This window comes from Anabrus simplex, chromosome 1 (assembly GCF_040414725.1).
Source record: "Anabrus simplex isolate iqAnaSimp1 chromosome 1, ASM4041472v1, whole genome shotgun sequence".
NCBI lineage: Eukaryota > Metazoa > Arthropoda > Insecta > Orthoptera > Tettigoniidae > Anabrus > Anabrus simplex.
The window spans coordinates 1,603,021,868-1,603,093,956 of NC_090265.1; positions in this window are offsets into that span (position 1 = coordinate 1,603,021,868).

Sequence of the window (72,089 nt, forward strand, 5' to 3'; positions counted from 1 at the left end):
TTTTGATGAGTAGAGATGTTGCACCGGATTGAAGTTTAGGATTATTTTTGACTCAGCAAATCTAATGCTATGAACTCGCAATTGCGGTCAACGGTATTCTGTAAGAAATAATTGGTCTCTCGGACGAAACTAGCAATACATGGGTCTGTTTTCAGACTGACTTTGCTTTACGAAAGTGAAATCTGGGCACACTCAGGATATCTTATTCATGTCAGAATTAACAGAAATAAAGCTAGCGAAAATGATCATTGATAGGAACAAATGGCAACAGTCTACTCGGAATGAGGAGATAACGGCTATGTCAGGAATTAACTGAATAAGTCGGTTTCGGTGGTTGGGTCATGCGAGGCGAATCGGAGAATATAGGTTACCTAGGAGATTTAAAAAAACTGTCATATAGGGTAAGAGAAGTAGAGGTAGATCGACACGGTGATGGTTAGACTCGGTTTTAAATGATTTGATGATAAGGGGCGTGGAACTCGAAGAAGCCACAGAGCGTGTTTCGAATAGAGGATAGTCGAATTGCATATTTAATTCACAGAAGCTTAAAGACTGAATACTGGAAGGCATAGCTGTCTATACTGATAATTTCTTTCTTTCTACAATTGGTTTACGTTACACCGACACGGATAGGTCTGATGGCGACGATAGGATAGGAAAGGGCTAGGAGTGGGAAGAAAGCGACCATACCCTTAATTTAGGTACAACCCCAGGATTTTCTCGGTTTGAAAATGAGAAACGGAGGAAAACCGTTTTCAAGACCGTAAAATGTGTGATTTAAACCCACCCTCTCCCGAATGCAAGTAGACAGCTACGTAACCCAAATTAGACAGCCATGCGCTCGGTAATATGTATGTATTTTATTGTATGTATAGCACCCATTAACTAGGGCCGAAACGACTAATAATGCCCCGCTCCACACAAACGTTTTCTATTCCGCTTCAGTTAGACTACTTATTCTCGCCCGTAAACTTACTAGGCGGTAGGGAGCAGTGAAGCTACTCAGTGTACATTGCGCACACTGATTATTTCTGCAGTATAAGCAAACATTTTATGTGGAGATTCATAAGGAAGGCTGGCTCATATTTAGCTAACAAGAAGTGAAAATTAACAATCTTATAAATAAAGTTGTAGGGGGTCCGCTGTCTGTAATTCCTTTTGTTTTGCCAAATTTTCAAATATCCGTTTTAGGTCAACTCAAGACCGAATCGGTGGTTTTTACTTTTCTCTTATACTATTGATTTTATGTAAACTTTGCGGACCGTACGTGAAAGGTCTCTTCATTATAAACAACTTTCGTTATGTTCATAATTTACCTTACTCTTCAAATGACGGAGAAATTTACTATTTTCTGCCGATACCATGCTTTGCATTGAGTGACCGACAGACCAACAACGAAAATATGGGTTACCATGGCAACGTCTCTGACTGCTTGCCAGCAGGGAAGTACCGTATTGCCATGTTCCTCATCATTCCTTTAAATTCTTGGTTGTTCCTTGGGTAGAAAGCAAGAGAGTCGTCAATCAGCCATTCTGCGAGATATTGGCGGAATATCATTGGAGGTTATAACCGTCCTCGAATAGCTTAAGTAATAACACAAATATTCATCTTCTTATCTGATTACCTAAGAATCCCTACGCCTAAATTTCTCTCCGATTACCGCTTTCTTATATCCATAACTCACACTGGCAAAATTTATTGAGGAGCATTTGATTTTCCAATACATTCACTTGGTATTTACATACTTGTCGTCATCCGGATGTCCTCAGTTATAATCCTTTTTTTTTAATTTCAACTCACTAAACTTTATTATTTTCTTCCTTAATTACCACGTACCCTGTATGTATGCGAGTGCTAATCCCGAATGCTGGACACTCTTTCCTTTGAGGAAATATTCTAAGCTATGCAAATGTATAACTTTTGGCCCAGGAAAATTCCGAAATATGGTTGCAATTTTAACGACGGTGCAGACCTTCGTTTTGGGGTAATTGGTGGCTAATCAGTAAGTCGTATCACAAGTCAGAAAGCAAATGGCGTTTCATTTTGGAGAGATCTACAACTTTTGCCGTATGACTTTTCGTCGTATTTCTATCCCTAATACGTTAAATACAGCTGTATTTCTCAATTTCAAGTTGATTTTTTACTTTTACACGTATATGTTATCATTTGGCACACTTATAGGAAAGGTAGAATCTTGACATTCGGCACGCACATTCACATGATCATTGGCCATGTTATAGCCAAATTTTATGATTCTAGCTGTCACATTAGTATCAAGGATATAAAGTAGTATGTGAAAACTGTACAAAATTTCACCCCATTCAATGACTCTAACTCAATCTAACCCATAAATAGACCTATAGGAGATACGAGAAGATGTCAAAGGACCAACCATGTAGAGCACTGAAAGGGGCGACTGATGGTGAAGTCCGTTTGTAGATACGTCGTACAGTTTCAAAGCAGTAACTATCGAAATAAAGGTCTGCACTTCTAGAGTGTGTCTGTACATTGACAATTTTGGCGAAATTTCCGTATAGTTATCCCTTTCAGATGTAATAATGACCATCTGCATATATTCAGTTTTTGTGTCTGTCTGTTTGTTTGTCTGTCTATAACTTGGAAACTACCGGATATATTTCCACCAAACTTGATATTTAGAATCCACCTGTCCTTTGGTAGGTTTTAGGGCAAATATTGTTTCTAAATCCCTGAATTGACTGGGGGATTATGCGAAACCTAAACAGTAATTTTGCATTCCCACAAAATATACACAACCAAACTTAATGTAAATTTACCTGCCTTAATGGAAATTAATTTCTAAGCCATTTTCCTCATGTGCATCATTTCAATACGAGGATTAATAAGGGAGATATCATTAACCGACCGTTTTCCGGTACAAGTCCTACCGCACTTAACTCAAGAGCGGGTGCGTGTAAAGCGTATTTTTTACAACTTGAAAACTACTGAAGATATTTGAGTCAAACTTTACATTAACATCCACCTGTCCAACGGCAGGTGTTAATCGTCAATAACATTTCATGTTCCCGGAATGAACTGGCGGTTTATAGGGAACCGAAATGATGATTTTACTCTTACACATTATATACAGTACAAGACCAACCTGACTGGAAATCGACCAAACGTGATGGAATTCCATCTCTAAAATATTTTTTCATGTGCATTTTTTCGACAGGAGGATTAATAAGGGAGATATCATGAACGGTCCGTTTTTAAGGTTAAGTCCAGCGGATATAGCCCAAAAGGTGTTGTACGTGGAGCAGGTTCCTTATCTATCTATGTAAATAAAATCGTAACGACCGTGTGCCTGTACATTGACTATTTTGGCGAAATTTTCGTACAGCTACACGTTGAAGAGGTAATAATGACCATCTGCATATTTTTTGGTTTAGTTTCTTGAATGTCCTAATTTTTACACTCCTCACCGAAAACCCAGATTGCGGCATAACCTGCCAGTCGTAGAAGGATATTGAAATTTGGCAAAATTATACGTTTTAGCCTGTAACGGACGGAAAACTTCCAAGATCTTTAAATTTTTCCCTTTTTATCCCGAAGAATATCGAAATATGGAGGCAATTTTAATGATGGTGCAGACCTTCGGGAAGTATTATCACATAACGGATGGCACAATCCCCGTTCAATTTGGAATGATCTACAATCTTGGTCTTACGACTTTTTGTCGTATTTCTATCCCTTTTACATTTCATTTTTCTCTATTTCTCGATGTTAAGTAAATTTGGACTTTTCACATACATAATTCATACCTTCCATCATTTATAGGAAAGATAGAATCATCAAACTCTTCACGAAAATTGGCCCACCCAGTAGCCATATATCAGCCAAATGCTATGTATGTAGCTGTCACATAATTATCCGAAAAGCAATGTAATGTGAGATAATCTTACACAAATTTTACCCTATTCCACGTTTCTAACTCAATCTGACCCATGAATAGATGAGATATCATAAGACCAGCAATTTAGGCCGCTAAATCCGGCGTCTTATAGTACAATCCTTTCTCGGTATGATGTACCGTTTAGCAGCAGTTAATCTGTAAATGAAGGTCTGCAATATTGTAAACAAGCACATACTTTCGTATGTCGATCTATATATATTCACTGATGTCGATTTTGTAGCGATCGAGAAAGGGTGTGTCTGCAATTGTAATCAGTACTCCCCACACCGACTTTGACTGGCAGTAGGAATGGGGTCCTTCTCCAATTCCTGTGTAACTGACATTAATAAGGCAGGCCTACCATTGTAATGAATAATTCACTTCTCGATTTGACTTGCAGAAGTCAAGGGATCATGCAGTTTTGTTCAAAACTCCCCTTACCCGATTGTGTTTGGCTGTAGGCAAGCGTTCCCGCAGTTATAAACAGATGTACCCATCTAAAATGTGACTGGCATTAGGCATACTGGCCTGCTATTTTGATGGAAACTCACCAACTTGGTGTGACTGGCAGTAAGCTGGCTGGCAGTCGGAAAGGGGCCTGTTATTATAATGATAACTGCACAACTCAATTTTGACTGGTTCTAGGGAAGTTTCCTGCCATTATATTACAAACTCGTCAATTTGTAATATGTCTGGAAGTAGGAAAGGGGGGCTGCCATTGTGACGGAAACTCCCCAAATCGATTGTGTCCGCGCAGCAGGCAATGGGGCCTGCAGTTATAATGTAAACTTCCCAACTCGATTGTGAATGGCAGTAGGCAAGTGAGCCTGTCGTTATCATCACAAATCCGTAACAAGCACTTTACATTGGAAACAACGTATGGGACCTCTCCATGCTGTTTCTCGGATAACGCTAAGAGACATGCTATTTTAAAACAATCTTATTTACTGCATGTACAGTATTTACTTCAATATTCGTATACAATGCAGAATACCGTAGCGAAGCACGGGTACATTTGCTAGTCAGTTATATAGTTGTATGTGTTCGTTAGCCAGGTTATAATACCGTATACCCAGCCCTTTACAAACAACACCGTTGCTGACGGGAACCTGCAGTCGCTATTTGAATACTGTTCTGAATCTCTTATTGAAACACGAGCACTGTAAAAGGTTTCATCTGACGTTCGACTGTCAAGGTCTTCAGAGTGAAGAAAGGCCCAAGGACCATTTGGATAGAATTGGAGATGCCTGATTTGAAATCGTAAACATTAACGCCACACGACACTGCGTTTGGGTAATGTTGTCTCTCAACGCAGTGTGCCAACGACGACAAAAGTATAAATAACCCTCTTGTCTTGGAAAACTGGTGGATTTGCAAGCTGAGAATCAAGGTAGATGTACGTGCGTGCCTCTCACCTATTCTCTCTCCTCGTCAGGAGCAAATCTGTCTATAATTGTAAATACAATGAGGAGATATCATAGTATTTCTTACAATAGTACTATTTCTTACAGGGTTTTATTTCACGAGAGAAGGCGCCAAGAAAACGGCTGTTTCGACCGGGAATGCTGCACGACACTTCTAAGTTCCAACCTGTATACCAATTCCCCAGCATGCCGGCCTTTCTGGTGTACTACCGTCCAGACTGTCCGTCTGTGTAGAAGATGGAGCACATCATCAGAGTCCTGGAATTCTATTCTAGAAACAATGCAGGTGTAGATTACGACCTATCAAGGGACATTTTTGCTTCGGAGTTTGATCATTCGGCTCCCGAACGCCTCTCTCATAGTGGTGTACGAAGAGAGACTGAAGGTGACCTTCAAGGCCGTCTGTCTGCCAGGCATGGAGTCTTGCCCACAGAGGACTGCCGACTAACCTGAAATGACCGTAGCCTAGTAGACGCTAGAGGAGGAAAATAGGACGTTGACGACCGACATCGTCGCCAAGCAGACAGCGGGGAAGGACAAGACGCTGGTTGTTACCGACTGGTTACCCTTATCTAGTGTAGACTTCGCGTACGTGAGCACTGAAGTTGACAGAGGCGCACCCTGATGTCGCGACGGCGCGATTCAGATTCTGAGGCCCTCTTTCGCCATGCGAAAACAGACTCCCAAAGCTACCGACCAGGAACTTCCACCACCAGCATGGACCACGCAGGAAGACGTTCCCTGGTCCTCTCAACACTATCTATCGTATCTATTGCCCAAATATGTTTAAGGCTGTCATCGATTCGCGCCGACAAGTACAAATCATGGCATGATAACGTTCACAGCTCTTACCACAACGTTCACATATACAGTCCGTGTCTTGTTGATGGAATTTCTTCGTTACAATGAAATCCGTGTATTGCAAAGCGTGTAATGAAGTGTCTGAGCTCATATCCTCCTCCTTGCCAGTCTTTGTAAATCATTGCGTCCGTCGAGTAAAATTCGCTCGAAACGTCTCTCTTCTTTGCTCTTAATTTCTCTATGAACTGTAGATATGTTGGTGTAGTTGGTAGCGGTAGGTGACAACGGAGAAAGGTTCACGAGTTAAGTCATATACTAGCCTTGAAATCGTATGCTTCGAGACACATAGTGCCTTTTTCAGAAACATAGCTTTCACTTTTTCTATTTGCTAGAACTGTTTCATTTTATGATGCAGCCATACAATTTCTAATCCATAGGTGATCACTGGTGATACTTTGAGGTCAAATCATTTCAGGGCTGTTTTGATAGACAACTTATTCCAATTCTGTATGTCGTTGATGGCTCTGATTGCTGCATTTGTCCTGTCATTGATGTGGGTAGAGAAAACATTACATCTAGTTTGTAGTGTGACTCCCAAATACTTTAAGTTCGATACATTCTTTAGAGGTCTCCCATGTATATGAGACTCTGATGACCGAGCTCGATAGCTGCAGTCGCTTAAGTGCGGCAAGAGTCCAGTATTCCGGAGATAGTATGTTCGAACCCCACTGTCGGCAGCCCTGAAAATGGTTTTCACACCAGGCAAATGCGTTGTCATAAGAGTTTTGTTAGGATCTTTAGCATCGTACACATTCGAGAGCGACGCCTCTATAAGCGTTAGGATTTTCAGTGCTTCCCTTTCCTTTATATATCATTTTGACTGTGGACTTTCTCTAGCTGCTTGGAATCGTTCCTTGCTTATGGTGCTTCATTTAGTGTCGGGAAACAATTTTGATGTGTTCATTGTAGATATTATCCGGACTGCAAGCCTTATTATTCTTGGAGCTTTTTATAGCATCTTCTACTTCCTTGAATGTAAACCGTTGAGTGTCTAGGTCTTCTTCTCCCGTGGCTGTTTGAGCTAGAATACTGCAAGGACGTGTGTCTCTTGTACTTAATACGTGGCCCACATGATTCTCCCAAACCTCAATAGAAATATTTCGCGGATATTTTGGGCGTCTTGGGTTAAGAGCTTTATACGGGCATTGCTCCTGCTTTTTTTGTTCTTCCTGTTCCTGAAATAGCTTTTCCTCCTGCTTTATGAGTGCCTTATAGGTCCGTCTCTTGTTGGTGTAATCTTCCAGTAGATTGATGCTTGGGGCTTTAAATGCTGCGTGCAGCGCTTTTAGTGCAGTCTTGCTTGCCATGTAGCAATTTCTCTTAAACCAAGGCTTTGCTTTCCTTTTAAATGAAGGCTCTGAAGTAGTAAATCTTCAAGCGTGTTGGCCGCTTCCTCCAGGTTGCCTTCCACCACCATCTTCACAATTGCCTGGTTGTCTGTTTCATATACATCGTGCTGTAGGAATTTCCTCGATATCCTACGGGTTTCAATCTCCTTTCGATCATAATCACCTTTAATATGAAGCATGGTTTCTACCATCTGATGTTTCCTTACTGGGTTTAGGATAGTTTTCTGTCTTATTGGTATTAGTTAACCCAGGTTTATAAAGATCAGGCCTATGGTACTGGTGCCATTATGACTTACATATGTTCTGTCTTCACGGTTTGTTCTTACTAAGTTTGCCGCCCATGCAATTCTTAGGCACGTCGAAATCCAGCTCTCCATCAGGATATCTCAGCGTCGTCCGCAAAGCACCTCCACATCTCGATTCACAAGTGATCATTGCAACACTTCCAAGACGGCGTGTTTCCTCACACCGATGGGACCTTCCAGGATAATTCACCACCTCATTAGATGGAGGTGACCAGGATAGGCCACAACATTTCAAATCAAATCAAATCAAATCAAATCAAATCAAATCAAATCAAATCAAATCAAATCAAATCAAATCAAATCAAATCAAATCAAATCAAATCAAATCAAATCAAATCAAATCAAATCAAATCAAATCAAATCAAATCAAATCAAATCAAATCAAATCAAATCAAATCAAATCAAATCAAATCAAATCAAATCAAATCAAATCAAATCAAATCAAATCAAATCAAATCAAATCAAATCAAATCAAATCAAATCAAATCAAATCAAATCAAATCAAATCAAATCAAATCAAATCAAATCAAATCAAATCAAATCAAATCAAATCAAATCAAATCAAATCAAATCAAATCAAATCAAATCAAATCAAATCAAATCAAATCAAATCAAATCAAATCAAATCAAATCAAATCAAATCAAATCAAATCAAATCAAATCAAATCAAATCAAATCAAATCAAATCAAAATCACTTTATTTGCAAATGAGGTGTCCACCTTGGTAGCAAACTGTACACAAAATTACATTATCATCAAGCACTAAATTTTTAATTAACAAAGGAAGAAGACATTTTCCTAAAATACACCATTATACAAATTACACTAATTTTTTCTATTAAACACACAGCTTAATAGATTTAAATTATTTACAAATTCTACTCATAATAATCTTCTGTACTTAGAAACATAATCAATTCATATACAGTAGTGTGAAATTACTTCAAATAATTCTATACAAATGCTATAAGATTAAAATTTACGTTGCTTTTTTTTTTTTTTTTTTACCATTTTGGTACCTAACAAGCATTTGTCTAACGTGAACCAAATTGAGCATTTCTGAGACATGGTGGAGAAATCCTTTGTGCTCAATATCCTGCGTTTAATCTGTCAAATGTGTGAAGCTATGTGGGCAAGATATTTTTTTTTCATTTATCCAAAGACCTACTGTCTATTTATAAGAACGATGTCACGTCCAGTTGGTGAACTTCTGAGGGCTAGATGGGACTCTCCTCATGATTCATAAATGTCAACGAGCAACTGAGTACGGCTTGTTCAACTTCCTCCAAACTCTCTATTTGTGTATCTTAGTCCCAGCTGGCAGTGGAGTCCCTCCCAAAAACAATCATCTTCTCTAAAAGAATCAAAATTGTCGAACAGGAATTGCAGTTTTGCTGCTTCATGTTACGGTCGATTGCAACATCCATGTGTTCCACCAATAAAGTTTAGCCTCTAGAGAAGTGCAGGGGGCAATATTTAACAATAGATGCATCATATTATGGAAGGCTGTCCATCCTCCATAAATAGTGAACCCGAAGGAATTTTTATAGAACTTATTAGTACATTCCTCAACCAGGTTCTAAGTATATTATGCAAAGATTTATTGACGTTGATAAAAATACATATTTTACAGAATAAAACCATAATGAAATGTAAGATCTTATTAATTTTATTGCCGGGGCCAATACTTCTCCAGTTACATTTTATAATAATAATAATAATAATAATAATAATAATAATAATAATAATAATAATAATAATAATCTTCAAAAGTGGAACAAACAAGAAAATTGGTAAAGGAGCAGCATTGTTAGGAATGGCCTTCTGTGTAGACAAAAAAGTTTTGGATTCAGTAATAGAGGTGAAACCCATCAACGATAGGCTTATGACCTTAAGAATCAGGCATACAAACAAAAATTACACCTTTATTAATGTGCATGCACCAACAAATGGAGACAATAAAATGGAGCCTGAAAAAACAGAAAGATTCTGGGAAGAACTTGAAACAGAAATGGCCAAAATCCCTAAAAATGATGTGAAAATTCTACTCGGTGATTTCAATGCACAGCTTGGTAGGGAATACAAATACAGGTTGACAGTGGGAGACTATCCAGCCCACAGATTCACCAATAAAAATGGCACACGCCTCATTGAGTTATGCCAACAAAATAACCTCAAAATTATGTCAACATCACTCCGGAAGAATCACAAAAAGCAAAAAACTTGGCGATCACCCATCCATCATTTAGGAGAATTTCAGATTGATCATGTGGCAATATCATATGATTACCAAAAGGAAATTCATGATTTGCAAGTGCGCAGAGGTGCTAACATCGATTCTGATCATTATTTAAGCAGAATCAAAATTAAATTCACACCCAAAGGGAAATTCAACAGAAAAACATCGGTGATTCCAAAATTTGATCTACACAAAATCAAGGACTCCAAAATTTCAGAAGAATGCGAGAAACGACCTGCAGAGAGCTGGGAGAATTTCCAGACTAAAATCATCGAAACGGCGAAGGACCTAATCCCTCTTCGCAAGAAACCAAAACATCCTTGGTGGAATCAAGAATGTGAGACCGCACTAGAAGAAAGGAAAAAGGCATTTCAGAACTGCAATTGTAAGAAATCAGAAGAAACACAGAAGAAATTCTTCGAAGTTCGCAAGCATGTATCCAAGATTTTAAGACAAAGTAAACGGAAATACGTCAATGTCCAACTGAAGTCAATTGAAGACAACTTCAAAAATTACAACACACACGATTTCTACAAGACCTTTGCGAACCAAATTAAAGGGTACGCCCCACAGAACCTTTGATTTCGGAAGCAAGATGGTAAACTAGCCTTGACAAATAAGGAAAACTGCCAAGAATTAGCTACATATTTTTCACAGCTTATAAACTGTCCAGAACCCAAAAAGGGACTCCCGAAAGTACAGCCAGAAATCATACCGGAAAATTCGTCACCACCAACTCAAGAAGAAATTTATTCACATACCAAGAAACTTAAAGACAACAAAGCATCAGGGGAAGACGGAATTGTAGCTGAACTTCTCAAAAATTTAGGCCCAAATTCACTCAGAGAAATTACACAAATAATCCAAAACATTTGGCAAACCGAAAAGCTCCCGGATGACTGGAAGATTGCTCTAATCCATCCACTACATAAAAAAGGCAGCAAGTTAGACGTAAACAATTACAGAGGAATCTCACTTGTATCAGTCACATACAAAATACTATCAGCCTGTCTCTTGCATAGAACACAACAACAATTAGAACCCAAATTATCAGAATTTCAAGCAGGATTCAGACCAAACAGGTCATGCCCAGAATAAATTTTCTACCTCAAAACCATACTTAAACTACGAGCCCTCAGACAAAAGCCTACAGTATGCACATTTGTAGATTTCAAAAAGGCATATGATTCGATAGACAGACCCTCACTATTCCAAATTCTAGAAGAGAGAAGACTAGATCCCAAAACCCTCGAACTCATAAAACAAACACTAACGGGCATAAAATCTAAAGTGAAATTTATGGGAGAAATTTCAGAACCCTTCGACATTCAAACAGGTGTGAGACAAGGTGATGGACTCTCTCCTATTCTGTTCAACGTCGTCCTAGACAAGGTTATGGAAGAATGGGAGAAGGAACTCAAGAAACGTGAATCTTGGAAACCGATCCGATTGGGCTTTCCCAAAAACAACCTCTACGTACCATACCTTGCATTTGCGGACGATCTGGCGATTTTAACAGAGGATGAGGAGACTGCCATAAAGCAGCTTGAGATACTTAAGGAATCTGCAGAAAAAGTGGGACTACAGATTTCATTTGAGAAAACTAAATTCTTCTGTTCAAAGACAGATATCACGAGCCTGAGAACAAAATACGGTAAAATCGACCGGGTCTCGTACTTTAAATACCTCGGAGAATTCATCGAACCGACAGGCCTTGAGAAGATCTCACAGCAAAACCGTCTCCAAAAAGTCAGGAAGGCATTAGGGTTAGTTCAAGACATCTACAACAAAAAATGCATGTCAAGACAGACAAAAATTCGGCATTACAACACAGTCATAAAACCAACAGTCCTTTACGCAAGTGAAACATTGTCACTTAACAGTAAACAAGAATTAGAAGAAATAAAAAAGCAAGAGAGGAAGATCATCAGGAAAATCCTAGGAGCAAGATATACCCAAGATGGTTACAGGCTACAATCAATCAAAACAACAGAAAAAGTTTCAAACATTGAAACTGACATTAAGAAAAGACGAATGAAATTCTTTGGACACCTCACAAGATTACCAGAAAATCGACTGTCAAAAAGAATATTAAATTATGTTAGCTCACTTAAGAATTCAACACCTTGGCTGGACGAACTTCGAAAGGACCTCAAAAACGCAAACATATGTGCAACAGACATTTTAGAAAGAGACACCTTCAGACACAAAGTCAACAAGTGGGAAGTTACATCAGAACAACCAAAGCAAAAACAGTGCAGACCGAAATGGTCGGAAGAACGTAAACAAGCCTTCTCAGAGAGAATGAAAGCCTATTGGAAGAACAAGAAGAACCCAAAGAAAACTTGATTGAGTTGTTTGCTTAACGTCTTCCATTATAGGGAGAATACGCTAATAATAATAATAATAATAATACCGGGCGAGTTGGCCGTGCGTGTAGAGGCGCGCGGCTGTGAGCTTGCATCCGGGAGATAGTAGGTTCGAATCCCACTATCGGCAGCCCTGAAAATGGTTTTCCGTGGTTTCCCATTTTCACAACAGGCAAATGCTGGGACTGTACCTTAATTAAGGCCACGGCCGCTTCCTTCCAACTCCTAGGCCTTTCCTATCCCGTCGGTGCGACGTAAAGCCCCTAGCAAAAAAAAAATAATAATAATAATATCAGTTAAATTAGAGTACCTCCTAATAAAATTAAAAGAACACAAATCCGACTTCAAGACGTTAGTGGTAGTCTTCCATATCATGTTTTTCTTCTCTTTACAGGGCAGAAGATGTTGGTGTGTCGAAGTGAAACATCTCCATGCTTGGATGGAAGCTGTGTTGAAAGTAAGACCTTGAGGGGGGTCAGAGTGTAGAGAATAACCTTTGAGGCGTTTAAATATAATGGCTGCAAGGAAGAGCTTACCTGCGGCTAACCATCTCGACCACACTCGACTGGCTTCACCACAGCTTCTCCACATCGCAGGATTTATTATTTCGACGTTGAAACGTTCAAAGGATTGGACTAGTGAGAGTAATAAATATTATGTCGTCGCGGGAGATCTGCAATATATTGGAAAGTGGATGGTCACATGACACCAAAATATAGAATGGAAGCAGTGTTACATGACGAAAAGAAAGCTATCCAGCAAGTGCACTGAATGGTAAACTACTTGTTTAACTCCTGGAGTTAGTAAATTATCAGAGTAAATGGACTTTTCATTAGGGATTCATGCCATTTCTATATTTAGTTGGAAATAGAGGATTGTGAATAGGCTTAGTTCATTCACTGATACTTGCTGATTAAATGTTGAAAGACATGAAAATCTACAATGTATATGCATTTACATGTGAATGTACGACGCATGGAGTTTGCTCCATTAAATGACCATTTAAGGAGCACAATAATGCATATTTACATTTAATCATTGAAATGTCTAAGAATACATCGTTTCCCTCATTTCATGTCAGAGGATTGAGGATTTGAATTTCTTGGTTCAGTACCCCGAAATACATCAGCAGATACATTAAACTCCCTATTTACTTGAATGCCAATGAGTAGTCATTTCGGTCAGTTCTTTAACTACTCTTGCACTAGTAAACCATCAGAATAAAACTATAAGGATATTATCATTTAGACTTTCACGGCCCGTGTAACTATTCATGACGTATTTTTTGGGTTTATGCCTTGTAATGAACTTATAAACACTCTCAACGCGTTTCTAAAGGAGCCTGGCCTTTCTTCAACAGGAGAAAACAGAGAAATGAAACATGGCACATCAAAGGTTGCTAGGAGAAAGCAACAAGGAACTTAACATTTTGCCCTAAGATGTAAAAAGGACGCCATTTTAGCCCCTGCCAGAGGTAACGAATGGCAACAGTAAAGCATCATTCTCTAACGGTTCTGATAATAGGTAATCATGATTCACTGAGGTTGTAGCCTGTATCATGAATAAACTATAAGGACTTTATTTTTTAACTCTGTATTTTAAAATAATTTTACAACAGTTCGGGAGAATACTGCATAAATACAGGTATGTGTAAGTATCAATAAACTATATTCACATTGTATCAATTATTTCTGTTGTCTGTTAGGTCATCAGCCCAGGGGCTCGTTGGATCCTCAAAAAGCATCACCAGAAGTTAAGCGGTTATAGGAAAACAAACATCGAAGGCAGTGCCAAAGTGAGGTATTATATTCCAGAGGAGTGAGGTAGTTTGTCATTGCTTTCCTTCCTGGGCCAGAAATTGCTATTACAGCTTTTTTTTTAAATTTCGTGTGGCTATTTCTAGCCGAATGCAGCCCTTGTAAGGCAGACACTCCGATGAGGGTGGGCGGCATCTGCCATGTGTAGGTAACTGCGTGTTATTGTGGTGGAGGATAGTGTTATGTGTGGTGTGTGAATTGCAGGGATGTTGGGGGACAGCACAAACACCCAGCCCCGGGCCATTGGAATTAACCAATGAAGGTTAAAATCCCCGATCCGGCCGGGAATCGAACACGGGACCCTCTGAACTGAAGGCCAGTATGCTGACCATTCAGCCAACGAGTCGGACGCTATTACAGTACAACTGACCCTATGAGTAATACCTTTCACAATACTCAGACGCATTAGTCGTACTTTGAATGGCATTAGGCAGCACCACTCATACCACAGCAGCGTCCATACCGTCAGGACCATGTATGAGACAAGGACTTCGGTAGAGGCTACATTTTACTCTGACCTGTGCCAAGAGACGGATGAAAAAATACTGCGTTCATCAAGAAATGTAAAGAGGCGAAATACAATATTTGAGATTATCTCATTTTTGAACTAGTGGAAAATGAAACATGAACTATCTGCACACATCCTCTTTGACTGGGTACGTGCTTGGTGAAGTTTATCCAAACGGTTTAAATTTATATCTGGTCAATTACTGGCTCCAGTAATTAACTAGTAGGCCTACACTCATCCTAGCTGCACTAAAATAGGCCGTCACAGAAGATGATGCTCTTGTTTTGTGTTTTTTTTTCTTTTTCATTTTACAAGTTACTTTACGTCGCACCGACACAGACAAGTCTTATGGCGATGGTGAGATACGAAAGGGCTAGGAGTGGGAAGGAAGCAGCCGTAGCCTTAATAAAGGCACAGCGCCAGCAATTTCCTGGTGTGAAAATGGAAAAACACTGAAAACCACCCGCAGGACTGTCGACAGTGGGGTTCGAACCTGCTATGTCCCGTATACGGGATACTGGCCGCACTTAAACGACTGCAGCTATCGAACTCGGTATGACTATTGTTCAAAATCCTCTTCTTAGGATGAACATACCGTGCAGGAGGTAGGATTTCAAGCATCATCACTTCGGCCGCCAGTCATACAAGGTTTACGAGTATCCTCGCGTTTCGAGAACGTATAAAATTAAATACACTGACTGACAGAGCAAATGCAACACCAAGAAGGAGTGGTTCGAAAGGGATGAAAGTTGGGGAAAAAACAGAGACGGCACGGAAGAATAATTGATGTTTATTTCAAACCGATATGCAGGTTACACAATGCGCACGGCATCGACTCAGTAGGATGTAGGACCACCGCGAGCGGCGATGCACGCAGAAACACGTCGAGGTACAGAGTCAATAAGAGTGCGGATGGTGTCCTGAGGGATGGTTCTCAATTCTCTGTCAACCATTTGCCACAGTTGGTCGTCCGTACGAGGCTGGGGCAGAGTTTGCAAACGGCGTCCAATGAGATCCCACACGTGTTCGATTGGTGAGAGATCCGGAGAGTACGATGGCCACGGAAGCATCTGTACACCTCGTAGAGCCTGTTGGGAGATGCGAGCAGTGTGTGGGCGGGCATTATCCTGCTGAAACATAGCGTTGGGCAGCCCCTGAAGGTACGGGAGTGCCACCGGCCGCAGCACATGCTGCACGTAGCGGTGGGCATTTAACGTGCCTTGAATACGCACTAGAGGTGACGTGGAATCATACGCTATAGCGCCCCAAACCATGATGCCGCGTTGTCTAGCGGTAGGGCGCTCCACAGTTACTGCCGGATTTGACCTTTCTCCACGCCGACGCCACACTCGTCTGCGGTGACTATCACTGACAGAACAGAAGCGTGACTCATCGGAGAACACGACGTTCCGCCATTCCCTCATCCAAGTCGCTCTAGCCCGGCACCATGCCAGGCGTGCACGTCTATGCTGTGGAGTCAATGGTAGTCTTCTGAGCGGACGCCGGGAGTGCAGGCCTCCTTCAACCAATCGACGGCAAATTGTTCTGGTCGATATTGAAACAGCCAGGGTGTCTTGCACATGCTGAAGAATGGCGGTTGACGTGGCGTGCGGGGCTGCCACCGCTTGGCGGCGGATGCGCCGATCCTCGCGTGCTGACTTCACTGGGGCTGCGCCTGGACCCCTCGCACGTGCCACATGTCCCTGCGCCAACCATCTTCGCCACAGGCGCTGCACCGTGGACACATCCCTATGGGTATCGGCTGCGATTTGACGAAGCGACCAACCTGCCCTTCTCAGCCCGATCACCATACCCCCCGTAAAGTCGTCTGTCTGCTGGAAATGCCTCCGTTGACGGCGGCCTGGCATTCTTAGCTATACACGTGTCCTGTGGCACACGACAACACGTGCTACAATGACTATCGGCTGAGAAATCACGGTACGAAGTGGGCCATTCGCCAACGCCGTGTCCCATTTATCGTTCGCTACGTGCGCAGCACAGCGGCGCATTTCACATCATGAGCATACCTCAGTGACGTCAGTCTACCCTGCAATTGGCATAAAGTTCTGACCACTCCTTCTTGGTGTTGCATTTGCTCTGTCAGTCAGTGTATTATAATTTGCCTGCCAATTTTTGTGCGATATAGCATGAATGCTGACTGCTTTTTGACACTGGGTAGTGATGGTACCATAAAACAAGGTATCGTATGGTTGCCGGCCGTCTCTGTGGTGTAGTGGTTAGTGTGATTAGCTGCCACTCCCGGAGGCCCGGGTTCGATTCCTGGCTCTGCCACGAAATTTGAAAAGTGGTACGAGGGCTGGAACGGGGTCCACTCAGCCTCGGGAAGTCAACTGAGTAGAGGTGGGCTCGATTCCCACCTCAGCCATCCTGGAAGTGGTTTTCCGTGGTTTCCCACTTCTCCTCCAGGAAAATGCCGGGATGGTACCTAAGTTATAGCCACGGCCGCTTCCTTCCCTCTTCCGTGCCCGGAGGCCCGGGTTCGATTCCCGGCTCTGCCACGAAATTTGAAACGTGATACGAGGGCTGGAACGGCGTCCACTCAGCCTCGGGAGGTCAACTAAGTACCTCAGCCATCCTGGAAGTGGTTTTCCGTGGTGTCCCACTTCTCCTCCAGGCAAATGCCGGGATGGTACCTAGCGTAAGACCACGGCCGATTCCTTCCCACTTCCTTGTCTATCCCTTCCAATCTTCCCCCCCCCCCCCACACCAAGGCCTCTGTTCAGCATAGCAGGTGAGGTCGACTGGGCGAGGTACTGGTCATTCTGCGCAGTTGTACCCCGACCCAATATCTCACGCACCAGGACACTGCCCTTGCGGCGGTAGAGGTGGGATTCCTCGCTGAGTACGAGGGAAAAGCCAACCCTGGAGGGTAAACCGATTAAGAATAAGAAGACCGTATGGTTGCCGGAAAACGGAACTAAAAGGGGAAACTTTCAGCTTAGGAGCATGGGTTGGTGACCGCGGAACACCTAGTTGAGCCCGGCCGAGGCCGAGGATTGTTCCCTTATATTTTTACAAGTCTAGCAACCTAGCTTTAACGCTTGCCTTGGCCCTTCCACTATGGTGGACGTCAATTATGGAATGGTTCCAGTATATGAGACCCACACCAGGACTACTTGATACGAAAACTGGAAAAGATCCAAAGGAAAGCAACATATTTTTTCTGGGTGATTTCCGAAAACGGAATAGTGTACGAAAAGATTGCAAACTTTGGACTGTGGAGATGTGGGAGTAAGGAGACGAGATGATCGACTGAGTGGTATGTTCCGAGTTGTCAGTTGAGAGATGGCATGGAATGACATTAGTAGTCCAATAAGTTCGAAAGGAGCTTTTAAAAGTATGAACAATCGTAATATGAACATTAATTTGGAACTCAAGGATAGAGCGGAGCAAATATTCGTTTATAAGACGAGGAGTAAGGGACTGGAATAATTTATTAATTTCCAAGCTCTTTGAAAATATTAAAGAAAAGACTAGGTGAACAATTGATGGGGAATCTGCCTCCTCTACGACAATCCTAAATTCAGATTGATTGATTGATTGATTGATTGATTTTTGTTCTTTTCTGATCTCAAATGTAGGGAGTTTGCGAGGCCTAGAAAGTCTGTAAATTAGGGATCAGAAGAGAACAAAAATCAATCAATCAATCAATCAATCAATCAATCAATCAATGTACTTCTTAGATCATTCACCATTACCACCACTATGCTACCTGTCTACCCTTGCACTAACAGACTTTCTGTGACATTGGGGTAGGAAGGCAATGATTGTAGCCTTTAATTAAAGTGCAATCCTAGTCATTTTCTAATGTAAAAAATGGGATCAGACTGAAAAACCCACCAGTTATCATAACCGCATCAGTTATCGGAATGATCTGACACAAATTTTGCAAACGAGATTGTTGACAAGATTTTGATATCTTTACGCGAGGAACTTTGGGTGTACATACGACAAAATTGTCTCGGCCTTCACGTTTGGCCACATTCAGTTTTATATTTTCCTACCATACTACGTGCAAGCGTTAATAGCATATGGAGGCTGTGTAACCAATTTAAGAATTAACACTTAACGAGGTAGGATTATTATCTGCGTGATTTTAAAGGTGTTCTCATGTGCTGGACTCCCACCTGTACACACCTACCTACCTAGTTGGGTAACACTACATCGAGCTTAAATGACATTGGCATCAGGTACCAATGGTATGCCATTAACGCTGCAGGTGATTTTATAAGAATCCCATTAGTAGGTTAAGATTGTATGGGCAAAGAAGAGGGGAGGACTACGCGAGGGAAAATGTTGGAAATCTGGAAATTGAAGGGTCAAGGAAGAGAGGAAGACAAGGTAGAAGGGGATGTAAGGGAAAAGTGTTGGAACAGGGAAGAAGCATTGTATAGACATTTATAAAAGAATCTAGAAAAGCAACACTGACTCTACGTAACTTAGAGAAAAGGTTGAGATAAAGAACAAATAGAAGGATTACACATCGTATGAAAGCTTCCTATTTCCTTGGCGGATACTCGAAGTTCATCGGGACATGAAATGTACGCCATTAATTCACAGATGTATTGATATTTCCAAATATAATACGTTAATAATGACATTACTACAATATTATATATTAGGCTTCCCAGACCTCTGTTCTATAAATCCAGCGTTTCGTCTAAGGCCTGACACTAGACACATCAGAGTGGGTTGTGTCAGGCCCCGCCCACTGACGCTGTAGGTTAATTTATCAGAAGCCCATTAGGCATTTTTGAATGAATATAGTGCATATTGAATCCTCTATTTGCAGTAGCCCTGAGCTCCTGATCAAATCACCTGCATACGACCCAACGTCAGCGGGTAGAGTGGGTGATGAGTGGTGGGTGGTATGAAAAATCTGATTCCCTCATCGGGTACTTAGAATTTCCGTTATTAGTACAATTGTTTCTGTCTTTTCCAAATATTTTAATTCGTATATTTTATTGAAGGAGAGTATCTCTCACGTACCAACACCCAAGACAATTTTCTCGACGTTCTCATTTGTCAACAATGAGTTCCAGGTTTTGTTACAAGGAGTATTGCCTTCAAAGCATCTACGGTGCGTCATCCTGGAAAGCGAACCAGAACTGTGAACACGCATGTGCTGTCAGCTCAAAAGACTTACAATCGCCAGTCAAGGTCAAACGGTATTATTATATTATTATGCGTTAACTGAAGGAGACTGGATAAGATTCGCTGACATGGAGGTCATCGGAGCAGCAGAGCTTCTTGCAGTAAACGAAGGTCATGTTCCCCGATTGTTTGATATAAAGACATAATGGGAAGCCCTTACGACCCACATACACACACAGACGCCTCTCCTCGGTATAATATAACAGTCTGTAGAAGGACAACTTGCTAGTGGCATTCATTCTGTCCTGTCATTGCGACGTCACTCACCTTTCGTGAAAATGTCACAGATACTTCACAAGAAGACAGCTGCTGTGAGACAGGACCAGATTGTGTTTTGCATGCAGTATGTGCGGCATTGGTGGGTGCAATGATGTAGTGGGCCGCTACCCAACATCACAGTTCCGTCTTCAAGATCGGTTTCCTTTCTCGATCACAATGTGATTATTTACGTATCTTGTACTTGAGAGTCGCTGTCAAACGACTGGCCCGAGTTTGACATTGGAGAAATTCCTGTTTGGAAATGAGACAGAGTCTGAATCCATTATTTCAGGAAAACTATTATAGACTGCAATACCTTCCAGCATTCCATCAGCAAATCTTTATGAATGAATCTAATGCCTAATCCAATCTCTATTTGGAACTAGCATGAGGCTTGTTTTAGCTCCACACTCCCTATCTTTCAAACATTGAAAACCAAGTTGAAATAATCGTCGCCTTGGCCTTCGTCTGCTCCTCGTACTCTCCATATTCTCCTAGGCAACCTACCTTCACCCATTAGCCTCAATGACTGCACCATAAACGCTAGGTCATACGCACAGCGCAATCAATCAATCAATCAATCAATCAATCAATCAAGCAATCAATCAATCAATCAATCAATCAATCAATCAATCAATCAATCAATCAATCAATCAATCAATCAATCAATCAATCAATCAATCAATCAAATCATCTACATTTAGGGCTGTCACCCAGATGGCTGATTCCCTACCAGTTGTTTCCCTAGCCTTATTTTAAATTTTTCAAAGATCTTGGAAATTTATCGAACACTTTCCTTGATAAATTATTCCAATTCCTTTCCCTCATCCTATAAATGAATATTTGCTCTAATTTTGTCCTGTTGAATTACAACTTTGTCATCATATTACGATCTTTCCTACCTTTAAAGCGCCATTCAAGCTTATTCGTCTACTAATGTCATTGTGCACCATATCTCCATTGACAACTCTATACATACCACTTAGTAGAACAGTTCGTCTCCCTATTCCAAAGTCTTCCTAGCAAAAAGTTTGCAACAATTTCGTAACACTCCTTTTTCTTTTTGTCAGAGATTATCAAGAACAAATTTTGCTGCTTTCCTCTGTATCTTTTCCATTTCTTGCATCAAGTAGTCCTGGTGTAGGTCCCATACACCTCTAATTGAGGTCTGATGATGTGCGAGGACGTTTACCGAACCCACCAAAGAAATCATTGCGCCGACTGAACCAGGAGACAGGGTACTCATCTGGCACATGGCAGATAGCTGTGAAGGAATCGGGCTTACGAGCAGAGTGCATGTAGTGTAGGCATTGAACTGAAAGAACTAGACGCGAGAAACAATAGCTCTGAGTTAATTTGTAATTCAGATTAGATTGCATGCGTTTGCTAATATTGGTTTAACTGTAATAAGACATTGAAACTGTAAAGGTTTATATGGATCAACCTGTACTATCAATCATTCTCACAACATTAATGTTTAGGCCTATTACTTCTATTTTATGAATAAGGCATCCTGAGCTTTCATTCGCGTATAAAAATCCATTGTAAGTATGATTTCATTCGAGAGCTCACTTCATTCTAACGGATTACTGTTGATCTCAACTGGAAGCTCGCTGCATTAGTTTTAGTACACCTGGATTAGAATTCACCAACTATATTACCACCCTGGCACATACTAAATATATGAAATAATCCACTGGTTCCAGTTCCGTATTTCGTATCTAACATTACAACTTCTTTGGTCTCTTTCCAACTGACGTGACCTTAGTGTTTGAAATGCTAATTTCCGTTTCATACTCCCTTACACCTCTTCCTATGCGCCAAGAGTGTAGGCTTTCAATCCTGACTTAACTTTCACGTCCATTACAGTCTGGCATTAAGACGAAGACCAAACTGCTCGCTACACTTGCACCTAACTGAATTCTTCCTACCGTTTTGGATCCTGCAGTAAATGATCCGCGCATACCACGGACTACCGGGCTTGATTCACTAATTTGAAACGAGATGTGACCGTCAAGTCGCGCGCAGGTATTTCGGTACATATTCTAATGTCGACAACATACCTGGCCTCAACGTCGCAACGTACTAATCAATTAGTATCATGGCACGAACCCGTGAAAAGGATCAGGACGCTAATGAAGTGTATATGTGTGATGCTGACATTAGAACAGACGACGACATATCTGAGCACTACACGACGATCGCTTCACGTCATCGTCCTAATTTCACGGTCTTTTAATATCCAACCTGGTCATCCCTGACCTATACTATACAACAAAGGTGAACGATTACAGCCTTGTCTGATCTCTGTAACTACATGGAACCTAGAACTCATTTTACCATCATTTCTCACTGCTAACTGATTGCCTACAATAATCTCACAATTCCTCAGTATGGTCAACATATGTTCTTCTTCATACCTTGTTATACACTTTCTTGAGTTGTACGAAGCGTATGCGTAACTGTCTATTCCTCCTGTAGCAATAATCTATTATTATTATCATTATTATTATTCGAATGGCTTTCTAATATGTGTGTATGTTCAGTCCTCAGCCCTAAGACTGGTTGGATCCTCAACAGGTCTGCCAACAGCTGTCATAGATGGCCTAGGCATCACTGAAGAGGCGCACTAGGGAAATGAGGAGTGAGGTAGGTTCCTGTTGCTTTCCTCACCGAGCCAGAATTGCTATTGCATGTCAGTCTGCCAAGCCCACTGAAATGCATGCTCCAACCGACACTATGAGCAACATTTTCACACCATTCATAGCAGGGACTGGCTGCATAAGGAGTGGTATTACTAGCATCGTTCATACCTTAGTCACTTTCATATTGTCAAAACCAAGGATAAGACAGAGACAGATCTATGAAAGTAACAAAATTGCTCTAGCCTATACAAGAAGACATAGTGCACTGTAAACACGTTCCAATATAATGAACCGAAAATATATTATTTAAACTAACTACAATTTAAAATTTAAATTCTGGGCATATTGAGCTACTTGAGTTGTTAACAGGTGAAGTCTTTCAGATCTCTTGGGCAAGCAAGACACACTCCTGGATGATGTGCTCAACAGTTTGTCTACGGGTATAGAGTAGCAAATGAGTTTTGGGATTGTGATGGACTGCAGTGGGACCTAGACAATATCGCGAGGTGGACAGCGGACAGTGGTATGATGGTAAACGGGATAAAATGTCAGGTTGTAAGTTTGATCAGGAGGAAAAGTCCTCTCAGTTTTAATCAGTGCTAAATGGGTGATAGTACCTCACGGAGAACACTGTAAGTAACTAGGTATTAATACAAGGAATGCCCTTCATTAGAGGTAATCATAGTAACGAGGTTATTAAGAATGGTTACAGATCTCTTCCCATGGTTATGAGAGTACCTAGGGATTGTACTAAGGATATAAAGGAGAGTGCGTATAAGTCTCTTCTAAGACCCAGTGTATGGGTTCCAGTGGATCCGGTGTATGGGACCTACACGAGGACTACTTGATCCCAGAAATTTTAAAAAAACATTCAAGGTAAACCAAGACGATTAGTTCTGGGTGATTTTCGATGAAGAAGTTAAGAAAATGTTACAGACTCTGGGCTGGGAAGACTTGGGGGTAAGAAGACGATATGCCAGGCTATGATGTAAGCTTCGAGTTGTCAGTGGAGAGATAGCGTAGAATGACATTAGTAGACGAATAAGCTTGAGCGGAGCTTTTAAAAGTAGAAAAAATGAAAATAAAGTTGGAATTCAAGATAAAAAATGAAGGGAAATATTTATTTATAGCACAAGATGTAAGGTATTGGAATAGATTACTAGAATGTAACATAAAAACTTTCCAGCCTGTCAAACACACAACATTTCAAATAAATTATAACACTATAAACATACCCGTAAAACACACTATTAAACAAAGAATGACATGTTTCGTTCTGCAAGAACATCCTCAGATTCTATCAAATTACTTAAATCATGTACAGTAGGCCTATTGTTCACGTTGCGTAAACTTGTCAATGATGGAGAGTTAGGTGATAATATGAACAAGTATTAACTAATAAATATTGAACATTGTACTTATCTGATACCCTACATTCACACCGTGAAGAAGATAGTTTTCTTCCATTTGAACACCAAGTCCCCACATTCTCCATGGTTAGTCCGTATACGGTTTACGTTTTGACCAGACTTCTCTTGGTAGGTCATAACGAGGAACAAGTTCTGTGTTACAAGGTAAACCACGAAGTTTTGAAGATGAGAATATTTCTCATTTCGGGGACCATTGTTTGTACAGGTCGATGTTGCTGGCTATGAGGTCTCCAGCCAGTTGAAGCGGAACGTGTCATGAACGTAGTCTGCCAACAAACACACCACTGAGACCTTTTAAAATGGACAGTTGCCGGTTGAGAAGTATCTTACGATATTCACAAATAACAGCACTGCATCTGCGAAGACATGGTGGAGGGATACGGCTTATGACAGAAAGCCACTATCACGGGGTGCTCCTTTGTAGTGCCTGTGACCAAGCGCATGGAGTTATTAAGTTGCATATCAACCATTTTTTAACATAAAACGGTTGTCATGGTGCCCAGTCTTCCGCTTCAAAATACATAGGTTCAAGGGGCAAACAGCGAAGAGTTGTAACACATGAATCGGATGTTGTTCCACATAATTTACGGCGGATATTGTTTCGACTCTTGAGTTTGGCAAACGGTATTGTCAAGATGAAGTTTAAAAGACAGCGTTCTGTCGAGCGTAACACACAGATATTTGAGGTACCTACTGTTCGATAGATGCTTTTTATTGGAGTACACTTCAAGGTCTCTGTTCACCACTCTATTACTGAGATGGAAACTTGTTACAACACTTCTTTTTATGCATGGTTGAAGCCTCCACTGTCGAAGTATGGTTACTTCTTTCGTGATTACATTCCCTGACATATCTACACTTTTGTTCTGAGCAGCTATTGTCCAGTCATTAGCATATGTGCACTACTTTCCGAGATGTATAAACTAAACAGAACAGGATACATTACAGAACCTTGGGGTACTCCACGTTACTACCCATGAAACTTCGAACAATCAGCGATCACTTGACGCATACTGGAATACATATCTTCACAGTCCCTTGCGGGTATGAAAATCACTGTATTTCTTCTAATGTGCTTTCACTACTGAACGCACCCTACATTTTTTATGAGATGTATTTGAACACCTTGTCTGGTATATTGATTAACGAAATACACATAAAGCTATTTTAATCGTTCCTGCATACTTTTTTTGTTTAATTCGGATGTATCTCATCCAGAACTTAATTGTATTCTTATTACTCTATGAATGCATGAATAGTTCAGAACATTAGTTAATAAATGCAGTGTATTCTTCTACCATCAAGTCCAGATTCATTCCTGGTGCATTGCTTACAGTGTTCTATGTTTTCTTCTATAGACAACAACAAATTTGTTACTTTCAATGACCTGTATCAGTCTCATGCTTGGCTATTACAATATGTGAGGGACATTCGGTATGAAACTGGACAGCAAAAAATTAAAATATTTTTTTAAATTTTTGAAGTGATGTTTTAGAAAATTAAGTTGCTCGGAGATATACACTTTTTCGGAAGGTCAGCTTCCTCTTTCCAGGAGTCTTCATTATGTTAACTGTTGAATATAGTCTATTTATCAATTAACTTCATGCAGAAATATTATGATTAAACTCTTAACACTTTTATATCTTTATAGTTATAAATATAGTAGTATGTACGATACAATAATACAATAATAACTCTCATGGGAATTGAGTTATTAACATTACATGAATATATATTTAATTCGACCGACCTCCCCACATTAAAAAGTACTTTGAAAGTCACTACGGTTTCCTCTAAAAAGCAGAAGGGGAGCTGTATTCACAAAACTTTGGTGACCTTCCTGTAATTTTATTGTATGGAAGTTATGTCCCGAAACTCAATTTACGCAATCCGACACGAACTGCAATCTGTGCACATTTTTACTTGAACACGCGCTGCATTTATACCCGCTTTTTTGAGTAGCTACTTGCTACTTGTGGGAGCTGAACCACACTAAAATCTCACGGCACGATCGAGAATCGAGCTTGGTCGATAGCCAAACAGTTCACCTGAGTTCCCTAGAGCTAGAGAAGTTGCTTTACGTCACACGGGCACAGATAGGAAAAGGCCAGGAGTGAGAAGGAAACGACAGTGATGTTAATTAAGGTACAGCCGAAGCATTTGCTTGGTGTGAAAATGGGAAACCACGGAAAACCATCTTCTTGCTGAGATTCGAACCCACAGTCTCCCTAAAGAAAGCTCACAGCTGAGCGCATCTTACCGTCCGGCCAACTCGTTCGGTAGAGTTGGACGAATAGAAAAGAAGTATCACATGGCCATACATAGAACTGCAGTTCAAAATACGTCCATTCTTCGACTTCTCCTTGTCTATTTTCGGAATTCTATTCTCTCAGTATATCAACTATTGAAATCTGTATTTTACGCTGGATTTTTATGATCCCGGAAAAGATTATTAAATGAAGTATTCCTTACTGCTAGTAGGTTAACGTCACACTATCACATATAAGGCTTTCAGCGACAGGAAAATGGGAATGCGCTAGAAATGGGAGGATAGCGGCCGTCTCCTTAAGTAAGGTACAACTCCAGCATTCACCTATTCTGAAAATGGGAGACCACGGTAAACCACCTTCAGGGATGTCGACGGTGGGACTCGAACTCAGTATCTCCCGAAAGTAAGCCCACTGCTACGCAACCAACACCGCGTGGCCTTACTTCGTACATATTCCTTTTTTAATTCATTGAGGCACAGACGCCACCAGGTTCCTTTTATATTTCAAACTCGAGCTAGCCACCCATTAGTCAAACCAAAGCTGAACGATATGGTTGGTGTTAATTGGGTAGTGGTCTTGAGGACGCATTCTGACATAAAAATATAATATTGTGCATGATATTCAAACACTGAGCTAATTAGACGCTCATTTGAAGAGATAGCGTAACACCAATTACGGTCTTCGTTAAACTTAGCAAGTGTTCATGGTCTTCGGACGGAAATTCAGTCTTAATGGTTCTGTCGGGTCCATTAATCAATGACTACCTTAAGCTGGAGTGCATCTAGAAGGAGATTCTCCTCTCAGATGCCAAACAACAGTTTTCCTCAGGAGTAAGGACGTTTCTTAAACCTGTCTCTCGAAAGCGACAGCTCCGCAGCAGCGCTGTGACAGAGTGGCCTATAACACTCTCTATGACCGCTACGTTACGGACAATTAAGCCGTTATGCTCAACAAGAATTACATGCGGATCACTGGCCTTTGGTTCAGAGCACTCCGGGTTCAATTCCCGGCCAGGCTATGGATTTTAACTGTGTATGTTTAACTTCTCTGCCTCGGGGACTGGGTGTTTGTGTCCTTCTAATCTGTGTATCCGATCTGCTGCCACTGAACGCCTACAGTCATACACTACAGTCCTAGTATCGGATTACACCTCCTTGATTCGTCGACGGCAATTGACGGAGTGGAACGAGTGGCATGATACCTCCCAACAACGTGGAAAACACTATGCCACTATCCGTCCAGATATTCCGAAAGTACTTTGGTACCATACGCGTCCCTATTAGCGCCAATTGATCAGAGCAATCGCAAGAATGAAAATCAACACCTGCACAAAATCCAAGTACGCCTACTACGATCTCCCTTCTGTTCATGTTCAACTGATACAGTTGCAGATCTTAATCACACATTCTTCGGATATCCACACCAATCTGCTTACTTTGATTTATATGCATTTCTTTCTGACATTGGACTGAGAGTCTTAAAACCTTCACCTAGTATCGATCTTACCCTACGAGAACTACAACACTCCTATCTTCTTCTGCTCCATGGCCTACTCACGTGTACCATTGGATGTCATAAAGTACCTTATGATGAGGGGATGAATCCATCTCTCCTGTATCCCTTCAACAAATAAAATAAAAAATACATAAGTTCCTATACACCCCTTCCTTACATAATTCACTGGCTGAGTGGGATTCGTCCTGAATGCCAATAATAATAACAATAATAATAATAATAATAATAATAATAATAATAATAATAATAATAATAATAATAATAATAATAATAATAATAATAATAATAATTGTACCGGGCGGTACACCTCCACGCCGCTTATTTAAAATTTGCGCCAGTTGAAACTCCTCTGCTGGAGGAAGTCTGAACTTTATCTACGGTATTAATTTTCTACCTTCTCAGAAGATGTCACTACCTGGAAATTTTGGAGTTTTTGAACTGTGTCATTTTCGACGTACTTTTGTTTTGCTTGTAATAAGAAGTGTGAACTTTCTCTTCTAGAGGACACTACTGAAGATCAACAATAGTGCGGAGTGAAAGAACTGTTTTTTTGGAGAAAATTTCATTTCAAAAGTTTGTTCTTTGCTAAATTTCTTTCAGTCATTGTTTAAGTTGGCAATATTAACCCTTTCTTTCCCCTTGTTTTGAATTTAGCCAATCCCGAATTTCTTCAATTAATTTTCCACCAATTATGTGTTTCTTCTTCCGATTGTGTAGGGGTTTTCTCGGTTAGCCAATAAAGTTTTTTGGGAGGGTGTTCTCATTCCCCTAACGCCTCGAACTTTCCGCGAGAGTATATAAACTGCTGATTTTAGGGTCTCCGGGCCACTTCTGTTCCATCTTTCAGTGTGTAAAGTACATAGCAGGGGGCGGGAAGCGCCTCTTTCTTCGGCAGCGGTCAACAACCAGGTAATGGCCGATTAACAAATTCTTTCTTTGCTAGCTCAGCAGTTTAACTCTCGGGGCGGGTCCGAAGTTTTTTTCATAATTTAACCTTCCTTAAATTGTATTTATTCTATCTTTAAACTGCATATCGGGATAGAGAGTGCTTAACCCTCTCGAGCTCCCAATCCTATTGTTTTGAGGTGAACTTATTTTTCTCAACCTATTCTTCGTTAACGTAAAACAAATTGTTCTTTTCTAAAGTCACCTCTGTAGTATGGGATTAGCCCTTGCATTAGTGGCCTAGAGCCAGATTAGGTTTTAAAACAAATGCATTAGGAGTGCAGATCGCCTCCTCTCAAATTGTTATTTTAGAGGTCATGTAATTAACCTTCTTCTCATTTAATAGACCTCAGTAGGTTGGGTATTTTACCCCTGTGTATATGTCCTAAGAGGACAGCTTGAAAGTGGAATTAGGTGTGGCCTTTGACAGGCCTGAATTTTGAGAGCAAGTTGCTCTTTTCCCGAAAATGTTGTTTTTTGCGCGCCTCAAGGAGGCCTTACTGTGTATTTTGGAGCAAGTGCTCCTAGGCATGAATGGGGTTCTCTGCCCCTCTGTTGAAACTTGTGTTTGGGGTAAAACTGGGCTAATTGCTCAAGAATTGTGAGGCTGGGGCTCGAAGCCCAAATCCTGTAAATATTGTAATTGCATTTTTATTGCCTTGCTACTCTGTACCTGCCATGATTGTTATTTCTTGATTTTGAAAAGAAAATATAACCTTGTTAATTTTACATTCACTTTAATTTCGTAGCCTGAGACCTATTCACCACCCCGCACCTTCTTTCACCTCTAACTACCACAAAAACACGGTAACAATAATAATAATAATAATAATAATAATAATAATAGTAATAATAATAATAATAATAATAATAATAATAATAATAATAATAATAACAATAATAATAATAATATGTGTATCAGGAAATTATACGGTTTCTCTCATATTTCGGTTTATTTCGACCCTATTCGGTCGTTAAACTGCCGATGTACCAATCGAAATATCAGGTTAAAACTATCTCGCTCAGACACGTCTCGAACCTCTGATATTTATAGCAATAACATGCAGTACCATGGCGCGTACTTTGGATATGAGACATAAGTCTGCATGACAATGCATATAACTCTTATGAGACATTTTCTTTTTTCTTTTTCCTTTTTTTTTTTTGGAAAACCTCGCTTTTTGGGATCTCCGTGGGAATTATTGGTCCCAAAATTTACGAGCACCCTTCTCAGACGAGAGACTACCTGCATAAAATCTTGTAGTCCGTCTTCAGGAAACCTCGTTTGTTGGGATCTCCGTGGGAATTATTGGTACCAAAATTTACGAGGGTCCTTCTCAGACGAGAGACTACCTGCATAAAATCCTGTAGTCCGTATAAAATGGGAAGCTGATTCCAATGCAGTCGTTTTTACGAAGTAAAAGTATTTTGGTACGATGTAAGTGATAGATAACGCAGTGAAATATTCCGCGAAGAGCAACGTATTGAGCGTGTTGGATAAGGTGAAAATGTAGTAGTCACTAGGTTGGGCAGTTATGAATACCCTCGTGAGGCCAAAACACTTCCTATTTGACACAGTATTCCTTGAGAATTTTTTGTTCACTTGCGAAATTCCGACCCCATCTCTTCCTATTTTTAATCCTTGACTGTAAACTGTCCAGTTGATATCTTTAAAAAGGAAGTCACTGAATCCTTAATATCATGGAAAGCGTACCCTTCGCAATTTGAATTTCTTTCCAACTCCCTCCTTTTGGTTTCCTTTCGAGAACATTCAGTCGCCACGTACAGTTGGTAAAATGAGTATTCACACATATATGGTTTTAAACGGTACACAAACGGGACTTACCGGTAAGTGATTTATACTAACACCACAGATGCATTACTGTTTGATGTAATTAATAGTGACGTACATCGGGTGTACGCACTATATTCCCTGGTTTAAAACAAAATATTGCATAAACACAATGTTTATGCAATTAGATCGCAGTCATTTATGGTATGTAAACGTCACCGACTGATAGCTGACAAACCGAGCTCGATAGCTGCAATCGCTTAAATGCGGCCAGTATCCAGTAATCGGGAGATAGTGGGTTCGAGCCCCACTGTCGGCAGCCCTGAAGATGGTTTTCCGTGGTTTCCCATTTTCACACCAGGCAAATGCCGGGGCTGTACCTTAATTAAGGCCACGGCCGCTTCCTTCCACTTCCTATTCCTTTCCTCTCCCATCGTCGCCATAAGACATATCTGTGTCGGTGCGACGTAAAACAAAATAGCAAAAAAAAAAAAAAATAGCTGACAAGAAATCACTCTTCGTGTATGTCGGTAGATGCAGAGTGGGTCTCGACCAATAACTGGCTACGGCTGGTCCGTGGTCCAACAGCTCTGCACTCTGACCGGCCAACCGAGCAGAGGAGGGGTGGCCCCGGCTCTACTGTGGCTCTACGCCTCTGCATTCGGGAGACGGGACAGGGCTGACCCTCACGGCTGACCCCAACCATCGGTTGTCCTGAGGATGGTTTCCCGTGGTTTTTCATTCTCATCCACTAAGACGAATGCCGGAACATTTCATAGTATAGGCCACGGACGCCAATCCCCTCACCTTCTCTGAGCATCTCTTTCACCGTAACAAATCTCCTGGCCTGAGAGACGGCGTCACCGTCTAAGAGGCCCGCCTCCCCCTTCAGGGGAGGAATAAAACATTTTAGTAAGTAAGTCTTTGTGTATCCAGTATAACAGTGAGTATGGGTGCCTGGAACTAATGGTGTACAGGAATGGAACGTCGATCGGGTGAGTTGAGAACTGTTGTGAAGGGAAACTTAGTTACCGAAATATTGAGAGAAAAAAACAGGACTTCTTGCATACTACTGTCCAGTATGTTGTGAACAAATACAAACGAACAAGATCTATGGTGAATGTGTGAAGGCATGACCGAGAGTTGCGATATGTAGTACAACAAGCGCTCAAGAACTCGGGCGTCAGCGATCGAATGCTTGCTGAAGACGTCGTGACATCAACAGATAAGAAAGTAACACCTCCAAAAACAAGGAATTACATAAATGAAGCTGGCTTAAATGGCTGAGTGGCAAGGGAACAACCATTCATTAACCAGCGCAATAAGGTGAAAAGAATGGAGTTTGCTTGTGCATATCTCAACAAACCGATGGAATACTTCCTACCTCTTTGGATCTGATGAGCAAAGGTATATGCGGCGTTAACCAAATCAAGAATTTCACCTTAAGAACATTGTCATGTCATGGTCTGGGGATGCATGAGCTACGCTCGGGTGAGAGACTGACTGCCAGGGCGTATATGTGAATATCCTCCGTGATAATTTGCTGGCCACTACTGCGAAATTAAAATTCCGAAAATTTCAAGCAGTTATAGGCCTAGATGCCCAGTCCGCCTCTGTGGTGTAGTGGTTAGTGTGATTAGCTGCCACCCCCGGAGGCCCGCGTTCGATTCCCGGCTTTCACACGAAATTTGAAAACTGGTACGAGGGCTGGAACGGGGTCCACTCAGCCTCTGGAGGTCAAATGAGTAAAGGTGAATTCGATTCCCACCTCAGCCATCCTGGAAGTGGTTTTCCGTGGCTTCTAACTTCTCCTCCGCGCAAATGCCGGGATGAAAACTAACTTCAGGTCATAGCCGCTTCCTTCCCTCTTCCTTGTCTATCCCTTCCAATCTTCCCATCCCTCCACTAGGCCCCTGTTCAGCATAGCAGGTAAGGCCGCCTTGGCTAGTTGTATCCCCCGACCCAATGTCTCACGCTCCAGGACACTGCCCTTGAGGCGGTAGAGGTGGGATCCCTCGCTGAGTCCGAGGGAGAACCCAACCCTGGAGGGTAAACAGATTAAGTAAGTAAGTAAGTAAGTAAGTAAGTAAGTAAGTAACCGAGCTCGATAGCTGTAGTCGCTTAAGTGCGACCAGTATCCAGTAATCGGGAGATAGTGGGTTCGAGTCCCACTGTCGGCAGCCCTGAAGATGGTTTTCCGTGGTTTCCCATTTTCACACCAGGCAAATGCCGGGGCTGTGCCTTAATTAATTAATGCCACGGCCGCTTCCTTTCAATTTCTAGGCCTTTCCTATCCCATCGTCGCCATAAGACATATCTGTGTCGGTGCGACGTAAAGCAAATAGCAAAGGAAAAGTAAGTAAGTAAGTATAGATGCCCAACGAATGCATGCGAAGTACTGATTTTAAAGCCGTGTGTGTTTGAGAACACTGTTTCTACATGTTAAAAAAAATGAAAATCCACAACCTGTTTCCAGTCATTCGACGGGGTCAGGAGTGGAATGAATGGAGTTTCCGACTAGCGGGGAGGATAGGGACTGTGCCGGCTGCCGAAGCCTGTAGCACTCCGATTAATGACTGACAGATGAAATGAAATCATATTAGAGAGTGTTGCTGGAATGAACGATGACAGGGAAATCCGAAGTACTCGGAGGAATACCTGTTCCACCTCTACTTTGTCCAGCCCAAATCTCACATGGAGTGACCGGGATTTGGACCACGGAACGCAGCAGTGAGTGGCCAGCGCGCTGCCGCCTAAGTCACGCAGGCTACTTTCAACATGTATGAATATTAATTTAACTGACAGAAAATTATATTCGTTTTATTTTATTGCAAAGACTGCATAATTTCTATCCGTGGGAGGTTCTTCACACTTCATTAAGAAATATAATTCATGTACTGCCGCAGTGTATTCTACCAACTGTATTTCTGCCCCCGCTGGAGATAGGGGTTACCAGCGTGCGAACTTACAGCTTTTAGACGTTTTCATCTGAACAGAATTCAGCGGACAAAATATAGGCTGTTTTACAAGATTACTACCATTATTATTATTATTATTATTATTATTATTATTATTATTATTATTATTATTATTATTATTATTTTACTGAACCCTTGAACTTACCATTCCATCGTTGGTCGGCCACGGCTGCTACAGTAGAACAATCTAGAACTCTTAAATCATGGGTCGTTGCGGGAATAAATTCGGTCACGATCTTAACCAAACGATGGGGTTCAGAAGAGAGCCTAACTACTTGAAATGAGGAGCAAAATGTGCTTACTAACTTTTATTAAATTGAAATAGCACGATAACATTATTAATTTAATATGCGTTCTTGAAAACAAAACAAAAAAATTTAAATTATTGATTTTTGAATGTTTCAAACACAGTCACATTACATAGCGTTGATTTGTTTCTTACAATATCGAAGAGTTGCTTCGGAGAAGTTAATATATTAGTGGACAGCGAAACTGAAAAACTGAAAAAGGGAAGACCTGAAAACCGGGCACCTATTATTCCAAACGAGAACTGAGAGTTAATCCACACGATCCGTGGAAAATCTGACTTTCAACAAGTAGAACGCCTGATTTTCTCTCAATTAAGGTTATCCACCAGTCGAATACCCTTTACGGATACGGAACACCCGCCGAATGGACCCTTAATCGAACCAAACTGACTATCAGTTGCTTTGGATAGGTTGCGAAATATTATGGGAAAGCATGGTGTTCACTAAGAGTTAACAGCATCATTCACAATTGAAATAAAATTCCACCATGTATTTGTCATTCATGACACCCTTAAGTGATAAGGTAATCCCGATGCTAAATATGCATCACCCAAAACAGCTGTTCGGAAGGAACCAACAACAACATGATCCGTGAGGATCTTACGTTATGTCGTTCTAAAGGAACAAAACTGCGAAATGCAAGAAACACTTCTTCATCATGCATTTAGAAGAAATGCCAAACACTGAAGTTAATTAAAAAGTGGAAAGTCACTTGAAAAGTATTATTATCGAACCGATTTTCAGGTTAGAAATGGGTTTGTTATGCTTAATAAAATTACCAGTCCACGTTAAAAATTACTACAACTTTAAGGAATTCTTTCCCTTGAAAAACAATGCTACCAGTACAGATCTATCTATTTATTGGCTGTCCCAACACACTACTATAAAGTGATTACTTAATTACTTCAACTATGAATAAAATGAAAGTACGACAAGATTGAAAATAAAATATTGTCACTGGCTGACGAATCGAAACCGCATTCGCGACTCAAGTCTCACACTAATACACTGAGTGTCAATATGCACACTATCAAACGAAACGGACGTCAAAACGATAAAACAATTAAGTCCGTAAAATAAATTAACATATCGAAGTCCTTAGAGCTCAACACGCATGGAGAATTACAGTAAAAATAGTTAATCTAGATCAGGTCGATGCCCAACATTTGGGCAACCCTCAGCCACCGATAGCGGTCCCGTTCTCTCAAGGAGAGCTACACACAGACCCTCTTCATAATTCATATTTACTGTAGGTGCTACCTTCGTCCAGGCCACTTCAAAAAAAAAAGAAACATCTAATCTGAGACTTGAGTGTGTACAGCTGCCATCCCAGACCTATCGTCGGGCTCACTTGAAATCTGTACATCCTAACACTAATCACTATGTACATGATACATTCCAAATTCTATCGTCGGGCGTGAACTAGGACGTCTCATCATCACTGACTCCAAGGATAACATGTGACGTCCTAAATCTATCGTCGGGCATCAAAGTGGGTCGTACTACGCCTCCCTTAACATATCAGGCGAACTAGCAATTTCAAACAACTCCGACATTCAATACTAAACCTGGTCAGACAAATAACGCACGACGGAACCACGTCTCTTACTATCAAACAAATGCAAGTCAAAAAATACAGTAAGTCTCTACCTCGTTACAATACGTGAACTCAAAAATAAATACACGTGACGAACGATTTCCACCCCAAGCACAATCTCAGCCTGTGCACTAAAGTTTTAGGGAAGCAATGATAATTCCCAACACACGTTTACCATTGTTGATGCCTTCAAATTAATAATCATTACTACCGCATTCGAAACTCACAAATCGCCTACCGTCAATTCCAACTATTTATATCAATGACATATCCAGTGAACAAATTCAATACACCCCAACCATGGGTCCAAAATGCTCTTTTATCCTTGAGGTCGCATTATCTTACTATTCATGCGGGCTTTAAGTACCAAATCGCTGGACATTTACTACCAAGATTTTAACCTTTTACTAGAGTCGTTTTCACTTGGGATCTTACTAGAAATCTACGGTGCTTCACACAGTAGTCGTCTCAAATTCGGATTGGTAGCGGAAAACAATACAGCCTGCCTCAACACAGCCTGTTTCCTAAATACTTCCTCTGCAAAAATATAGCCTGTCTCACACTCATTCTCCTCGCTTTATTCCAGCGGTATCACTTAAAATCCAGGCTTCATTTCATCCATCTCTCTCATCTCCACATACATATAAATTCGTCGCTCTCAATCCCTTTTTCTTATATTTCCAAGACCCTTTTTCATAATTCAATCCCCTGGTGAAAACAACAACCACTATAAAACACATCTCTTACTTTACTGTTATTACGACTTTCAGACCTCGAGAATCCAAGAACACACCGCGACTTTTCGTATCATTGATATACACGATGTCTCAAAATTTTCCTTCCCATGAATAACTGTAACTATACCAAATTTCACTGAAATTATCTAAATATGCCTGCGATCCTTGTAAAAATATGCTGATTAAATGCACTTTTAACATAGAAAAATTTCTTTATCCCGCGGTAGACATTATTATTATTATTATTATTATTATTATTATTATTATTATTATTATTATTATTATTATCGACAAACATTTCCGAATTCAACTGATATTTGAAATTTAGATATTCGCCACGACTAATTTATAACTTATAACTTCCCAAAATTCCACGCTTTGGACAATATCTCATCGAACATTAACACCAAGTTTTAAGCGTCGCATTTTACCGTTTCTTGACATGAAATTTACACACTGAAAGTTTCACACGCTGACCAAAAATTACAACACCTTTCGCCTGATAATTACGAACATCAACCCGACAATCATCTTGAAAAATTTGTTGGGACAGAACAAATAAAACTAACTACAACATAATATAAAAATAGACAGACCTGCACAATGGTGACATTCCCAGCATTCTGGTTACATCGTCACCAGCTGACCTCGCTCCTTAGCCGTACATTTTCACAAAGAACATTATCATTTCCAACATCTCACTCTTACAAACACTACCCTTCTCACACACGATATTAAAATTACCACATAAATCGCGCACTTTTCTCTGTAATTGGCACCACGAACTTCCCTCGTTCTGCAGTCGGCTACGACTGTCTGGTTCGTTCCCAGAGTTGTCTCTCTCCGTTACTCCAATAAAACAGGTGTTCTACAGATAAAGGGAGCAGAACTACTCTGAATAGCTTCCCCAACCCTCTTCACTTTCAAGCGTACATGAGATGATATAAATAAAATCTGCTGTGTATATTTTAACCAACGCCTACACTTTCCTAGTTCGTCGGCAAACGTTCAGAACTTTTCCAATCACCTTCTCTTCTTAACCGAGTATGTGGACCTAAGCCACGGACATGTATTTAATTATTTGTCGATCAATCTGGCGCGAATTTCCAATGACGACGGGCACAAGCTCCCGCGGCTTCAAGTTCCAGATCGACACTGAAAAATATACGGTGGGGGGTTTCTTTTATAATCTCAGGAGGGACGCTATCCCCACTATTAAGCTTGATTGTGTAATCTGCCAATTTTGTGTCCAATAGACCGATTTTGATGAGACTTGTCCCAGAATTCCGGACAGGCTTGGACTTATTTTAGATGTTAATCTTATAATTTTACCACACTCACAACAGGGGAAATAAATTATTTCTGCCCGTGTGTTTCGCGCGTTTTCTTCATCCCCTGACCTTGGCACGTGTAGCTGGTTCACTGATCTGACGCTAACATGTACTTAGGCTTAACTGCATTTATGTTTTTCCCTGGGGGCTCTGTCTTCATGTAGGGTGTACGAATAATTTAACTTATTTATTTCTTTATTTGCTGTATTGCCAAAATCCCTCGTTATGTAGAATTCCATGAATTTAAAGAATTGTCGGGCACTCGAGTTCCGCCGAGATGTCACGATATTTCACGAGCTTGCCGTGAATGAGATCCTTCCCACGCGACATCGGGGCTCTTAGGAGCGCAACATGGCTGCCCTCAAATATAAAAGCAGTTTCTTGATACAAATAAATATTGAGAAAAAAATATTTTTCTCATCGTAGAATTATGGGTTCAATATGATTGTACATTGTTGTTGTTTACGTTTGTTACCTGTACTCGTTGTATGGCTTATGTTTGTGTAAGGAGAATGTGTGTTATGAACTCGCTTTCTTTTTACAAATTACGGCCGATAACTACTCGAAACTCTCTGCAATGGCTAAACTGTACAACCATCCTTGAAAGATAATAAAAGCCGCAGGTAACATTAAATCAAAACCACTCCTTTACTGTAGGTGTGGAAGGTAAAGTCTTCCACTATACGCAATTTCGGAAATATTTGGAACAAAATTGTTTGCTGTATGCCTGGCCGCCTTTTACCCCGGTAATTAACCTGGTACTACTTTTGGTGTAGTCCGAATAAACCTCAAGGCCAATTGTCTCTCCAGAAGTAGAAACAATTTTCGACTTCCTGACAGGGAATCGAACTCTTGTCTTTCTCGGTGCATCGAGCATGCATTTAACATCTCTGCTAGGTAGCCCTTGTGGGAAGTAATACCGCATAGCTTGTTGATTCATGATCTATTCCAAGATATCTTCGAATCATCGCCCGATGTAGATATCAGGAGATCTTCTAATCTTAAATCCAACAGGGTTGTAATGGTCTTCTCGGTATAAGATACGAGGTGTTAATGAACATTCTAACAACACGACATACTCCAGTATTAACTATTGTAAATAATTACCTCCCTGTCTTTGTAATTAACTAGGCTCTTCTTTTATTTTTAGATGGACGTATTTACTCGTGGTAGCTGATGTGTGAGGGCATTCTTCCTGTTCGTTTTTTCTATTCACCGCGGCGAAAGTATGTTCTAGGAGAGAATAAATAAATCAGTATTTCAAACAACAATCAACACGCTGATTAATCACCCGATTACTGTTATTACACCAAATAATTAAAATTTTAATCGATTTTAGTTCCCAAGACTTACTTAATATATCACTCACAGGCTCATAAAATAAATGAATACTAAACAGGTCACGTTTATACGTAGGAGCCTTACACGGAATCTGCCCCATTGTATGCACTTCAATGGCTTTCCGGAGTAGATTTAGGAAACTGTGTTCTTAATCATAAAGGGTTAGATTAAGCAAATGGGAAGATATATCTGTTACTACCATTTTTGTGAAATACAATAGTTTGTTCTGGAGCAAGTGATATTTATCGCAGCCTCTCGAGGCTAAAACGCTTCCCATTTGACACAGACTACAGATTACGCTATTCCTTTCTAGATTGGGCTAGCAAACCAAGTAAAGTCATCTCCGCACAGGATATGCCATGAAGGCCCTTGGAGGGGTGGAAGGTAAAGGCTTCCACTATCCGTAACCTCGGCACTTGATGGGGTAGAGTCGTTAGCTCGACGCCCGGTCGCCCTTACCCCTAGGAATTAACCTGGTATTCATTTTGGTGTGGGCTGAGTGATTGTCAGGGCCATTTGCACCTTGTTTCTTAATTTTTTCAACGCCTTGGCGGGGAATCGAATCCACGTCTTTCCATGTGAACCGAGAACGCCTTTACCGCCTCGGCGAGGCAGCCCCCCTACATTAGGCTACCTTATTCAGTTATATTTATAGCTCTAGAATAAAAGCAAAGCAAAAGCAAAGTCATGAAGGCCCTTGGAGGAGTGTAAGGTAAAAGCTTCCACTATCCGTAACCTCAGCACTTGGTGAGGTAGAGTGGTTACCTCTACGCCCGGACACCTTTGCCCCCAGGAATTAATCTGGTACTCATTTTTGGTGTAGGCTGAGTGAACCTCAGGGCCATGTGCACCTCCGGAAGGGGAAAGCTCGTTTATTAAATTTAGGGTTCTAGAATAGGCTGTATTGTTCAGTAATATGAAGGTCAGGATTATTCAGTAATACGTAGGCCTACATCAGGCCACTTCATTCATATCGTCGCTCGACCGATAAAAGGTTGTATTCCACAAAGCTCTTCCTATCCATTATTCTCCTTAAGACTGGTCACGCCTCCCAACCACATATGGATACGCAGTCCATCAGAACAATGTCCGTTGTGTTCGTTTTCCTATGTCGACGATTAAACGAAAATGAACCTTACATGCATTTTACACTAGGAGTGCGTAAATACGTAATGCAAACGTACATTCCTACAGCACGCTACTGTAAGGTTCATTTTCCTTTACACATGGGCATAGGAAAATGAACACAACAAAATTTGTTCTGATGGACTGCATATCCATACGTGGCTGGGAGGCGTGACCAGTCTTAAGGAGAATAATTGATAGGAAGAGCTTTGTGGAATACAACCTTTTACCGGTCGAGCGACGATATATATATGAGGCTACTCCATAGGCTGTTTTATTCAGTAATACACAGGTCTAGATTAGGCTTCTTTGTTCAGTAATGTTGTGTCTACATTAGGCCACTTTATTCGATAATTTGCTTGTCTAGATTAGACTGCTCTTCAATAATGTGCAGGATTAGATGGCGCTACTCCCTTAATGATCATACGGTTCTATATTAGGCTGCTGTATTAAATGACATACAGTTCTGGTTTAGGTCTATTTAACAATATGTAGGTATAGATTAGGTTAGGCTGGGTGGTTCATTGCCACGTAACTGTAGTGTACACTGCTTCATTCAATACTCTAACAAGTAAGTCTAGATTAGGCTACTCTATTCATTAATCCCGCAGGTCAAGGCAAATCTCTTCTATGTAAATACATATATAGTACCAGTATAGCACTAGGGCTGGGAATTTAGCGACCGTTGCCTACATTAAAGTACGCTCTCAATATGTGTCTCCTTAATACACATAAAGCCATGGAAAACCATTGTAAAATCTTCCGACATTGCAGTTCGAACGTACAACCTCTCGAATTCAGGCGTAGCTAATTTTCTTTCCGTATTCTACTAACTCCTCTATCATTCTCTGTGATCGCTTTAGGTACCAGATCTTTTAGTTTGCCAAGTCGTTTCCAGGCGTCCTTGTTTCTGTTACAAATCACAAACGGGTCTTCAAACTAATTTTCCCTCATTTATTAACCTCTCTGCTACTGAAGCAGTGTCTGAAAAAACACTCTACCTGTCGAAATACACGAACTCACAATTAATATTTGTTCATCTACTGAGACTTTATGGAAGAACAAAGTCATCGGGTTGGTGCAGAAGCTTACAAGACATTCAACTTATTTATTTATTTATTTATTTATTTATTTATTTATTTATTTATTTATTTATTTATTTATTTATTTATTTATGCCTTTACAAGTAGCGAAGTTATGGCTCTTGGCTCTCTCTTATACTTGACCACCTTCTATGCTAAAGATTAAATTGTGTATTCTTACAAATGAATAAGTTGATGTTTATGATAATGATGATGATGGTGGTGATGGGGAAGTACAAGCAATCTGTAGTGAAAAAGGAGGCTATATGATAACATATTGACCACATGTTGTAAGTGACAAGATGACAGTGGGTAATAATGATTATAACAATAATTTAAAAGCAAACAAGTACTTAAAAACATACAGTAATATACATCATGTCCGCCTCTGTGGTGTAGTGGTTAGCATGATTAGCTGTCACCCCCGGAGGTCCGGGTTCGATTCCCGGCTCTGCCACGAAATTTGAAAAGTGGTACGAGGGCTGGAACGGGGTCGACTCAGCCTCGGGAGGACAAGTGAGTAGAGGTGGGTTGGATTCCCACCTCAGCCATCCTGGAAGTGGTTTTCCGTGGTTTCCCACTTCTCCTCCAGGCGAATGCCGGGATGGTACCTAACTTAAGGCCACGGCCGCTTCCTTCCCTCTTCCTTGCCTATCCCTTCCAATCTTCCCATCCCTCCACAAGGCCCCTGTTCAGTATAGCAGGTGAGGCCGCCTGGGCGAGGTGCTGGTCATTCTCCCCAGTTGTATCCCCCGACCAAGAGTCTGAAGCTCCAGGACACTGTCCTTGAGGCGGTAGAGGTGGGATCCCTCGCTGATTCCGAAGGAAAAGCCGAACCTGGAGGGTAAACTGATGATGATGATGATGATGATGATGATGATGATGATGATGATGATGATGAATATTCATCATTGGTTATACAGTTAGGTAGAAAACTAATGATCTACGTGACTTAGTGCAACTTAATATAAGTATGAATTTATGTAAATACTTACGTCTTCCTTTCTCACATTCATCCGTGCATTCATACAACCTTACTACGCACTTAGCAGGAAATCCCGGCAAGATCGTTTAAAGGAGCCAAAAGTCGTGCAGTTCCTAAATCTCACCGGCAGCGAATTCCATAGCCTGGAACCAGACACTTGGAATGTACGATGTACGATTTACAGGATTGTAAGAGAAGAGTCAGATCGAGTGCAATGCTAATTAGACTCACCGAGTGCAACAGGTATGGAACTCCTTCCCAGGTAATGACATACGACACCTGTACGACACAATGAATGCATGTGTGCGACTTCACCCGTTATTAACGCACTGTCATGTAACATGTTTTCACACGCAACACATCAAGTGGCTGTGCGGTTTGAGTCACGTAGTTATTAGCTTGTGTTCGGGAGATAGTGGTTTCGAACCCCATTGTCGGCAGCCCTGAAGATGGCTATCCGTGGTTTCCCATTTTCACACCAGACAAATGCCGGTGCTCTACCTTTATTAAGGTCACGGTCGCTTACTTCCAACTCCAAGCCCTTTCCTATACCATCGTCGCCATAATACCTATTTGGGTCGGTGCGACGTAAGAAAACTTTTTTAAACATCATGTTGCCCAGACAACCGCTCATTCTAAATTGCATTCCTATAAACTAATCTCTTCTCGGTGCTTGGTGTTCATTTTTCCGCTAGTATATTTAATGCAAAAATACATATTTTAGTCCTAACTGTCGTGTTAAATCATTATATTTCCCTTTCTGTTATCAAATACTTCGTAATCTGTTTTCCCTCCTGGGTCGGTTTTTCCCTCGGACTAAGCGAGGGATCCCACCTCTACCGCCTCAAGGGCAGGGTCCTGGAGCTTCAGACTCTGCGTCGGGGATACAACTGGGGAGGATGATCAGTACCTCGACAAGGCTGCCTCAACTGCTATACTGAACAGGGGCCTTGTGGGGGGATGGGAAGTTTGGAAGGGATAGACAAGGAAGAGGGAAGGAAGCGGCCGTGGCCTTAAGTTAGGTACCATCCCGGCATTTGCCTGGAGGAAAAGTAGGAAACCACGGAAAACCACTTCCAGGATGGCTGAGGTGGGATTCGAACCCCCTCTACTCAGTTGACCTCCCGAGGCTGAGTGGACCCGTTCCAGCTCTCGTACCACTTTTCAAATTTCGTGGCAGAGCCGGAAATCGAACCCGGGCCTCTGGGGGTGGCAGTTAACCACTACACTACAGAGGCGGACTATCAAATACTTATTGCTATTAATAAAATCTCTACAATCAATTAGGCATACAATAAAAACAGCATGTGCCTGTAAATGAAATGGCCGGGAGTGTCCGAGGACATGTTCGGCTCGGCAGGTGCAGGTCTTTCGATTTGACGCTCGTAGGCGACCTGTGCGTCGTGATGAAGGTGAAATGATAATGAAGACGACACACACACACACAGCTCCCATACCAGATAAATTAACCAATGATGCTTAAAATTCCCGACCCTGCCGGGAATCGAACCCAGAACCCCTGCGACCAAAGGCCAGCACGCTAACCATTTAGCCATGGAGCAGGCCAGGGTGTGTCTGTGTAGAAGAAAAACATACTTGCTTCATTTAAAATAATATATTTACTTTAGATGGTTCATGTTTGTGGGTTACTGTAGTCACGTCCTAGTTCGTGAACCATGGGCAACGGCTGAGTGGCCTAGTAAGTGGTCCTGAGAGTCGGGATACCAGTTGCTAAGGAATGGGAGTGGGCATCTCGGACATATTCTGAGTCGTGGCCCTCCTTGTGCTCAGGCGGCTAGGGCTATACAATTCACCGGTGGTCCATTACCCGTTAGAGGAGAGATCCTCACTTGGACTATGTGCAAGTAGGGCAGCATCCTGCTTCATGAATTTACCGAGTTCAGAACACTTTAAGCAAGCCTCGGACCTATGGGAGTAATGGAGTCCCACTCCCATTTGACAGGCGAGGGACTCCTTGGAAACAACTTGGCGAACGAAATGGAATTCGATGGGGAGCTATCAATATTAATGGGGCTTATGGAAGAAAGAAGGTAGAACTGACTGAGTCAGCAAAGTGGATGCATCTGGATGTGCTAGGTGTAAGTGATATTCGGGTAAGGGGAGATAATGAGGAAGATATAGGAGATTATAAAGTGTACTTGACGGGTGTTAGAAAGGGAAGGGCAGAGTCTGGGGTAGGGCTCTTTATCAGGAATACCATTGCACGCAACATAATTTCTGTTAGGCACGTAAATGAGCGAATGATGTGCGTAGATTTGTCAGTGGGAGGAATTAGGACAAGAATTGTGTCCGTGTATTCACCATGTGAGGGTGCAGATGAGGATGAAGTTGACAAGTTTTATGAAGCATTGAGTGACATCGTGGTCAGGGTCAACAGCAAGGATAGAATAGTGCTAATGGGCGATTTCAATGCGAGAGTTGGGAATAGAACTGAAGGATAAGAAAGGGTGATTGGTAAATGTGGGGAAGATATGGAAGCTAATGGGAATGGGAAGCGTTTACTGGACTTCTGTGCTAGTATGGGTTTAGCTGTTACGAATACATTCTTCAAGCATAAGGCTATTCACCGCTACACATGGGAGGCTAGGGGTACCAGATCCATAATAGACTATATCTTAACAGACTTTGAATTCAGGAAATCTGTTAGGAATGTACGAGGTTTTTGCGGATTTTTCGATGATACAGACCACTATCTGATCTGTAGTGAACTAAGTATCTCTAGGCCTAGGGTAGAGAAAGTGAAATCTGTCTGCAAACGAATAAGGGTAGAAAGTCTCCAGGACGAGGAAATTAGACAGAAGTACATAGATATGATTAGTGAGAAGTTTCGAACAGTAGACAGTAAGCAGGTTCAGGATATAGAAAGTAAATGGGTGGCATACAGGGATGCTGTAGTAGAAACAGCAAGGGAATGCCTAGGAACAACTGTGTGTAAAGATGGGAAAAGGCGAACATCTTGGTGGAATGATGAAGTGAGAGCAGCCTGTAAACGTAAAAAGAAGGCTTACCAGAAATGGCTCCAAACAAGGGCCAAGGCAGACAGGGATTTGTACGTAGATGAAAGAAACAGAGCGAAACAAATAGTTGTTGAATCCAAAAAGAAGTCATGGGAAGATTTTGGTAATAACCTGGAAAGGCTAGGTCAAGCAGCAGGGAAACCTTTCTGGACAGTAATAAAGAATCTTAGGAAGGGAGGGAAAAAGGAAATGAACAGTGTTTTGAGTAATTCAGGTGAACTCATAATAGATCCCAGGGAATCACTGGAGAGGTGGAGGGAATATTTTGAACATCTTCTCAATGTAAAAGGATATCATCATGGTGGTGATGCGAACAGTCAAGCTCATGGGGAGGAGGAAAATGTTGGTGAAATTACGCTTGAGGAAGTGGAAAGGATGGTAAATAAACTCCATTGTCATAAAGCAGCAGGAATGGATGAAGTTAGACCTGAAATGGTGAAGTATAGTGGGAATGCAGTGATGAAATGGCTTCATAGAGTAGTAAAATTAGCATGGAGTGTTGGTAAGGTACCTTCAGATTGGAAAAAAGCAGTAATTGCACCTATCTATAAACAAGGGAACAGGAAGGATTGCAACAACTATCGAGTTATCTCATTGATTTGTATACCAGGAAAAGTATTCACTGGGATCCTGGAAGGGAGGGTGCGATCAGTCGTTGAGAGGAAGTTGGATGAAAGCCAGTGTAGTTTCAGACCACAGAGAGGCCTTCAGGATCAGATTTTCAGTATGCGCCAGGTAATTGAAAAATGCTACGAGAGGAATAGGCAGTTGTGTTTATGTTTCGTAGATGTAGAGAAAGCATATGACAGGGTACCGAGGGAATGGATGTTCGCCATACTGGGGGACTATGGAATTAAAGGTAGATTATTAAAATCAATCAAAGGCATTTATGTTGACAATTGAGCTTCAGTGAGAATTGATGGTAGAATGAGTTCTTGGTTCAGGGTACTTATAGGAGTCAGACAAGGCTGTAATCTTTCACCTTTGCTGTTCGTAGTTTACACGGATCATCTGCTGAAAGGTATAAGATGGCAGGTAGGGATTCAGTTAGGTGGAAATGTAGTAAGCAGTTTGGCCTATGCTGACGACGTGGTCTTAATGGCAGATTGTGCCGAAAGCCTGCAGTCTAATATCTTGGAACTTGAAAATAGGTGCAATGGGTATGGTATGAAAATTAGCCTCTCGAAGACTAAATTGATGTCAGTAGGTAAGAAATTCAACAGAATTGAATGTCAGATTGTTGATACAAAGCTAGAACAGGTCGATAATTTCAAGTATTTAGGTTGTGTGTTCTCCCAGGATGGTAATATAGTAAGTGAGATTGAATCAAGGTGTCGTAAAGCTAATGCAGTGAGCTCGCAGTTGCGATCAGCAGTATTCTGTAAGAAGGAAGTCAGCTCCCAGACGAAACTATCTTTACATCGGTCTGTTTTCAGACCAACTTTGCTTTACGGGAGCGAAAGGTGGGTGGACTCAGGATATCTTATTCATAAGTTAGAAGTAACAGACATGAAAGTAGCGAGAATGATTGCTGGTAAAAGCAGGTGGGAACAATGGCAGGAGGGTACTCGGAATGAGGAGATAAAGGCTAATTTAGGAATGAACTCGATGGATGAAGCTGTACGCATAAACCGGCTTTGGTGGTGGGGTCATGTGAGGCGAATGGAGGAGGATAGCTTACCTAGGAGAATAATGGACTTTGTTATGGAGGGTAAGAGAAGTAGAGGGAGACCAAGACGACGATGGTTAGACTCGGTTTCTAACGATTTAAAGATAAGAGGTATAGAATTGAATGGGGCCACAACACTAGTTGCAAATCGAGGATTGTGGCGACGTTTAGTAAATTCTCAGAGGCTTGCAGACTGAACGCTGAAAGGCATAACAGTCTATAATGTTAATGTATGTATGTATGTATTTACTTTAGATTAACAGAGTAACTATGGACTGTTCTTGAACAGTCAAAGAAGATCCATTTAGTACAAGGCATACCATCACGTAGTTTGGTGGTTTCTCGTGTTCTGTCAATTTCTGAGAATCTTAGCTCAATTTCGCGTTGATGCATTAGGATTGAAAGGAAATTTTAATTGTATATAATTCGTTGATGATGATGGTGATGCTTGTTGTTTAAAGGGGTCTGACATCTAAAGTCATAGGACCCTACATACTGTAATTTATTTTCACTGATAGGCGTAGTAGCTGCACGCCAGAAAATTTCAAGACAGCTATCCTACCAGCCACGAGTAATTGTTTATATTTTTCGTGCATATCTGCACGCATAATTTATAATTTGTTTTTGTGTATAAATATTTGGTCTCTTATAAGTAATCGACGCAGGATTGGTCACATTCTTAACAATAATATTTATTTGGTGAACTCCAGTTTATTTGCAACACTTCGTGTTCCTAGCTGGACATATGTCATATTTGTCGATAGTCGTGGAAACAAGGCTTGGCATTCTGGTCTTTAGAAACCATAAGAACTTACAGAGATTTTAAGCGTCTATAATAAAATTTGACCACAAATGGAAATAGGTGTGGGAGAATGATACGACGAATTTGCTACAGCAATACATATTCATAGAGCCGTTGTATCTGATCTAAGGTATGTGATTTGGCCACCAAGTATGAAGTAGGTAAGAGAAGGAGAGGTCAGTACCAGGCGCCATTGTAAGACAATACCAAGGTCCACCGAAGATATAATCACCTGGCATCACATTTGACTAATGGCAGGTGGGTCAGGATGAAAGATAATTATGGGATAAGCTTCCCGGTAGTAATTATTTCAACATTTTGTTTGAGTTTTAAAACAATAAGTGACTCAAATCATGAACACTTCCTCCTTACTGCAAGAGTACTTTTACGGCAAACGCGTTACTTCTTACCTGAGTCAGAAGCTAAACAGTATTATGGTATTTGAAATAAGTTTATATCATAGGATTAAGACAAAGAAACAAAGCAATGCGATGAAAAGGGCGTAGCAGGTATAATAGCTGGCTTAGTGACGTTCTGGTATTCGGACTCAGGGATTGTGTGTTAGATTTCCGGCTGGGACATGAGTTTCTTTTTTTTTTTTTTGCTTTACGTCGCACCGACACAGATAGGTCTTATGGCGACGATGGGATAGGAAAGGCCTAGGAATGAGAAGGAAGTGGCCGTGGCATTAACTAACGTACAGCCCCAGCATTTGCCTGGTGTGAAATGGGAAAACACGGAAAACCATCTTCCGGGCTGCCGACAATGGGGTTCGAACCCACTATCTCCCGTATGCAGGCTCACAGCTGCGCGCTCCTAACAGCACGGCCAACTCGCCCGGTGGGACATGAGATTATAACCACGCATGATGATTTGTCAGTCTCTGACATCCTGACATTCCTACATCTCAGACATTTCACACATAACTTCCAAGTTAGACAGTAACCGTGAAAACCGAGTGGTTTATCATCAGTGGGACAGTGGTTCGAACCCTGGATATTAACAAATAGCAAAATATTGTCACAGTGGTTACGAATCCACGTAAAATTGGAATCCCATGGCTATGACCACGATACTAAAAATCACTAAAAGTAAGTGTTTGCTTGTTTATAATGGCACACGTCACCCACTCTCATCGGAGAGACTACCTTTCAAGGAAGGCACTACGCTCTAATAGTAATAATAATAATAATAATAATAATAATAATAATAATAATAATAATAATAATAATAATAATAATAATAATAATAATAATAATAATAATAATACCGAGCAAGTGGCCGCACGGCTTCCGGCTTGGCTCAGGTAGGTATCAGCTTGCATTCGGGAGATAGTGAGTTCGAACCCCACTGTCAGCAGCCCTTAAGACGGTTTTCCGTGGTTTCCCATTCACACACCTGGCTAATGTGGGGGCTGTACCTTAATAAATTAAGGCCACGGTTGCTTCCCTCCCACTCCTAGCCCTTTCCTTTCCCAGTGTTGCCGTAAGACTTTCCTGCCTGTGTGCAACGTAAAGCAAATTGTATTTAATAATAATAATAATAATAATAACAATAACAACAGAATGATGAGCTGTACAAACATCAGGAATACATCGTCACGCGTATAGGAAAAAGGTGCCTGGTCTTCTATGGGTACCTAACCCGCATGAACCTCTGTAGACATAGCAGCAGGATCTTCGCTGTGGCAGATAGAGCAAAAGTATCCAGGAACAAACGGATCTCTTCGGTCAAGTCAGATCTGGAACAACCGGGGATCCCGCATGAGTCCATACATGACCGCCCTGTTTCGGCAAGCCGCCCAGCGAAGAATTGTTCCAAAGTCACTTAGTAGTAGGAAGAACACTGAGGCCAGCAGACTAATGTAGACGGAGGAAAGAAACATGGATCACATCCAAAAAATGTAGGAGTACTGGAAGAGAAGGAAACAGGAGGACCACGTAATGAGAAAATACCACTCCATTGGTCCTCAGTAGGCGCAAACGTGTCTGGAATTTTAAAACTGATTCTAGGTATATTTGCGCTGCTGTTTCCAAAATACCTGTCCATTTTTTCTAGTAGCTCTAGTTTATTTTTTTTTGATACTGTTAATTTTCTGATATGGTATTAATTTATTTCCCACCAGCCCTCGTTTATTATTTCTACACATTATGTATGTGCTTGGGTGAATTACATGTCTGGAAGGTTTTATTTCTTTTTTTTTTTTTTTACTACTTGCTATACGTCGCACCGACACAGATAGGTCTTATGGCGACGATGAGAGAGTAAAGGTCTAGGAGTGGAAAGGAATCGGCCATGGCCTTAATTAAGGTACAGCCCCAGCATTTGCCTTGTGTGGAAATGGGGAACCACGCAAAACCATCTTCAGGGTTACCGAAAGTGGGGCTCGAACCCACAATCTCCCGAATGCTAGCTCCTAGCTGTGCCCCTCTAACCGCACGGTCAACTCGCCCGGTGTGTTTTATTTCTCTGTAGATATATACATGCCTTCATCCCGAAGAAAATTCATTAACAACCCTGATGTTTTTGTTATTATATTTGTGAAGAGTAGGCTACGCGTTCTCTCAGTAAAGATAAGTTATAACGGATTTTGCGAAAAGAGCCTATTTTGCTTACTTCAAACTGAAACTGGGGGACCAAGATAAGTCATGGGCAACACTTTCCATGGGTAAAATGTGTGCAGAGCACCTGCGACAAACGGGCGAAGGAAGAGTGTGACATTTGGCATTCTGATTGTATGGTTTGAACAGAGCAACCACGCTGACGACAGTTTAGTAAAATAGGGCATCAACCGGGAGTCAGTGAAAGTATCATGAGTTAGCCCAGGGCCTCTCAGGGTGCATGCGCGTGGTGCATGCACTGTGCACGGTGCAAAAGACGACTTGGCTTGGTTGACCAGAGTGCAGACCCCCACTCCTCGATTTGGAGCAATAGCGCTTACTCTCTCTTTCCTTACGCCTCTCTCGCTCGCTCCGCCTGTCTCCCTCTTACCCACTTGCGCCGTAGCGCTCCAAATCCGGGCTGAGTTGAGCCGAGTATAGCCGAGTAGAGCCGAGCATAGCCGAGTAGCCCAGAGACGAAGCGTTGATCCGAGCCATACCCAGCGGCACCGAGCGGCACCGATGCACAGTGCACGGAGCTCTTGCGCCTCGCTCTGCACGCGTGAGATTTTGGGCGTTTGAGAGGCCCTGAGTTAGCCTTTGCGAGACACCCTAGTTCATATTCATAATAAATACAGTGTCCAACTTACTCTAGCCTGCCTGAGCTTTGTGAAGCGACAGATAAATCGAATTATGAGACAGAAGGTTGTGATGGGCAATATGATAGTGATTATCAAAGACCTTCTTCTTCAAAAGATTTTAGTCAGGCTGAATTCAATGATCTCATTAGTGAACAAGAAATGGATAAATAACTTAAAATTAAGAATCTTCATCCCCAAAATACTTGTTATCTTAATGAAGTACTGGTGTTTCTTTGTCTACGTTGTAGGCTAAATTTAATAACATAATATGTCATAACGGAACAACTAGATATCCCACTGGGACAAACTCATGACCGACTACTGTTCCGTCAAGCCATTCGACACGGAGTTTTCCCAACGTCAGTTACAAGTAAGAAGACTTCTTTCTTCTTTCTTAATCTGTTTATCGTACAGGATTGGCTTTTCCCTCGGACTTAGCGAGGGATCCCACCTCTACCGCCTCAAGGGCAGTGTCCTGGAGCTTCAGACATCGGGTCGGAGGATACAACTGGGGAGAATGACCAGTACCTCGCCCAGGCGGCCTCACCTGCTATGCTGAACAGGGGCCTTGGTGGGAGATGGGAAGATTGGAAGGGATAGGCAAGGAAGAGGGAAGGAAGCGGCCGTGGCCTTAAGTTAGGTACCATCCCGGCATTTGCCTGGAGGAGAAGTGGGAAACCACGGAAAACCACTTCCAGGATGGCTGAGGTGGGAATCGAACCCGGGCCTCCGGGGGCGGCAGCTTATCACACTAACCACTACACCACAGAGGCGGACTAGTAAGAAGACTACAGGAACTAAGTGGACAGAGGAGAGAAAGCTAGCTCATAGTCAGCAATGAGGGAGTATTGGAAGAAGAAGAAAGCAACGACTTTACCGAATAGATACGAGCCCCGTGGTCCTCAGTATGACTAAACGACAAAGAAGAAGAATATGTCATAACGTGAGGAGAGCTGATATGCAAAAGCTAATACAATCTTCAGAATCTATGACCGAAGAAGATCCCAAAAGGGACTAATATCTTAGACACAAAAAATCGTGTTCCCCAGTATAATAATAATAATAATAAAAAACGTAATCATTGGCGGCGGGTCTCTAACCAAAGACATAGAGAAACAGGAAAGGAAAATTTTAAGTACATTTTTGGCTCAGTTTGTATTAAGGGAATATGGAGGGAAAAATTATCCCAGGAAATATATTGTCATACTGAAGAAATATCTCACACTTTTCGGAAAAGACTATTGAAATTTTATGGACACATTATGAGAATGAACCGTAACAGACTAACTAAAAGAATTCTCAACCTCGCCCTTTCTTCTAATACCTAGAATGGCTGGCTTCGTGAAATTGAAATAAATCTCCAGAAAATCAACATCTCGGAAGACATTGTACAGGACAGATGTAAATTCAGAACCAAATTGGACAATCACCAGTTTAAAGACAAACCCAACACTAGAGCCACTATAACTTGGACAAAAGAACGAAGGAAGAAGCTCAGCGAGAGGTTGAAGAGATTTTGGGCTGGGAAGAAGGCTAACACATCAGCTAAGCTGGTTCAATTGAGCTCCTAAGTAGGGCATAATGTAACGGGACTTGAACCGTCTGTATTATTTGTATTATTGTTATTTTATCTGTGTTATTATTATTATTATTATTATTATTATTATTATTATTGATCCAATTCTATAATCTGATTTCGCTATGTATTAATTAATTATAGCTTGCTCCATTGTATTTAATTTATTGTGTATATATATATGTGTGTGAATATTAGCATCAAAACCAGTTAAGATGAGACGTACAGCCTAATATCGGATGTGGATACATATTTTGTGATACTACCTTTTTAATCGTTGCAGCACATGTTGCAATACTGCTACTGTAACTGTCGAATCATCGCTCTGTCATTGTATGCTTTCAGCAATGAGTTCGTATTTAGGGAACACCTAGTCGCCTTAGGCTATTTCACAACAACCTGCAACACTTTCAGTTGGGTGGGAGTGACATCATTGTTACTTTTGGAGATTACGTGTGGGTGTCAACTAAGTTGACCGTATCTTATAGCGGCATTCAGTTGGAGAGTTCAGTTAGTTGGAAGCAGTTGATTGGAAGGAAATGAATGGAGAGACCTGCCATGAAGTCAGTTGGATACAGAGCCTTGCCATACGGAGTATTACTGAGATGATAGTAGTCAGTCAGTGAGATGGAGAAGCAGCAGTCACATGGATACTTAGTCGTCAGTCACCATATGGATCGAATGTTCGGAGTGTGTTTCGTATATCTGTTCGGTCGAGTTTTTGTGTCAGTGCGGTGACAGTCGAATATTGAGCCGTCGTAGTTCAGACTAACAGTTATCAGTGAATTACTTGTAAAGTTGATTGTCAAATGTGAATCTAATTTCAAGCCATGCTATACCACTTCAGTGAAACAAAAAGGATTCATCACCAAATTAGGCTTGAGATACCTACAGACGACACCAACTCAAAGGAATACGTCGTAATTTCACTCAAAGTGTTGAAGGCACTGTTATGTGAACCAGTGAGGGATAAATTTCCTGTACAACTTTTAAATGTCCGGTCAAGAGGAATTCAAATTTAATGACTAGTTTCTGTCAGTTGTAATGTCATAATTTTCTTTTCTCATCTGTTTTATCACAGCAAATCTTACTATCTTAAGACAAATTTAATGAATATATATTTTGTTCAATATCAAATTATTTTATTTCTATGGTAAAATTAGATAACCTCAAATTTAATGGGGAAACAAAACGACAATCTCCTTTTTCTGGAACCTATATGTTATGCTGTCTAAGTAAGCTTATTACCTCGCACCCTAGAGATATTCAAGACTCTCATTCTATTATTGCTGCATTGAATTGTAGCTGGCGCCCATCAAATCTTGTATGTGTAAGTAATCAGGTAAGAACTAAGTGTGAGTACATAGTCCGACGATTAATTTATTTCATGAACATGTTAATATTTTTTTTCATTTTAATTCAATTTTATATTTTTAAAATCAGTGAATAGTAGTCACAATAACAATGTAAAAAATATAATAATAAAATAATCATAAATACATACTTCTCCATTATGCACTAGACTGTTTCAGCTTTCAGCGTTCAGTCTGTGAATTTACTACCCTGCTCCACAATCCTCTATTTGCAATTAGCTCTGTGATCTAGATCACTTCCACACGTCGTATAATTAATTCATTCATAACTGAGCCTAATTATCGTCGCCTTCGACTCCCATACTTCTCTTACCTTTCTTGGCCGGGTACATTATTCTCCTAGGTAAACTGTCCTCCTCCATTCGCCTCACATGATCATGCCACCGAAGAAAGTTTATACACGCAACTTCATCCATCAAGTGTATTCCTAACTTAACCTTTATGTTCTCATTCTGAGTTCCCTCCTGCCATGTTCCAATCTGTCTGTCACACCAATCATTCTAGATAATTTCATGTATGTTGTCCGATTCGTTGGCTGAACGGTCAGCGTACTGGCCTTCGGTTCAGAGGTTCCCGGGTTCGATTCCCGGCCGGGTCGGGGATTTTAACCTTAATTGGTTAATTCGAATGGCACGGGGGCTGGGTGTATGTGTTGTCTTCATCATCATTTCATCCTCATCACGACGCGCAGGTCGCCTAAGGGATTCAAATAGAAAGACCTGCACCTAGTGAGCCGAACCCGTCCTGGCATATCCCGGCACTAAAAGCCATACGACATTTCATTTTTCATGATATCCTGAGTCCACCCAGCGTTTCCTCCCGTACACACCTATGTAAAGGTAGTTCCGTCCTATAACTCATTTCTTGATTGAAGTTTTCAGTTCTCTGCATTCACTTTGCTGCACCTTCATTTAGTATTTTTTTTTTTTTCTTTACGCGTTCGAGGACTCCTCTGCCAATGCTTCCTGTAGTAGAGTGCCATATGCCATCTATATTTCGAGCACCCTTGGCTTCCTTAGATATCAAATGCAGTAATAAAATCCAGTGATACGGTTTTGAGTTTACCTAAATCGGAGAAATATCTGAAAAATTCGCAAAACAAACAATTTCGCATATGGCTATCATATTGTCGATATCGAGCCAGTGTCAGAGACTCCGCGGAGAAACTAACCTTCTCCACTCTCGTTCACGTTTCTTTTAATACCTTACTTTCTATTGCAAGTTGTATCAGGCTGTATTTGTCATTTCGAAAGTTACGACCGAAACTGGCTGTTTTACTGTGTTTTGCGAAGGTTAAAAACTTCCCATAATTTCCAGGCACAGCGAAGTACTTCCTCGTTGGTCACGCGGCCTTCTCATTGGATCGTCAACTTTCTACAATACATTCAAGTTTCAAAAGCCTCCAGTCCCTGCACTAAGTTAATAATAATAATAATAATAATAATAATAATAATAATAATAATAATAATAATAATAATAATAATAGGGGAAATTATCGGGAACACTGGAAGTGAAAAAATAGCTAATATAACACGTGCAGAATAATTACGTAAAGCCTACACAATAACTTGGAAAATGTACAATAAGAAATCGCTTTCCACCAAGGCCAAACTCCGACACTATTACACACTTGTTCTCCCAGAAGCACTCTAAGCAATTGAGACGTCATCCTTAACCATCAACATCAAGGACATAGAAAAAATAGAACGGCAGATAGTCATGAAGTTATTTGGACTCAAGGTTCAAGACGGTGTCGGGATGCGTAAAAGCTCAGAAGAACTATATTCTCTGAATGAGCGATTCCCTTCAGCTGCACGAAAGAGGCGCATGAAATTTTACTGACTCATAGCATGAATGGACGACTCTCGACTGACCAAAAGGTCATTTTCATCATTAACAGAAGCCGACAAATCAAATTACGCTGGTTGGTGACCATTCAAAGCGATCTTGCAGAAATTAATATTGACTCACTGGCAACTACACGGACCACATTCATACAGAAAATAAATTAACATAAGTTTATATCCAATAACCCAACAGCCAGATATTATTATTATTATTATTATTATTATTATTATTATTATTATTATTATTATTATCTCAGTGGCTTATTTGCTGATTTCCCATCCGGAAGGCTGAAGTTCGAATTCCAGTTTATCCTAGGTTGAGATTTTCAGCTGAAAGATCACGTGGCCTCTTTAAGTGCCTCCGCTCTTAAACCCATAGCCAAAACAAAAATGAGTCTGGGTGGTTCAAGCGATGCCATAAATTCATGGGGTAACGTTCTTTAACGTGCCGTATACTATCGACGCGGTGGTCCCGCATCTAAACGACTTCGGACTCAGCCAGGACTGAAACTGCTACCTTAGAAACAGAATAACGATTAGGCAACTCCACCACCAATGTCGTATGATATTTAAATGAAGCCTCCTTTTCGGATGAAGATACCCAGGATGAGGCGAATTAATTTGTTTCCATTCTCTCATCATAGGCTAGTAGTTTCCTACCTGGCTGGCTCGGGAACGATTCGCAGATCCACAACGAATTTAAAACTAATTCATTTGGCTGAGTGCACTCAACCTCAAGTTTTGTAATGACTGAATACACTTTCTTGAGCCACAAGGATTTTCACCGAGGGACCCAGTACTGGAACGAAATAATGGATTTACTCCCCGTTAATAATAATAATAATAATAATAATAATAATAATAATAATAATAATAATAATAATAATAATAATAATAATAATAATAATAATAATAATGTTATTGGCTTTACGTCTCACTAACTACTTTTTCGCTTTTCGGAGAATTCGAGGAGCCGGAATTTTGTTCCGCAGGAGTTCTTTTACGTGCCAGTATATCTACGGACACGAGGCTGACGTATTTGAGCACCTTCAAATACCACCGGTCTGAGCCAGGATCGATCCTGCCAAGTTGTTGTCAGAAGGCCAGAGCCTCAACCATCTGAGCCAGTCAGCCTGGCAATTCCCCGTTCAAATTAGCAGATAAAAATTTCTACAATTTCCAGTGTTGACTTAATTCTTTACTGGTTATAGATTTACAGAATTTGTTAAAAAGAATAAGTGAGAACAATGAAATAAAAATAAAAGTTATTTCGAGTCGAATAAATTATTATAGTTGTATTGTTTGTTATCTAATGTTAATGCAAAAATGTTTTAATACTTTACTCACAGGGAAATAAATGGTAATTTCCGCAAAAGCTATGGAAAGTGGTGTGAGAAGTTCGTGGCTCGGACAGAATTTAGAATTTACTGGCTGTTGCACACAGCCATACTATGGTGAGTTTACTAAAATTAAATTAAATATTTTACTAAAAATTGATCACCCAAATCATGCATGATCGAGACGGCCGTGACAAACGAAATCGATATAACAATACGTGATAAACAGAGAGGGAATTTCAAGAAATGAATACTGGAGAGAATTTCAACCAATCAGAGAAGCTGTCTGTGAGCGAACCGGAGTTCAACTCATTTTGAATGAAAGTGTTAAGAAAGTAACTACTGAATCATTAAGTATCATTTTCCGTAGACTTTTGAGCGTGGGAATAAATTCGACATTGTAAGGTATAGAACACTTTACATGATTACGGGAACACAGAATTTTTCACATGTTCTTTTCATATTCATTTTACTCTCTGTACATCACGTCTGACACAAAGCTTTTCTATTTCATTGAAATGAGTTTGGAGAAGTGCAACTTTCTCTGCACTTACACGGGAAGCTTCAGTGATATCACATCGCAACTTACCTGATATTTCGTTCGAGAACATTCTACACCGATAATCAACGGCGTGTTTTAAACGGAAGTTCCCGAAATTGAGGCTGGAATCGCGTGACAGCGTAGCCTACCAGCTACAATGGACATTCCTATCAGATTGGCGACTGGAGAGGGTACGGTCGACTGTTCGCTCTACATTTTTTCTTCACGGGTGAGAGGAGAAATATGGCGAGTGCAGTGATTAACGCACCATGTTTAATCGTGTGTTCATGATCTATTGCACATTGTTCAGCCATTACAAGGGCTGTCCAAACCGATTGATAAAACTGAAACTTCTTGCCTTGCATTTTTCCAAGTATTCCTTTGTCAATTTCGGAAACTTCCAGTTAAAACGCACAGGTAAGTTTTAGTAGTTGAACATTTCACGGTACGTAGGTTGCAAGGAGCGATGTGATCCCTCTGAATCTTCCCAAGTCAACACAGGGTGTTATTATCTCCTGAGTTTCTGGACTAGATGAGTTGTGGCTTTCTATTCAGTGGTTCCGAACCTTGACTGAAGAAGGAAACCACTTTTTCCTTAATAACAATCAAATTATCATAACTATGTCTCTCGGTCGTAGCCATCCATCAACGGCTGCTAATTTCAGATTATCGTCTGCCATAAGACATAGCATGCGCCATTGTTAGGTAACATTGTCTGACCATGCCTTACATCAGAGCCTGCTCGATTGCTATGTTACATTTCCGTCACACATTTTGTGACTCAGAATGCGAATTTTTAGATTTATGTCAAAAAATCTATTGCACAGACTATGGATTACCACTTTATAAGCGTGGAATTCCTCGGGTGTTTTCTGAGAGTTTAAGTGCCCATAATTCTTGAAATAAACATAATTTGGAAGAAAACTCAACAGGAGATGACCGCTGCACAACGTAAAGCGTTAAAATATACCCTGGTTCTTTGAGCAGGCTTTATTTATTTAAAGAGCAATCCACTACACTGATTTTATGTCAAAGGAAACATGAAACCGCTCACTTATTCTGTTGTTAAGAAAGCTGTCACGTTTCTAAAACAAATTATACCACAGTGTATTCTAGGTAATTGCAAATAGATTTTGGACGCGTGGCACAATAGACGGAGAACCTTGAGCCTCTATTGTGTTAACAGTCGGTTGAAATAATAATTCAAGGAAATTTTCATTAAAACTTGCCTCCTCGTGATTATCGGGCTGAGGACAATAGATCGGCAGGCACTTTTGCCCACACAAGATGTCAACGGCGCTTCAGTGTCCTGACCTAACTGATAGGTCGTGAATAGACCTGCACACTGATTGGCAAATGGGTGTGTTTATCGCGCGATTCAACGGAACATGTACTGAATTCTAAATGACTCGGTCACAGCTTGTATGTCAAATGCGCATAATGATACGTTAGTATACACCAGAGAAGAAATTACAAGAAGCATTCTTTTACAAGAACGTCAATAGACACCTATTTTTCAAGTTAAATAAGACTTTTGCTGATACCCGCTAGTAGCTGGGTATCATCTGATGTAACAATTTTGTGCCGGCCTCGTGGTGTAGGGATAGCGTGCCTGTTTCTCATCCGGAGGCCGCGAGTTCGACTCCCGGCCAGGTCAGGGATTTTTCTCTCGATATGAGGGCTGGTTCGAGGTCCATTCAGCCTACGTTATTAGAATTGGGAGCTATCTCACGGTTAGATAGCGGCCTCGGTCTCGAAAGCCCAGAATAACGGCCGAGAGGATGCGTCGTGCTGACCACACGACCCCTTGAAATTTGCAGGCCTTCGGGATGAGCAGCGGTCACTGGGCAGGCAAGGGCGTTAAGTGCCGTACGGGGTAACAATTTTGTAAGAAATGAGCCACAGTCGTCTGTTGTTCATTACTGAAGTTTGGAGTTCTGCCAGTTTCATAAACGACAACTATAGTTTTGCACAAGAACAACCCTTGCTAAAGAAAGTGAACTCACCAGTGAAAATAGAAAGACTAAGGATGATAGAAATATGAAATGTTTATTAATACGCTTGTGAAGGTACGCTATACGTTTGATAATCCGTAGAAGAGCATCTACATGTCAAATGTCACTAAACGTAAAAAGAAGGCGATCAGAAATAGCTCTAAACAAGGATTACTGCAAATGAACAGAGAGAAACAAATAATTGTTGAATCCTTGAAGAAGTCGTGGAAATATTTCGATAAAAACCTGGAAAGCCTATGTCAAGCAACAGGGAAACCTTTCTGGGTGGTTATAAAGAAAGAGAGGGGGGAAAAAGAAAAAATGAATAGTTTTTTGTGTCAATCAGGTGAACTCATAACAGATCGCAGGGAATCACTGGACGAGTGGAAGGAATGTCTTGAAAATCTTCTCACCGCAAAAAGAAAATCTTTCTGGTGACGTCGCGAACAACCGAGCTTATGGGGAGGAGAATAATGATGTTGGTGAAATTACGCTTAATTAAGTGGAAAAGATGGTAAATAAACTCCTTTGTCCTAAAGCAGCAGGAGTAGATGAAATTAGACCTGAAATGATGAAATGTAGTGGGAAGGCAGGGATGAAATGGCTTCATAGAGTAATAAGATTAGCATTGAATCTTAGTGAGTTACCTTCTGATTGGACGAAAGCAATAATTGCTCCTATCTTTATACAAGGGAATAGGAAGGATTGCAACCACTATGGAGGTATTTCATTGATGACGACACCAGGAAAGTTGTTCACTGGTATTTTGGAAGGGAGGGTGCAATTAGTGATTGAGAGTAAGTTGTGAGCAAACCAGTATATCTTCAGACAACAGAGGGGTTGCCAGGGTATGAATTTCAGTATGTGCCAGGTATAATTGAAAAATGCTACGAAAAGAAAATCAAGTTATGCTCATGTTTCGTAGATTTAGAGTAGGCTTATGACAAGGTACGGAGGGAAAAGATGTTAGCCGTACAGGGGGACTATGGGATTAAGTGTATATTATTAAAATCAATCAAAGCCATTTCGTTGACAACTAGTCTGCAGTGATACTTGATGGTAGAATGACTCCTTCGCTGAAGGTAAGAAATCTAGGAGAACTGAATGTCAGGTTGGGAATACAAAGCTGGAACACGTAGATAATTTTAAGTATTTAGGGTCTGTGCCCTCCCAGGATGGTAGTATAGTAATATAATAATTTCTTGTGGCTATTTCTATTCGAGTGCAGGCCTTGTGAGGCAGACCCTTCGATGAGGTAGGTAACTGCGTGTTATTGTAGTGGAGGATAGTGTTATGTGTGGTGTGTGAGTTGCAGGGATGTTGGGGACAGTACAAACACCCAGCCCCCGGGCCACTGGAATTAACCAATGAAGGTGAAAATTCCCGACCCGGCCGGGAATCGAACTCGGGACCCTCCGAAGCGAAGGCCAGTACGCTGACCATTCAGCCAACGAGTCGGACGTAGTATAGTAAGTGAGATTGAATCAAGATGCAGTAAAGCTAATGCAGTGAGTTTACAGTTGCGATCAACAGTACTCTGTAAGAAGGAAGTCAGCTCCCGGACAAAACCATCCTAATACATCTGTCTGTTTTCAGACCAACTTTGCTTTACGGGAGTAAACGCTGGGTGGACTCAGAATATCTTATTCTTAAGTTAGAAGTAACAAAAATAAAAATAAGGAAAATGATTGCTGGTACAAACAATGGAAGGATGGTACTCAGAGCAAGGGGAAAAAAAAAAACTAAGTAAGTAATGAACACGAGGGATGAAGCTGTACGCATAAACTTGCTTCCGTGGTGGAGTCATATGAGCGAATGGAGGAGGATAGATCACCTAGGAGAATATTGGACTATCGAGTGAGTTGGCCGTGCGGTTAGGGGCGCGCAGTTGTGAGCTTGCACTCCGGAGATAGTGGGTTCGAACTTTATTGGCAGCACTGAAAATGGTTTTCGGTGGTTTCCCATTTTCACACCAGGCAAATACTGTGGCTTTACCTAAATTCCTTCCCACTCCTAATCCTTCCCTATCCCGTAGTCTTCATAAGAGCTCCCTGTGTCGTTGCGACATAAAGCCAATTGTAGAAAAAGAAAAGGAAAGAAGAATGGACTCAGCTATGGAGGATAAGATAAGTAGAGGGAGACGAAGGGGACGTTGGTTAGATTCAGTTTCTATTGATATAAATATAACAGGTATAGAACTAAACGAGGACACACTACTTGTTACGATTAGAGAATTATGGTGGCGTTTAGTAAATTCACAGAGGGTTGCAGACTGAACGTGAAAGGCTTAACAGTATATCGTAAAGATGTACGTATGTAAAAAATAATATCCTCAAAACAATTCCCTTGATATGCTCTTTAGTGACCAAGGATTTGACTGTTGGTTATAGTCGAGTAACTATCAGCTAACATTCAGGAGAATATTGGGTTCGAGTTCCACCATTGTCAGGCCTGACGATGGTATTCCGTGGTTTCCCATTTTCATACCAGGCATATGCCTTAACTGTACGTGCATTAAGTCCACGGCCACTACCTTAACAACCCTAGGCCTTTCTCAACCCTGTGTCGTCTAAAACCTTGGGTGTGTTAATATGTCGTTAAAGCAGTAGCAAAAGAAAGGAAAGTAACCACTTCTGTGATGTGCTTGGTAAGAATTCCAGGAAACATTTCTTAATTTTCTCAACGCTTTCTTTGGTATGGCAATGACTTCTCCAACGCTGTAAGACGTTTATAACAGTCATAAACCTGCATCTTCTTCTGACTACCTCACTTTTGGCTCCATTAAATATCCTTGTCGTTTCTGAAGGAGATCTGTGCAGCAAAACACACAATGTAATAATTGCACAATGTTTTATAGCCTTCATTTCCAAATGCTAACAACCATCAAACCGCTGGAATAAACAGATAAGTTAACCATAAACCCGAAGGGCTAGTATGCCAGGCCGTAATGGTATAAATCAAAACATTGTCATAAACAGATAGCACTTAATGACAACAATTGACGAAACTACTCCTGGCATTAAGTCCTGGTTGCTGTGTATCCAGGCACAAAATGGTTCAGCAGTATTATTCACAGTCTGGGGAAGTTACTTTATACAATATTTTCCACTCGTCAAGTAACATTCTCGGTACTAGATACTTCCCGTTCCTTACCGATATTGCGAAGGGGCACAGAATCCATAATCTATATTCAATGTAACTATTTCTCTTTTCATAGGCACCAAGTTTTTGGAATTCACTTAAATTCCATGAAAATAAAAATTAAATGTGCTTGGAACATAGCCCTGCATTAATTTATTGAATAATTTAGGAGTATCTATCGCTAGTAGTTAATAAGTATATATTAGGATCTGCTTGATGGCTGATACGACAATATTGGTACCACGCAAAACACAGATAGTTTCTCAGACAGAAAATTCCAAATCATTCAGTGACTCTGAAATTCACTACTCAGATTTACGATATTTTATTAGTTATGATTAAGGATGAGATTTCGTCTATCTGCCTATTTTATTCCTGTGTACAGAAACGTAGGCTTTTAAGGCTTTTAGACCCCTTTAAACAACAATTTGTTGATTTTCTTGTACCTATTTTAGGGGTCTATGCCTGTCTGCCTTTAGACAGTCTTTTAATGAAGCTAAATTTCATCCAGTACATTATATTCCAGCTTGTGTAATCGACGTAATTATTTCATCGTTTCTCAACATTATTGTGTTTATCCAACTGACAAAAAGGTGAATTTTCGGAAGTCTCCAGAAATAGCGCTGGGTGAATTTACTTTAGAACAAACAAGGAACAATTTTACTTCGAAGTCATTTATCCCTCCCACCTCCTAAGATGATATGTGAGAACTAGTCAATGTTGAACTATGTCGTACACACTCATAAACCCTACCTCTCTCTAGCTGCAAATTGTTGGACTCTTTGTCTTGAGATTGTGTTGAGATCTACTGTACTTTGAAGAAGTACGTTCGACAATGCCTAAAAAGAACTCTTCCGAGTCCTATTGGCTGAAGCAGTGGATTAGTGGAGATCCCAACTTCACTACCGATGGAAGTGTAGTCTTCTGGCAAGTAACGAGACAAGTTCATTTGTCTGTTTTATCTGAGGACTACGATCGCATTTCGTTGGAGTATGTATAGGCTTATTAATCTATGTATTGTGGCAAGTTGTTTTGTTGCAACGCTACATAATTCAGGCCATGGACAACGAGGATGCTGCCCATCTGTTCAATGAGATTTGGCGTCCCTCAAGGCAACTTCAGCACGATGCCAGGGGCTACCAAGAAGTTTGAAAGGAGTGGCATGCTGCTCGTGGAGTCCATTAGGACTGTAGAATAAGTTAGGGGATGGTAGCTGCTATCAGGAAAATTTTTGATAGGGTCCTGCTATAAAATTCAGGGTGGAAAGTGGTAGTAAACGTACTCAGTATGCTACGAGATGAAGTAGGTGGATCAGATAATAATTTCGTGTGGCTGTTGGTAGCCTGCTGCAACACTTACAAGGCTGCCAGACACTCCAACGCGGGTGGATGGCATCTGTCGTGTAAGGAACTGCATGTTTTTGAAGTGGAGGATAGTGCTGTGATTGGTGTATGAGGTTCAGGAATGTTGGGGACAGTACAAGTACCCAATCCCCAGGCCAGGGGAAATAACAATTTAAGATTAAAATCTTCGACCTGACCGGGAATCGAACCCGGGGTCATCTGAACTTAAAGTGACTATGCTCACCATACAGCCAACGAACCAGTCTATGGAGCAGGTGAACTGGCTTCATTGAAGTTTTGTCCAATCATTTCATGTGGTGTTGAGAGATCCTTCTCACAATACAGAAACATACTTCATGAGAAGAAAACACGAGTTTTACCGGAACATATTGAACATGCGTTAGTTGTAAATTCCTTCCATAGTCACTGTGTTCACATTAAATTATAAGTAATTCTTCGTGCCTATTTGTTTGCCTATTTTACACAATTATGCCTACTTACGTGCCTATATGATCAATCAATCAATCAATCAATCAATCAATCAATCAATCAATCAATCAATCAATCAATCAATCAATCAATCAATCAATCAATCAATCAATCAATCAATCAATCAATCAATCAATCAATCACTACTGATCTGCATTTAGAACAATCGCCCAGGTGGCAGATTCCATATCTGTTGTTTTCCTAGCCTTTTCCTAAATGATTTCAAAAAATTGGAAATTTATTGAACATCTTAATGGTAAGCTATTCCAATCCCTAACTCCCCTTCCTATAAAAGAACATTTGCCTCAATTTTCCTATTGAATTCCAACTTTATCTTCTTCGGTTTAATTATGATAAATTATGATTATGTTACTAAATAATATGTTTTCATACTTATTGATGTATTTATAGATCAATATTTTTCATGTGAATTATCTCCCGTGCCTGTAGTATAAGCATCAAAGATGGAACAATGTTTTCGTCACAAATGTTGTTGACGACTTTCTACACATCCTATTATATTGTCAAACGAAACCACCACGGTGCCTTATTATGTCGTTGCTAATTTGTACTAAATTTAAAAAGATACAACCAAGATTATAACACGAGATTATCTCTTGATATAATCCTTTCTTCGTATGGAATAACTTTACCTAAACAAACATATTACAAAAAAGTACAATTTACCATGGCGATGAGTTTTTTTGTCGCAGGACTACGCCCCTAACGATGAGATCCTTGGAGGCACACAAGCCCTTTCACCCAGGTACCTGGTGCCCATGTCTATTTCTTTACGTTACAAATTATTCCATCAAAACAAAATCAAGAAAATTCTGGACAATGTAAGGATAGTAGTACTTGGTTTTCAAATGATAGTGCTTCATTACAAATCTAGGCAGAAATAATTACAATTAAACGAAAAACATTTTTGAGATATCAAAGTTTTTAATCCAATCAAACTGCACAGAAATTATCACCAGATTTATATTTTATCCAAATGGCTATCATTAGGAGTAGTACCAGCAGCAATAACTCACTATTCAGCCAATTAGCTCCTTCTGAAACAGAGAATGTTGTTCTTCGGATACCAAGTGAGAAAAAAATATCCAAGCACCAAGAAGAGTTTATGCTAGATTAACGAAGCTTGGTAGCCGTATTTATACATCTGACGTTGATACTACGTGACCGTGACGCTACGACCACGTGCTCTTGTTTGGTAAACATAGCCACGTGCTTTTTTGACAATAGAGCGTCGCTAACCTCACTGCTGCCATCTTTACGGCGGTAAACCTTAAGGCTGCCACCTTATGCATGTTATAGCACGGAATTTAAAATCCAACAACGGAACATTGCTAACCTCACTCTTGCCATCTTTACGGCGGTAAACCTCAAGGGCTACCACCTTATGCATGTTGTAGCGCGGAATTTAAAATCCAACAACAGAACATTGCTAAACTCTCTGCTATCATCTTGAAAAGTTCAGTGTTCCAAACACTAGTTCGAAAAACGTAACTCATCGCACCTCGGGGATTTTATTACGTAAGACGTAACCCCTAGGTTCCATTCCTTGTTCTGAACATGAAACCATTTACAAATAAAGATTAATTTTCTACACTTAACAAAGTACAAGCGTTCTTGCTGATAGCGATCGACGAGGTTGTTGCTCCTTTAGCCCTTTAGCCCATTAGCCCTTTAGCCCATTAGCCCTTTAGCCCTTTAGCCCTTTTGCCCATTAGCCCTTCAGCCAATTAGCCCTACAAGGAATGTGCGGTAAGGAGGAGGAAGAGTCCTTTCATCCTTTTTGCCTTTCTGATAAGATGTAACCCCTGGGTTCCATACCCTATCACGATTTTTTTTCAGCTATGTTTATGCGATAACTTGTTCGACTGATTTTTACACACAAGACGAATGATGGAAGGTAAATAATTTGAAGTTATACTTTGGCTATATCGTTTACCGAGCGAGTTAGCTGCGCAGTATGGGTATAGTGTGTTTTTGATTTTTACACTATGCAAATCATTGAAGTTGTAGTTTTGCAATATTGCTTACTGAGCGAGTTAGCTACGCGATATGTGCACAGTGTGTTTCCATAGTTTTTGATTTTACACTAAGCAAATCATCAAAATTGTACTTTTGCTCTGAACACATCAAACAATGTTCTGATCATATGTTGAGGTTAACAACATTGATTACAGTGTTTGATTCTAGTCTTGTTATGTTTCATTCTGATCTTCTTAGAACAAGGGTACCCCCTAACATGTTCTAAACACATGTTGTATTGAGTACAGTGTTCGATTCTAGTCTTGATCACTTATTTCGTGTTCTGAACACATCGATCAATGTTCTGATCACATGTTGTATGGAGTACAGTGTTCGATTCTAGTCACGATCACTTATTTTGTGTTCTGAACACATCAATCAATGTTCTGATCACATGTTGAAGTTAACAACATCGATTACAGTGTTCTATTCTAGTCTTGTTATGTTTCAATCTGATCTTCTTAGAACAAGCGTATCCCCTGACATATTCTAAACACATGATGTATTGAGTACATTGTTCGATTCTAGTCTTGATCACTTATTTTGTTTTTCTGAACGCATCAATCAATGTTCTGATCACATGTCGTATCGAGTACAGCGTTTGATTCTACTCTTCTTATGTTTCGAAAGTCTAAACATGCACAATAATGTTATCGCTGCACACGCTTGCCTTCGCGATGCAGGTTTAAACTTGTTCGATATAAAGCTATGCCTTGACATAAGAGGCGGAGGAGGAGGTAGAGAAGGAGGAGGAGGAGGAGGGGAGGAGGAGGAGGAGGAGGAGGAGGAGGAGAATGATAAGGCCTTAACAGCCTATGTATAGTCGCCATTGCTTTTAAAGATGATAGCTGTCAAAAGAATTTTTCAAATTATCCACCACCACATTTCAGCTAAAGAGGGCGGCAGGGTGCTCTGTTGATTAAGCACATAGAATTTCAAATTGCCCTCCACCACATGCATAACAGCAGCTGTTATCTTGCGCAGTAGCCTCTAAGCTAGCTTTCTTCATAAGAGTAGCCGCCATCTTGTGCGAGCACCCCTAGGCCGTCTCATAAGGAGCTATGTATAGTCACCATTTTGTGTCTGCCATCTTGCGTAAGCATCCCTAGGACGTCTCAAGGCATCTTGTTTCTCATAAGAGCAGCCACCATCTTGTAGAAATAGATAGCTGCGAATGCCAAAGGGCTTAAGTAGGAATCGAACCGTTGATCTCATCATTAGACTATGTTTTTTCTTGTTCCTGATACTACGAACCTACGTATTAGGCGGAAAAATTTTGTCCGTTTTGCTCTACGATGCATCGTTTTCGAGATATTTAACATTTTGCATTTAAGCCTCCAAATTTAATGAATCGAACCTGCACGGTACGTTATACTCTCTACCATAGCTAGACCTGATCATGTTACGAAGACTCGCTTCAATACAAGCTAAAACAGAGCAAATGCCAAAGGGCGTAAGTAGGAACCGAACCGTTGACCCCATCATTAGACTATGATTTTCTTGTTCCTCATACTGCGAACCTCGGTATTAGGCAGAAAAATTTTGTCCGTTTTGCTCTACGGTGCACCGTTTTCGGTATATTTAACATTTTGCATTTAAGCCCTAAATTTAATGAATCGAACTATCACGACACGTTAGCCTCTAAGCTAAGAGTAGCAACCATCTTGCGCAAGCACCCTTAAAGCGTCTCATAAGGAGTTGTGTATAGCCGCCATCTTGTGTCCGCCATCTTGCGCAAGCATCCTTAGGGCGTCTCAAGCCATCTTGTGCAAGGACCCTTCAGCCGTCCCATAAGAGCAGCCGCTATCTTGCGCAAGCATCCCTAGGGCATCTCATAAGGAGCCATGTATAACTGCCATCTTGCGCAAGCATCCTAAGGGCGTCTCATAAGAACCTGTGTATAGCAGCCATCTTGCGTAAGCACCCTTAAGGAGTCATGTATAGCCGCCATCTTATGCAATTAGCGTCGAGAGAGGGCTGCTGTAGAATTTTTCTTTTTAAATTATCCGCCACTACTTTTCAAAGGTATCTAGCTAAAGATGGCAGCACTGCGGATGACAGGTGACGAATTTACATCTACTACGATAAAGAGGGCAGCACGGTGATTAAAGATGGCGGATGACAGCTGTCAAAAAAGCACATGGCTATGTTTACCAAACAAGAGCACGTGGAATTTGCCGCCATCACATTTCAAACTAAAGAGGGTAGCACTATGCTCTGTTGATTAAAGATGGCGGATGGTAGCTGTCGAAAAAGCACGTGAGTTTGTTTCCAAACAAGAGCACGTGGAATTTTTCAATTTGCCGCCACCACATTTCAAAGGTATCTAGCTAAAGATGGCAGCACAGTGCTCTCTTGATTAAAGATGGCGGATGATAGCTAACAGAACTTTTCAAATTGCCCGCTACTACGTGCTTAAGGTAGTAGCCACAAAGAGGGCAACATGGTGTTCTGTGGATTAAAGATGGCGGATGACAGGTGATGAAATTGCCCGCATGATAGTAGCACAGTGCTCTGTTGATTAAAGATGGCGGATGACAGCTGTCAAAAAAGCACATGGCTTTGTTTCCAAACAAGAGCACGTGGAATTTACCACCACCACATTTCAAAATTAAGAGGGCAGCACTGTGCTCTATAGATTAAAGATGGCAGATGACAGCTGTCAAAAAAGCACGTGAGTTTGTTTTCAAACAAGAGCACGTGGAATTTTTCAATTTGCCGCCACCACATAGAGGGCAGCACTGTTCTCTCTGGATTAAAGATGGCTGCTTGTCGAAAAGCATTTTTCAAATTATCCGCCACCACATTTCAAAGGTAAGTAGCTAAAGAGGGCAGCACTGTGCTCTATAGATTAAAGATGGCGGATGACAGCTATCAAAAAAGCACGTGGCTGTCAAAAAGCACGTGGATTTGTTTATCTCGAGCTAGTGAGGTTAAGTTGGTAGCACTAAGGTTTAGGCCCGTCAAGATGGCAGCACTGCCGATGACAGGTGACGAAAGAGGGCAGCACGGTGCTCTGTAGTTTAAAGATGGCGGATGACAGCTGTCAAAAAAGCACGTGGCTGTCAAAAAGCACGTGTTTTTGTTTATCTCGCGCTAGTGACGTTAAGTTGGTACTACTGCGGTTTAGGCCCGTCAAGATGGCAGTACTGAGGTTAGCGATGCGTTGTTGTCTGTCAAAAAGCACGTGGCTTTGTTTACAAATCTGTCGAAAAGCACGTGGCTGTCAAAAAGCACGTGGCTTTGTTTACCTCATGCTAGTGAGGTTAAGTTGGTACCACTAAGGTTAGGCCCGTCAAGATGGCAGTACTGAGGTTTGCGATGCGTTGTTGTCTGTCAAAAAGCACGTGGCTGTCAAAAAACACGTGGCTTTGTTTACCTCATGCTAGTTAGGTTAAGTTGGCACTAGTGAGGTTTAGGCCCGTCAAGATGGCAGCAGTGAGGTTAGCGTTGCGTTGTTGTCGATGACAGCTGTCAAAAAGCACGTGGCTTTGTTTACAAATTCAAATCTCGCGCCAAAATTCAAATTTCCCGCCAAAATTCAAATTTCCCGCGGGCGGCGGCGGCGGAGGCGGAGGCGGCTGCGGAGGAGGAGGTGGCGGAGGCGTGCGGCGGAGGAGGCGCCAGAACTCTCCCATTATACTACTTGAATTCTATCAGGGATTTACGCGTAACATTTATTCACAATTGACATTATCTTCTGGATTAAATGATTTGGTTGCTATTAGCTAAAATTCTAGGTTTTATCGGAAGATGCTTCCGGGGGATTCACTAACCCGAACAGTATTGTGCTACAGTTCAGCTCATTCATAGGAAGCAGGCTCGAATATGCCACCGTTAATTGGAATCCTCGGCACTCGAAATACAATTGAGTTATTGATATGGTGAAGAGGAAGTTTCTGAGTTTTCTTCAGTACAAAACCGCAGATATTTTCCCGAAGTATGACAGCTATATCGATATGCTCACGTCATTTGCTTGTATGACTCCAGCCAATAGATGAAAGGTAACAGCTCTTTCGATTTGACTCTGCATAAATTGTTTAATAACCTTGTTGTTAGTCCATATTTAATTTTAGAATGTAAATTATAAGTTTCTCTCGCTTCTCTGCACCCTAAATTCACATTACTCCATTAACCACGACGTAGAACTGAACATCGCAAATGTCCACCTTTGCTAAATTGCTTAAAGATATATAATTACTGTTGTGTTGTGTATGAAAATGACATACATTCATGTACATAACATTTTTAATCATCTTGAAGCTTGTAAATTAAATTAAAGATATAGGTTTCTGTTACAGGTTTAACGATTCTTTCCGAAATTCAGCAGTAGCACTGACATGCAGAGATTATCATAGTTGTAAGTATAGGTGGTGTTAGTAGCATTGGTATTATAATCAACGTGTATGTGTCATATGCATGTGTTTCTAAGTACTGGATTTGTATCTGTCAGAAACACAATAAATAAATAAATAAATAAATAAATAAATAAATAAATAAATAAATAAATAAATAAATAAATAAATAAATCATAACCGCGAGACCTCCAGTTTTAAGTGGGCCGAGCTAAGTGGATCAGACGGTTGAGGCGCTGGCCTTCTGAACACAACTTGGTAGGTTCGTTCCGGGTTCAGTCCGGTGATATTTGAAGGTGCTCAAATACGTCATCCTCATGTCGGTAGATTTACTGGCACGTAAAAGAACTCCTGCGGGACTTAAATCGGGCACGTGAGAGTCTCCGAAAGCCGTGAAAGTAGTTAGCGGGACGTAAGGTAAATAACATTACTATTACTATTATTATTATTATTATTATTATTATTATTATTATTATTATTATTATTATTATTATTATTATTATTATTATTTTGTCCGACTCATTGGCTGAATGGTCAGCGTTGAGGCCTTCAGTTCAGAGGGTCCCGGGTTCGATTCCCGGCCGGGTCGGGGATTTTAATCGTCTCTGATTAATTCTTCTAGCCCGGGGACTGGGTGTTTGTGTTTGTCCCAACACTTTCCTCTTCATATTCACACAACACACTACACTACCAACCACCACAGAAACACGCAATAGTGATTACATCCCTTCATATAGGGTTGGCGTCAGGAAGGGCATCCGGCCGTAAAACAGGGCCAAATCACATGTGCGACACAGATCGCACCCGCGACCCCACAGGTGTGGGATAAGCGGTAGAAAAAGAAGAAGATTATTATTATTATTATTATTATTATTATTATTATTATTATTATTATTATTATTATTATTATTATTATTATTATTTTAAAGTGGAGTGCGAACCACAGGGTCTAAGTTTTCGTTTCCAAAATTTTATAAGCATTCGTTGGGATTACAATAGTGCTA